General features: G+C 42.0%; 2 protein-coding genes across 4 annotated transcripts; both read left to right on the top strand.

Annotated features, from left to right (window-relative positions):
* The first annotated feature begins 2,791 nt into the window (after positions 1–2,791).
* On the top strand, positions 2,792–30,541 carry LOC140916107 (calcium-activated chloride channel regulator 2). 3 transcript variants are annotated; one of them, XM_073357164.1, is made up of 14 exons: positions 2,792–3,188; positions 4,523–4,660; positions 6,118–6,268; positions 8,738–8,846; positions 9,968–10,136; positions 11,118–11,345; positions 15,179–15,406; positions 16,445–16,622; positions 18,480–18,586; positions 22,729–22,953; positions 24,839–25,109; positions 27,440–27,610; positions 28,543–28,782; positions 29,769–30,541. In XM_073357164.1, the coding sequence occupies exons 1-14, from the start codon at positions 3,018–3,020 to the stop codon at positions 30,179–30,181; spliced, it is 2,799 nt and encodes a 932-aa protein (XP_073213265.1). In that variant the 5' UTR covers positions 2,792–3,017; the 3' UTR covers positions 30,182–30,541. The 3 variants fall into 3 exon arrangements, with proteins under 3 accessions (XP_073213265.1, XP_073213266.1, XP_073213267.1); XM_073357165.1 differs by lacking the exons at positions 6,118–6,268; positions 8,738–8,846 and adding an exon at positions 6,313–6,360 and having other exon boundaries at positions 3,109–3,188; positions 4,570–4,660; XM_073357166.1 differs by lacking the exons at positions 2,792–3,188; positions 6,118–6,268; positions 8,738–8,846 and having other exon boundaries at positions 4,636–4,660.
* A 4,413-nt stretch (positions 30,542–34,954) lies between these two features.
* LOC140916628 (calcium-activated chloride channel regulator 1) lies at positions 34,955–69,962 on the top strand. The gene is made up of 16 exons (XM_073358301.1): positions 34,955–35,093; positions 35,582–35,685; positions 36,894–37,034; positions 37,450–37,600; positions 40,955–41,072; positions 42,957–43,116; positions 44,527–44,754; positions 47,918–48,142; positions 50,674–50,851; positions 54,213–54,319; positions 59,938–60,168; positions 61,672–61,942; positions 63,647–63,811; positions 65,597–65,833; positions 67,940–68,227; positions 69,614–69,962. The coding sequence occupies exons 1-16, from the start codon at positions 34,955–34,957 to the stop codon at positions 69,625–69,627; spliced, it is 2,757 nt and encodes a 918-aa protein (XP_073214402.1). The 3' UTR covers positions 69,628–69,962.
* Positions 69,963–71,707: the final 1,745 nt, after the last annotated feature.

Genomic DNA, 71,707 nt, shown 5'->3' with positions numbered 1-71,707 from the left:
TGGTTCTAGCCCATTCTCTTCATCTCTCTCTCAGCACCTAGCTGCCCCTCCTCCAGTGTAACAAAGTGGGAATGTTCTTAATGTTTTCTCTGAATACTGTGTGGGTGCCTCAGTTTCCCCTATGCATTTCTTAAGTATCTAGGTGGTGGAATAAGGGTGTATGATTCTTGCAGAGCCCTAGGCAGGTGTGATGCTGTCTGCACAGAGAATGGCTGACACCCTGTCTCCTGGCAACTGATGGCCTGGGCCCCTCCCCTGCAAGGTGCCAACTGAAGGTGTTGGAGGACAAAGAGATCAGGTGGCCTCGCCCGGGAAAGAGAGAAAGGACAGAGGAGGAGCTGGAGGGGGTTGCAGTTTGGAGCTGGCTGGGGAAACAGAGGGAGGTCCAGCACTGGGGGTGTGTGAGGGGGTGCATGGGTCAGGGCAGGGGGCTGGGGGTGCGTGAGGGGGGTGCAGGGGTCAGGGTGGGCAGAGAGCCGGCGGGTGTGGGCTGGGGTCATGGGGGTGCTCACGTCAGGGAGCTGGAGGGGGTAGCCCCGATTCCAGCCCCTTCCCCAAGACCCCGCCCCCGCTTCTTCTCCTCCCCCTTCCCGGAGCGGCAAGCATGCTGAGGATCCGCTCTTCCCCCTCCTTCCTGCCAGCAAACAGCTGACTGGTGGCAGGGAGAGGGGGAGGGGTGGGAATGCAACATGCTGGGGAAAGAGGTGGTGGGAGGAGCTTTGCTGCCAGTGGAGCCTGCCCCGCTGCAGGAGGAGCCCCAGCACCCACAGCATCAAGCTTCTGCCCGCACCGGAGGGGGGGGGCAGTGGCAGAGAAGAGCGGGCCGGGCCAGGGCCCCTTTGGACTGTGGGCCTGGCGCCATGGCAAATCCGGTATAGCGGTCAGTAGGTTTCCGGTATAGGGTGGTGTTTATGTGACCATCGCTTATTAGCACTGTAGCATCTAGGAAGTGGACCTCTTGTGTGGACTGGTCAACGCTGAGGTTGATAGTGGGGTGGAAATTGTTGAAATCATGGTGGAATTCCTCAAGGGCGTCCTTCCCATGGGTCCAGATGATGAAGATGTCATCAATGTAGCGCAAGTAGAGTAGGGGCGTTAGGGGACGAGAGCTGAGGAAGCGTTGTGCTCAGTCAGCCATAAAAATTTTGGCATACTGTGGGGCCATGCGGGTACCCATAGCAGTGCTGCTGACTTGAAGGTATACATTGTCTCCAAATCTGAAATAGTTATGGGTGAGGACAAAGTCACAAAGTTCAGCCACCAGGTTTGCCGTGATGGTATCGGGGATGCTATTACTGATGGCTTGTAGTCCATCTTTGTGTGGAATGTTCATATAGAGAGCTTCTACAACCATAGTGGCTAGGATGGTGTTTTTTGGAAGATCACCAAAGGATTGTAGTTTCCTCAGGAAGTCAGTGGTGTCTCGAAGATAGCTGGGAGTGAAAGGCCTAAGGAGAGAGTCTACATAGCCAGACAATCCTGCTCTCAGGGTGCCAATGCCTGAGATGATGGGGCATCCAGGATTCCCAGGTTTATGGATTTTGGGTAGCAGATAGAATACCCCTGGTCGGGGCTCCAGGGGTGTGTCAGTATAGATTTGTTCCTGTCCTTCTTTAGGGAGTTTCTTGAGCAGATAGTGTAGTTTCTTTTGGTAATCCTCAGTGCAGTCAGAGGGTAATGGCCTATAGAATGTGGTGTCAGAGAGTTGTCTAGCAGTGTCTTGTTCATTTTCCAACCTATTCATGATGACTACAGCACCTCCTTTGTCATTATGAATAGGTCGGAATATGAACAAGAGGAATCATAACATTCAAAAACCAGTAGGAGAACACTTCAATCTCCCTGGTCACTCAATAACAGACCTAAAAGTGGCAATTCTTCAACAAAAAACTTCAAAACCAGACTCCAACATGAAACTGCAGAACTGGAATTAATTTGCAAACTAGACACCATCAGATTAGGCATGAATAAACACTGGGAGTGGTTAGATCATTATAAAACCTAAACTTAATTTCCCCAATACTAATTTCCCCCTACTGTTACTCACACCTTGTCAACTGTCTGAAATGGACCACTCTCATAATCACTTCAAAAGTTGTTTTTCCTCCCTTGGTATCCTGCTGTCAATTGAATTGTCTCATTAGACTACCCTCACACTTGGTAAGGCAATTCACATCTTTTCATGGATTTATACCTGCTCGTGTATTTTCCACTCCATGCATCTGATGAAGTGGGTTCTAGCCCAGGAAAGCTTATGCCCAAATAAATTTGTTAATATCTAAGGTGCCACAAGGACTCCTCGTTGTAGTTGTTGTTTTAAAATATGAAGTTGCCAGAAGAAAGTGTCTCATGTAGATCTAAAGTCCCTCACCCCACTTTCTCACTCAGCCACATCCTGAACTCTTTAATCAGCGTTTATATCATCCTACATGGAGTAAGGACCTCAGATTTTCCCCTGTAGGTAATGATTTTGGAAGTAGACAGCTGCTGCGTTCTACTGGCTATCTGGATCATCCTCCAGGCTTTAGCCCACTTCCAAACAGATACAAACACGCCCCACGCCTTTAATCGTGTTCCCCACTCCTTCCTGTTTCAGCTGATTCTGCAGGATGCACTTACGGGTCATGACAGCTCTGCCATCCTCGACTTTCACGCTGCCGCTTTCTCCCCTAGGTGATTGGCTTCAGGGCAGTTGTAAAGCTGGCGCTGCAGGGATCGGGCTGTTACGATCCCCAGACCAGAAAGATTGGGGATTTCTCTCGCGCGCACTAATCTCTGCTCCGCCTGCCAGGGCGGGGGTGGTTAGCAAGATGCTCTCTTGCTGCTCCCACTGCGGGAGGGAGTGGAGAAAAACGGGCGAGCAGGTTAGGAGCCCAGCCTAGGGTGAGGTGAGCCGGGCCAGTTCCTAAACCGTCCTGCCCCGCTCCACAGAGGGGCCGCGCTCCTCCCCAGTCCTCGCTAATGAGCTCGGCATCTTGCAGGCAGGAGGCCCAGTGTGCGGGGTGTGAGCCTGCGGGATGAGCTGCGGAGAGGGGGCTGCTGCGGCAGGCTGGCTGCTGACGCTGCTGCTCACTCTGGCGGCGGGCCGGGGCGCTGCGGCGCTGCTGCGGGGCAATGGCTACGATGGGCTGCTTGTTGCGATTAACCCGCAGGTGCCAGAAGACCAGAAGCTCCTCGCAAGCATCAAGGTAAGAGGCCCCGCGTGAGGCCTCAGTTCTGCTCGAGCGCCTCCCGCAATACAAACCGGCTTCCCTGCAGCTTGAACAGTCCTATAGCTCACCCCCCAGAGTAGCACCAGTTCGGTAAGGCAGCAGCAGCAAGCCAGTGCAATGCTGGGTTGGACTAGTCCGTTTGTTGGCACACAGGCTCACTTCGCTTACACCCCCTTTGGCCTTCACCTCCCCTTGTGGGCTGCAGAAATGTCAGAGCTGAGCGGTTTTGTTTTTGAAAAGTCTGACCCTCCCCTAGGTTTTCACAAAGTATTTTTCACTGAAAGCTGCAAGGAATTCCTTGTCGCAAGCTCACAGGAATGAAGCAAACTCCTGACATTAATGGTGATGGGTATTTTAAAAAAAAGCCATGTGCAGTAATACACCAGTAACTGTGTTTCTGTTGATGAAGTTATTGCCTAGGTATAGATTCAAATAAAATGCACGTGGGGTGGCCCTGCGGAAGCCCAGGACATAGGGTATCACAATTTTTTTAGATAAAGACATCTGCTCTCGGAATCATAGTGAAGAAGTTCTATGGCCTGTGTTATAGTGGAGGTCAGACTAGATAATCACAACAGTCCCTTCTTGCCTTAGACTCTGTGAGTCTATGATGCGTTTAGTATTTTGCCAGCGCGTTGCTGCTATATTAATATCCTGGTGTTCATCTGAGAAGGTGGGGCCTTCAACAGGTCCAGAGTTTCAACATGAAAGGGAATCTGCAGTAACAGCTCCAAAGCCAGTTGTTCTCCTCGTTCCACTCCTGACTGATATTGTGAAAGTTAAGGCAATTATAATTGTCCAGACAAGTCCAGTGCAGTATGTGTGTATAACCTGTCTCAATAAAACTGACTTTAAGTGAGACTGTTCAAGCTTAATTTATACCGGCAAGTTGCACAAATGTTACGCTTTATTGTTTGCAGTTGTACTTATCACCATAAGGTGGTGTGACTAGTGGGTGAAGCCGAGGAGCAGGAGTCAGGTCTCAGTTTCTGGCTCTGACACTGATTCCCTCTGTAGCCTTGTTACGATCCTTAGGTGGCTCAGCTTATCAGTCTGTAAAGTGACAAGAACAACATTTAGTTTAACCTCACAAAGGTGCTGTGGGATTTCATTCACGTTTGGAAAGCACATGGCAATCCTTGGATGAAAACGCTATAAAAATGTGAAGTAGCCTCATTATATTTTCTTCTTCTGATTGTCCAGTAACTTTTCTACAGCTCTTGCTGTGCATAGTAACATACACCACTGACCTAATGCCCTAGTGACTCCAGTAAGTTTACTGTTTTTTTTTTATTTCATTTTATTACTAGGAAATGATAACTGAAGCTTCTTTTTATTTGTTCAATGCTACACAAAGAAGAGTCTATTTCCAGAATATAAAGATTTTAATACCTGCTACATGGAAAGCAAACAATTATGGGAAACCAAAACATGAATCATATGAAAAGGTAATATTTAAAGCCTGTCTTAGAAACTGAAGTACCGTCATGAGCATGTTTTAAACGTGAATGTTCCTTTTACCCCAAGGACTCTAAACATCCATTTCCACCATTGAGTCTGTCCCCTCCCCATGCCAGATACACACCCTCCGCCCGCAGTGTGCAAAAGCTATGTCACAGCACCAAGGACCTGCTGTTTGCTCCTCTTCTTGACCCCTTCTTTCACTCTTGACTATTTGGATGGCAAGAATGAAGGCTCATTAAGGCATTTCTGCATTTGACTTCCCCTTGACTGTCCTGTCTCCAGCTGAGGATGCTGCTCACCTGCAAAACCTCTGGACTATATCAGTATTCACAAGTAAAAAGTCACCCAGTGGGCAGGCTTGCTGTTCTGTAAATCCCACTTAAGTTTGTAGTTTGTGCACATTCCTTCATGCCCCTTGATAGCATTAAACCCAGAGATTCTCTGGATGTTTTTGTTTGCCTGTACCTACAGTTGGGGCAACTTCAATCTTCCCTACCAGTGTTATACAGCAGTGGTTCTCAGCCATGGGTCCAAGGCCCCCTGGGGGTCTGCGAGCAGGTTTCAGGGAGGACTGTCAAGCAGGGCCAACATTAGACTTGCTGTGACCCAGGGCAGAAAGCCGGAGCTGAAGCTGAAGCCTGAGCAACTCTAGCTTCACAGGGCCACCTGTGGCATGGGGCCCCGGGCAGTTGCCTTGCTTGCCTAATGCTGGCCCTGGCTTTTATATGCAGAAAACCAGTTATTGTGGCACGGGTGGTCCATGGAGTTTTAATAGCAGGTTGGCGGCGGTGAGTGGGGGGCTCACAAAGAGAAAGGTTTGCTTATTACTCTTGGCATATGTTTTCTGACTGGGGGGGAGGGAATATTAGAGAAAAATAAAGAAAAACTTGTTTGGCTAATTATTTGAATGAATGTTATCAATACTAGGCAAAAATAATATTAAAATGATTTCCAAAATAAGTTAATGTGTTTCTACTGTCACAGAGAGATAGAAAGTGTAAAATAGCACTTTTGAAAGGAAGAAACTGGCTACATACTAGAAAGGAAACAAGTATGAAAAGAGTATTATCAAGAAAATTGCACGTGTTATAGAAGTATTTGCTGGACTGTGGTGTCTCTGGTTATTGCTATATGTACAGTGACTGATTCCTATTTGCCTTAAGTCCATTTTACACACGGTAGTCATGTAAGGAGGCCTGAGTATGAGTATAAATGTAATTTTCTCCCACTTTAAGGCCCCTCTATTCTCCCAGAAAGGTGTAACGTGGCCTTAGTGTAAATGAAAGTAAGACTCCGAATGTTTTTGTTTATGATTTGTATTGTAATAGCACTTAAGGGTCCCAGTCACGGACCAGGACCCCTTTGTGCTAGACGCTGTACTTACACAGAACAAAATATTATTACACTTAATTCATTAAATATGACGTTTTTGTAATTTTAGGCAGAGGTCATAGTTGCTGCTCCTTATTGGAAACATGGAGATGAGCCATATACCCTACAATATGGAGAATGTGGAAGCATGGGAAAATATATACATTTCACCCCTAACTTCCTAGTAAATGATTATTTGATTGATGTCTATGGATCACGGGGTAAATTAACTAAATCATTCTTAATTTTCTGTTTTTATTCTCAGTTGTGTTCAGCAAAAGAGGTGTATCTGTGAGGATTCTCTATACAATAGGTGCTGTCACTTTCACGCATGTTGAAGTGCAATTACTAAGTATGCCAAGAGTCGTAATAATACTCGGTACTTGTATTGCTCCTTCCATTTGAAGATCTCAAATTGCTTTGCAAACATTAATAATGCCTCACACCACTGTGAAGTAGGTTATTAGGATCTCAGCACTTTGCAGGACTGAAATAATATTTCTCCCTCTCCCCCCGCCCAAAAATACACTTTATGTAGAGTAGCTAAACAATAGTCCAGGTTTGCCTCTCCTCAAACGTGTGGCCAAAAAATCATAGAAATGTACGTGAGGTCATATATCTAGTTGATTCTCTATGCGCCAGGGCATGCTTAAATATACCTATATCATCCCTATTAAAAATCATATGACATGATGAAATCCAGAGATGAGGTGGGTGAGGAAATTTCTTTTACTGGACCAACTTCTGTTGATAAAAGAGACAAGCTTTTAAGCTCAGGTCTGAAGAAGAGTTCTGAGAAGCTTATCTCTTTCACCAACAGAAGTTAGTCCAGTAAAAGTTACCTTACTCACTTTGTCTTTCTCATATCCTGGGACCAACATGACTACAATAACACAGCAACCACTTGTGACGTCCAACCAATTATAAATATGGAAAACTGATAGTATTCCAAAAATTATCTTTATCAAGATTATCCACTCATTACATGGGACATTGAAGTTAATTTTGTTAAATGCAAAAGCACACATTGAATGCAATGGTATCAATGACATAGGTAAGTATTCATCAGACTAAAAATGCTGAGTAGTCCCACTGACTTCATTGGGTCTACTTATGTGATTAATGCAAGTAGGATTTGGAGAAGTACTTACTGAGCTGGCTATGACAATGTTACCTCTTTCTCCTCCTAATAATTGACTTTCATGATTCATGGTTGTGCCACTTGTGAGTTTCCAGGTGATCATCTTTGCAATCACTTATGTGAGTGCCTGAGTAAGGGTTTGCAAGACTGAGTCCATGAACGTTAAGAAGTCAAGGAATGCTGAAGTTAAGGTTGTCATAGTAATATTAATTCATTTGCATCACATTATATATTTAAGCATACATGAAAAAGCTTAACTAGTAATCTAAAATATCATATATGTGTAACTGAAGACAAGTTAATTTTATCATGAGCACAAGGTAGGGTGTGAAACTGTCTGCCTTTGACTCACAGGAGGCAACTAACTTGGGGTCACTTCAATGGGAGTTGGATCTGGCCATTAACCTCTCTGTTTCTTTCAAGCATGGAAAATTAGAGCCCAAGCTGAACTTGGATTGTTTTGGTTGGTTGGGGTTTTTTTGAGCAATTCTCTTCTGAAGAAAGTCTGTCAGTCGAATAATGGTGTGTGAAAACTGTGGAAATTATTGAAAACTTTTTTCCGTTTCACTTTGGGTAAGACTGCTCCCCAAACACAGAACTCACATGATGAGCGTGGGGATGAGTGAGTGCCCATTGCAGAGAGATTGACTGAGAGATTTAACTTTTCTGTGAGTTTCAGTTCAGTGACTTTTTTCCATCAAATAGATGGGAAAATTCAAAGCCAAATTAGCTCTGCAATGGGCCCATTTTCAGAAGAAAATGTGTGCAAATTTTACACATAAGTACCATGTCTGAATTCGTAATAAAATGAAAAAAATGGAAAATTGCACAGTTGAACCCTTTGCTGCAAATGTTTCACAGATGTCTCTCTAGGAAGAACTACTTGCAAACCCTGTTAAAATTGTATAGGGATTTGCTTTTGTCCCATTCCCTCGGCACCTAGAGAACTCAGTTCACCTAACAGAAAATCAAGTACTGGTGCTTGGATGCATCAGGAACCTTAAGTCTTTAATTACTGTTTATTGTGCACCTTCTTACAATTTTTCAATGCATATTTAAAAAAAACCCTCTCATTGCACATCTGTGTCACTATAGGTTTAGTGCAAGCCCAGATATATAGTAAACTTAGAAGGTGATTTTCAAAGAAATAAAAGCCAAGATTTTCAAATGAGAGTGTCTAAAGTGAGCCATATTTAAGCACCAATATAAGTGTCTTGATTTTTTTAAAAAAATATTGAGCACCCACTCTCTCACTGTTCTACAGTGGGATTTGCTGGGTACTCAACACTTCTGAGCGTTACTATACATCCTTCCTTAGAAGTTTTTAAGGTCAGGCTTGACAAAGCCCTGGCTGGGATGATTTAGTTGGGGATTGGTTCTGCTTTGAGCAGGGGGTTGGACTAGATGACCTCCAGAGGTCCCTTCCAACCCTGATATTCTATGATTCTCTGATCTTTGCTGGTTGGTTTTATGTACAGTGATCTGCAATGACAAACAACTAGAATACATCTTACAGTACCCCTTCATTTTCCGTGTACTATTCCCACAGGTAGAGTTTTTGTCCATGAATGGGCCCACCTTCGATGGGGGGTATTTGATGAGTATAATAATGAAAAGCCTTTCTATATAACTGGACAAAATCAAGTTAAAGTTACAAGGTAATCGATCATTTTACTCTTTTAAATTCCAGTTCTGATGGCTTTAGAAATATGGGTTTCAGTAGGGTACCAATCTGGTTTGTTTCTGTAAACTTCTCAAGTGTCTCTTTTTCTCTTTGTGCCCATTTCACCCCACATAAAGATATCCTACCTACACTAATTAGTGCATATGAATTGTGTTAATTATTCTCCTTTCCTTGCTCCACGTTGCATTTTCCTCTCTTAACACTGTTGTGATTCGTGGTTTGTCAAGGACACAGAGCCTGATTTTCTACTGCATTGTTCCTGTAAGACTCAGAATTACTCTCAGTCTGGAGAAGCAGAGATTTAGCAATTCCCTTTCCTGTCACACCCCCCGCACCCAGCTATTTGACTGTCTGTCCGCTGCCTGTTCCTTTTCTCTGCTGCCTCCTTTTCTCTCTTCCCACTTTTTCTCTTTCCATTTTCCTAGTTGTCTTCTCTCTAATCCCTCCCAATATTCTGCAGGCTTTCTTTCCATTCTTTCTTCCAGAGCTTCTTGTGCTGGGCTAGTTTTTCCTCACCTTTTCTTTCATTACTGCCTCAGAACTGGTACCATCACTGCTACGTGACCTGCTCTTACCCAGTGGGATTGTCTCTGTTTCATCTTTTTTCTCCATGCTGCCTCTCTTCCCGTATGCCAGGACTGGATTAGAAAAAACAGCAACATGTTTTTACTTGTTAAAACTAGCACATTTTATCTGGAAGTCATTGAGAGACTATAACCATAAATCCACATGAAGCCATTTTAAGACAGTCACTTTTCAGAATGAAGTATTCACCATGAAATGCGTGAAAAGCAAGAATAAATTCTGCAAGATTAATATTTTTGATTCACTCAATGGATTAGAGTGACTGAGGAATCAAAAATAGTAGAACTGGTTCTTCCTTGTGTATTCCATGCTATGCTATGGAATACATTTCTACAAAAAACACCTCTTCAAACACATTCATTGTGTGTAACTCATTAAGGCCATGATCCTGCAATTAGGCTCTGCCCAGTGGACAACTGTATCATTAAAGTCAGGGTTCCCCTCATACCCATAATTGGGGCCTAACTCCAGTCAGGAAGTTCTAAATTATAAATATTCTTTCATTTCCAGGTGTGCAGCTGACCTTACAGGGATCTATGTCTGTGAAAAAAAATCCTGCACCGAAGGAAATTGTGTCATTAATGAGCTGACGGGCCTTTTTAAGGAAGGATGTGCATTTATTCCTGAGAGAACTCAAACTGCAAAGTCATCAATAATGTACATGCAAAGCTTATCATCTGTAAGTAGGTTTCAGAGTAACAGCCGTGTTAGTCTGTATTCGCAAAAAGAAAAGGAGTACCCCTTCTAATAACACCCTTCTAATAAATTGGTTAGTCTCTAAGGTGCCACAAGTACTCCTTTTCTTCATCTGTAAGTATAATCACATAAAAACAGATTTTTCTACAATCCACTCTACAGTTGCAAACATTAGACTTTATCCTTCTTTTAGAAATGCTAAGTTTGTTTAAACCTTTATCTCAGTAAACAAACTATTAAAAACATTGCTACCAATGAATCCTGAACTGTTTTCTATCTACTGATGTCTCAATTATATATGATATTCTACATTTTTATTATGGACTATCTTTTGGATCCCTGGTATATTTCACAAATCAGACTCTACTTTTCAAACTGTTATAGAAATGTACGTTGTATGCATTTGTGGATGTCACTAAACTAGGATTATATAAGTAAAGTTAAAAGAAAAGGAGTACCTTAGAGACTAACCAATTTATTTGAGGATAAGCTTTCGTGAGCTAAGCTCTGTAATCCTTACTCAGGCAAAAGCTCCAGTGATTTTCATTGGAGTTTTGCATAAATAAGGACTGGGCTCAGATTTTCTGTTTACTCATGATGTCTTAAATAATGCTTCTTACCTGGCACTGGCATGCTGGACATGAGAGGGAAACACACTGCCTAAGCAGTAATATTAGGTCAGAGGCCTTTCTGTGGGGCTGCAATAGTCTAGTGGATTGGGCACGTGACTGCACAAGAGAATTTCTAGGTTCTGTGCCACACTCTGCTGCTAATTTGGGTAGCTCGTTTAACCCGTGTCAGTGCCTCAGTTATTGCGTTGGTAAAACAGATATAATAAAGTTAACTGAAAGTGCTCCTGGCTCCTGTAGTAAAAGGCACTATGTAAGTCCAAATTATTATTTTTCTTACATCAGTATTTGTATTCTTGTGTTGCTGGCTTTATTTATTTGTTTCCCACTTTTAGGTGGTTGAATTTTGTAATGAAAGTAACCATAATAGAGAAGCTCCCAATCTGCAAAACAGAATGTGCAACTATCGAAGCACATGGGATGTAATAATAAGCTCTATGGACTTTAATAACACCCTTCTAAGGACCAACATCAGCCTACCACCTCCTCCTACCTTCTCATTGCTACAGAAGAGAGACCGAGTGATCTGTTTAGTTCTTGATGTTTCCCACAGCATGAATGGGGTAAATTGTCCCTCAGAAATATTTCTATCTGTTTATTGTAAACACATTTGACTTGTTTACATTGTGCATTGAAACACTTTAATCTATACTAATCTGGGACTATTTTTGCTGAAGAAATTTTCAATCCTGTTGCGCGTGCCCACGCGTATTTAAAAAACAACAAAAAAACGTGTATGGTAGTGATTATTATGGCTAAGATTTAGTCACGGTTATTTTTAGTAAAAGTGAGGGACAGGCAATAAACAAAAATTCATGGAGCCCCTGACCTGTCTGTGACTTTACTAAAAATAACCGGGATCAGGGCTAAGTTGGGGGGAGGAATAGAGTCTGGGGGGGACCCACAGGCCGAGCCCCCCCTCCCTGCCATGGCGGGGGGCACAGCTCCAGTTCCAGTGGCTGCAGCGGGAGGTGCAGCCATGGGGAGCACACAGCCCCCACTCTGGAGCTGGCTGCAGTTGTCAGCTGGGGGTGCGCGGCTGCCAAGACCCAACTGCGGTGGGGTGGGGTGGGGGAGGGCGCATGGCCCTGGGACTCAGCAAGGGGGGTGCACGGTCCCGCTGCAGCCCCTGATGGAAGCCGCGGAGCTGGAACACAGTGGGGGGCGCAGCCATGGGGAGTACACAGCTCCTGCTCTCGAGCTGGTCGCAGCTCCTGGACAGGGGCTCACAGCCCAGCTGCAGCGTTCCCCGCCCCAAGCCGCAGGGTGGGGGCTGCTTCCAGCCCCAGTTACAGGGCAGGGGTGCACAGTCCTAGATGGGAGAATGAAATTCAAAGACTGAAAACTGTGATAAAAATGTAAAATTAGCCTCTGATTAGCCTCAGTGTTTGGGTGTCCAACTTTAGGCAAGATATTGTTAGTCGTGGTGAGAAGTCACAAGTTCTCTTGGATTTTAATGGGTGCTTACCATCTACGAAAACCAGGCCCAAGGTGTCACAACCAGGCACTCAAGAGACACCTAAGATCTAAGGTCACTTTTAAAAATGTTTCCTTTTCTCTTTACTCCCCCAAATAAACAGGAACCCGAACCAGTACTCTCATGTATAACCTCCCTGACACCAACCCGTTCAAATGTTGGCTATGTTTGGATTTAGAATGCGTGACCCGTTGCCCCATTTTCCAGGTTATGGATGTAATTGGATCCAAAAGGTGGAAAAATATTCTGCTTCAAAAGATTTCTGAAGCAGAAATTAAGTCCCACTTCTAGCCCTGAGGTGGCTCCCCCTGTTAAGAGCTCAGCTAGGAAGCCCTTTATATATAAGCTATCTGCATATAGCAGTGGTTCTCAACCTATTTACCCCTGTGGGTGGCCCTCAATGTATTATGTGGGCCACAAGTGATACTCCCTGTATAGCCCTGGGGATGTCACATGGGGTGCAGCTGTGTGCTCATTGGGCTGCAGGTTGAGAACCACTGACATATAGACAGATATACATGGCTTTTATGCAGAACTCTTATAATACTTGCTATTCTTTCAGGCTCCCACTTATGGTTGCTGCCATTCTCTTGGGCTCTCTCCTGCCAGTGGGGGGTTGCTGGAACAGGCTACCATTTCTTCCAAGAGTACGTCTACACTGGAAGTGTGCTTCCCATCTTAGGCAGAGAGACACGTGCAAGCTCTGCTCCAAATAGCATAATAAACAGAGCAGTGTAGCTGGAAGTAGCACATGTGACCTCTCAGGCTAGTGACTTGAGTACAAACCTGCCCAGACTCTCTGGGTACCTACTTGGGTGGTTAGCCTGATATGTGCTACCCCTAGGGTTGCCAACTTTCTGATCACACAAAACCAAACACCACTGCTGTGCTCCTTCTCCGAGGCCCTGCCCCTGCTCACTCCATCCCCACTCCCTCCATCACTCACTCTCCCCCACCCTCACCCCCAGCCCAATGAAAGTGACACGGGACTGGGGTCTGGGAGTGGGTGAAAACCCTGGTTGGGGGTGAGGGCTCCTTGATGGGGCCAGAAATGAGGGGTTCAGAGTGCAGTGGGGATCCCTGGGCTGGGACAGGGTGTTGGGGTGTGGGAGGAGATGAGGGCTCTGGCTGGGGGTGTGGGCTCAGGGTTGGGGCCAGAGATGAAGGGTTTGGAGTACGAGGGGGGGGGGCTCCAGGCTGGGCAGGGGTGCAGGCTCCAGGAGGGAGTTTGGGTGTAGGAGGTGATTCCGACCTGGGGCAGGAGATTAGGGAGTGTGGGGTCCAGGAAAGAGTTTGGGTGTGGGAGGGGGTTAGGGTTGCAGGCTCCAGCCAGGCAGCACTTACCAGAGGCAGCTCCCGGAAGTGGCCGGCATGTCCGGCTTCTAGGTGCAGGGGTGGCCAGATGGCTGTGTGTGCTGCCTGTCCTTGCAGGAGCCACCCCCGCAACTCCCATTGGCCATGGTTCCCGGCCAATGGGAGCTGCAGGGGTGGCGCTCGGGGCAGGGTTTGCATGCAGAGCCTCCCTGGCCACTCCCTGCACCAAGGAACCGGACATGCCGGCCACTTCCGGGAGCCGCTTGGAGCCAGGACCAGCAGGGAGTCTGCCTTAGCCCTGCTGTCCCACTGACCGGACTTTTAGCAGCCCAGTCAGCTATGATGACCAGAGCCACCAGGCTCCCTTTTCAACAGGGTGTTCCGGTCAAAAAACGGACACCTGGCAACCCTAGCTACCCCTGGCTACACTGCTATTTTTAGTGTGCTATCTCAGCCAGTCTGTCTACTGGAGCTGGGAAACATGATGCCAGCTGCACTGTAAATATACCCTGAGAACTGTAGCAGCCTGGCACTCCTGACTGCTAGCACTACCCACACTCATCTCACCATTACCTTGAGTCCCCACTGTCTGTCTGTTCTATACATCTCTTGTTTCTCATAATATGCTTAGATTGTAAATTCTGTTGGGGGCAGGAACTGTATTTTTGTTATGCATATAGGGTGCCTACTAGCACAGGGCCCTGCTTTCTGACTGGGGCCTATAGGCACTGCCACAATACTCCTACCACTGCTAATTTTAATAAAGTAGAACTACAAATCCCAGAAAACCTTGCCCTGGAATCTGTTCCCCCTGGTGTTTTGTGTGTGAGGGAGAAGGGTCAGCTGCCATGTTGATAGAAGATATGCCCATTGGAGTACGAGGAAGTATGGGGGTACTTTTAATCCCTTAGGGTCCCATTTTTTTGCTTCCAATCAAGAAAGGAATTCCTTCCCATCTCAACTGATTCCCTCTCACTGTTTAACTGGACTACTACAGGCAGGAATCCTGAGTAATAGAGCTGCTTTCCTGCAATCAGCCCACCAGCCAGCCTCTCACGACTCTACCATGGCTGCCCTTCTACTCATTGAATAAGAAACCTGCTAAGGCAATATCTAATCTAACTCCCTTTTCTTCACTGAACATGACAGCAGGCAGCTGGGACCATCTGTAAATACCTAGGACTGTTCCAGCCGAACCACGGCTGTTACAGCTCTGTGATTTCCATTGACTCCGTTAACGTAAGCGGAACAGGGATTGCCTGTGTAGCTGATCCTGTACCAGACTTCGTACTGCAGGGCTCATTTGTTTCATCCTGCCTTTGGGGTATAGGCTGACATAGGGGGTTTTAGCATTTGACTATCCTGCTGCTAGGTAAAGCTGATGGATCTGCAAATTTGGTTTTGTAATTTTAAATAATTGGTATGGCATGCAGAGCCTGTCCCAGCGCACCTTTTATTCTAAATTGAAACTAGTTTTTGAATATGCAGTATTTTATGCTGTTTTTCTCTAAGATGCTGTCCTTTTCAGCAGATAATTTAGAAGTGCCCGGTTTCATTATTGTGAATTATTAATAGCACTGTTTGCTTTGAACGTTTTATATGTAGGATGATCGGATCAATCGACTGCGTCAGGCAGCAGAATTGTATCTACTGCAAGTTGTTGAAGACAATTCCTATGTTGGTATTGTCACCTTCAATAACGAAGGAGAAATCAGAAGTCAGTTGCGTCAAATAGTCAACAAAGACATACGGAAAGAACTTGCTTCTTACCTACCTACTGCTGCACCTACTGGAGGAACAAACGTGTGTGTGGGTCTGCAGCTGGGATTTGAGGTGAAGTAGTGCAAGCACTGTTTCTGTTTGCATCACTTGTGAAGTCACTAATTATGAACATTTCTGGGTTTTTGCTGCAATATCAAATGGAGTCTGTTGATTTATAATGTTTATAAATAACTTTTATTGGTTTTCCACTATACATACCATACATTTACAGCCTACTATCATAATTAATAAAAATTGGAGATTTCAAGTCAGGGTATTAGGTTTTTTTTTAAATAACTTTTCCCTTTAATTAGTTTACATTTGCACAGTCATTCAGAGGCTTAATGATCTGTATTTTAACATGCAATTTTAAAACTAGAAATCACCCAAATGAAAAGTTTCTGAACTCTCCAAAACTCTTTCATCTACTATTGAAAGTGCAGTTCTGCTTTGACAAGTGATTAAACAGCAATGGTACTACTTGCTCAGCAGACCTGCTCCCTGTATGTACTCAGAGTCATATCTGCCAACACTAATGACTAAAATACATGTAATTCCATTATTTCTTGTGCATCAACAGCTCCAATCAGTTGCACCTATGCAAACACACGGAAGATTGCATGGGTTTAGCCAAGGTCATAATTTGGCCAGCAAAATCTTTATTACTGGTGGAGGTGAATTAAAAGGAAAGAATTCAGCTTGACATTCAGAGTCAGCAGTGTTGATGGATAAAAATAAATACAATAAAAAACAGCTGAGCACATTTGATATGGAAATCCTTTGAGAGAAAACAAGCCTAGAACCCCTGGATGCTATTTAATGGTATTTGTGTCCTGCACAAGTACACTGGGAAGGGGGTAAAGTTGAAGGGGTTCCCTGTGCTCATTCCTTCTGAAGTTTACCTATACAGGACATTCTTAATTTAGCCCATATTATTTCTTCACTTCATAACATAATGGATACCAAATGCAGATAAATTGATGAATATAAGGGCACTTGCATTATGTTTGCTTTGATATACTTTCTCTTACAATGCCATTTTCCTGTACCTGAATGTGCAGAGCATATAATGTACATTTTTCATATTAATACTTAGTGCTCTATTATCAGGTGATTAAAAACCAAGAAGGAAATATATATGGTTCTGAAATTATATTACTGACAGCTGGAGAAGACAGTGGGATAATTGAATGCTTTTCTAACGTAATTAACAGTGGATCTATCATTCACACCATTGCTTTTGGCCCATCTGCTGCTAAAGAAGTTGAACAATTAGCCCATGAGACAGGTAAAAAAAAAATTTTTTTTTAAACAAACCATGTCCCCAGTCCTCTAAACACTTAGCTCAAGTAGTAAAGTAAACAGAGTAAAGTTAAGTAAATATATAGATGTTTGCTTGACTGTGGTGCTGTCCCTCTTGTGTTTGTTTAAAACAATCTATGGTTGTTTGCAGTGTTGTTGTAGCTGTCTCTCTTAAACAATCTGGGCAACTATGTAGGTAGTCTCGCCATACTCCAAAGGAACTACTACTAAAGAATACTGCTTTTGCAGAGCTGAGCTGATAATTCATAATGAGTAGTTTGTCAATTTTTCCCTTTTTATTTTCTGTTTGAAACGTCCATGAGCAGACTTCAAGACTCTCACATTTAAACATTATTCAAAATTATTTGCAATTTTCTTATTCCTATACAATTGCTCACTAACAGTTCGTTCCAAATATTTAACATACTGATTTTTGTGTTGCATTGGTAAGATAGATAAGTCATGTGGTAATGTTTCTTTTCCTTGATTGGATGGCTTATTTAACTAACTTATATGGCTAGACTCTGAGTATTTTAGCAGAATATAAAAATGAAAATTGGATTTCAGTGAATAGAGAAGCCTCAAGCTTAAAATTCCATTTTCCATCTCAACCACTTAGATGCCTGAGATCAGTGAGACAAACTGTATGAGTAAGGTCCATTTGTCTTAGGTGAAATTAACCCTTGTGTGGAGGGCCACCCCAATGATTGAAGTGGGATTTAATGTAGACCTTGTGTTGGGCCTCTTTACAAAGGTGAATTTTATTCCATGTGAATGTATGTTACAGGGTCAGATCCAGGGCCTAAGTTCTAAGTTTCCAAAAGTGAACATTAATTTTTGGTGCCTCAGTTTTTGCGTAGCCATCATTACATGGTTAGGGTTGCATAGTCTAATCCCTACTCACACAAATAGCCTTATTAAAGACAAAGGGTCTAATTATGTAAGAACTCACCAGCATGAGTGAGGGCACCAGCATCTGGCCCTTTGTTTTAAACTGGGCACTCACAAATGGAGGCATGCAAAATCATTAGTCACTTTTGAAAGTGCTGATCACCCATACCTCTGTTTTAAATCAGTAGGACCGTTGGGGGCTGAACACCTTTGACAATTAGGCCAAATATGTCTAAAGCTACTGGGCACTAAAAAAATTGTGACGTCCATAAAAATGAGGCCACTTTTGGAAACCTGGCCCTAAATGTCTAAGCAGGGTCCAATCCTGTAATCCTTATTCATGCAAAAAGCCTTCGTCACAAGTTGTCTCATTTAGTAAGGCTAAGAGGATTGGGTCTGTAATGCAGTTGGAATGCATCCTGTAAATAATGTAAAATGACTGCTACGATTTTTAAAATAAACAGAGTCATTAAGAGATGGTACGTTCAGATTGTCACTCTGATTAGATCTATTTTGAAAGCCATGGGAGAGCTTTTAGTCACAAGATTGTTAAAGTCCCTGTTTATGTTGTGTAGCAATTCTCATGTTTCTTTGAAAATGTTGGGCTAAGATTCTTGTGGCGAGTTCATTGTATATCAGTTAAATCTGGGATCATATATCAAGTATGTCAAAAGACTCTACAATAGCTAAAATTGAGTTTCTATTACAAAATAAAAACCGGTTTCAGAGTAACAGCCGTGTTAGTCTGTATTCGCAAAAAGAAAAGGAGTACTTGTGGCACCTTAGAGACTAACCAATTTATTTGAGCATGAGCTTTCGTGAGCTACAGCTCTCTTCATCGGATGCATACCGTTTTCATGGTATGCATCCGATGAAGTGAGCTGTAGCTCACGAAAGCTCATGCTCAAATAAATTGGTTAGTCTCAAAAATAAAAACCATATTCTATTTCAGGGGGCTTAACGTTTTTTGCCTCAGATAGACTGGACTCCAATGACCTAATTGATGGTTTCAGCGCAATTTCATCAGGGAGTGGAGATACTTCCAGTCATTCCATTCAGGTCTGTCTTGTAACCAGTTTTAATGCTTTGGTTTCCCAGTTTATTGACTAGCACTGCAGCATTAGTAAAACTTTTGTATGATACTGTATACATTTATTTTGAAAGAGGCACAGAAGTAGTAATTAAGAGAAACCAGTTCAGGCTAAATAAGAATTGAACCTCCTGTAAGGTTTTGATCAATTCACAAACCCTTCTTTTTCCCCTTTGCATCTTTCCTACATGTCAGTCCACAGCAAACTTCTCTAACCCTCCCTTTGCTGTGACCACCACTCTCACCTTTACAGGACAGCAGATGGGCCTAGCTGGGTTTGTGCTAGGCACCGTTCTGTCCACTTTGAGTTCTTGTACAATGTGCTGTGCTTTAGCATTTTACCACAAGCTCTGCACCATGCTAGAGCACATGCACTTCTTCATATGGAGGTGTGCAACGGTTTGCAGCAGGTTCAGCGAGGCACCATGCATCACCTAGTGGTACAAACAGAGGCTCAAGAGGAGAGAGGAGTGTCTCCACCATGAGCTTCTTTTGTCGGTGTGCAGAGAAGGGTGTGGAAATAGATTGCCAAGAGTTCCATCTGAATCAAACTTTTTAATCATATCCAGTGTCGTCCTTACTACTAACAACATGGCTGTAGAACAACGTGACTATGCCCGCATCTGGAATATTGAATACAACTTTGGTACTCTGCAGTATAAAGTAGATATTGTAGGGAAGAGTGAACAAAGTGTAACTAGAAAGCTCTGAACACTGAAGGATTTGTCATACAAATAGATATGAAGGAATCTGAACTTGTAATACAGAAAAACAAAGAAGCTTTTTTAAAGGTAATGTGCTAATGATTTAAAGGAGGAAATATGCAGATACTGTCAGAAGAGTGGCATGTATTAGAACATTGACTCTCAATAAGAGGGCAGGGATAGGATACAGAGGGACCTAGCCAAATTGGAGGATTGGGCCAAAAGAAATCTGATGAGGTTCAATAAGGATAAGTGCAGGGTCCTGCACTTAGGACGGAAGAACCCAATGCACAGCTACAGACTAGGGACCGAATGGCTAGGCAGCAGTTCTGCGGAAAAGGACCTAGGGGTGACAGTGGACGAGAAGCTGGATATGAGTCAGCAGTGTGCCCTTGTTGCCAAGAAGGCCAATGGCATTTTGGGATTATAAGTAGGGGCATAGCGAGCAGATCGAGGGACGTGATTGTCCCCCTCTATTCGACATTGGTGAGGCCTCATCTGGAGTACTGTGTCCAGTTTTGGGTCCCACACTACAAGAAGGATGTGGATAAATTGGAAAGAGTCCAGCGAAGAGCAACAAAAATGATTAGGGGTCTGGAACACATGACTTATGAGGAGAGGCTGAGGGAACTGGGATTGTTTAGTCTGCAGAAGAGAAGAATGAGGGGGGATTTGATAGCTGCTTTCAACTACCTGAGAGGTGGTTCCAGAGAGGATGGTTCTAGACTATTCTCAGTGGTAGAAGAGGACAGGACAAGGAGTAATGGTCTCAAGTTGCAGTGAGGGAGGTTTAGGTTGGATATTAGGAAAAACTTTTTCACTAGGAGGGTGGTGAAACACTGGAATGCGTTGCCTAGGGAGGTGGTGGAATCTCCTTTCTTAGAAGTTTTTAAGGTCAGGCTTGACAAAGCCCTGGATGGGATGATTTAATTGGGGATTGGTCCTGCTTTTGAGCAGGGGGTTGGACTAGATGACCTCCTAAGGTCCATTCCAACCCTGATATTCTATGATTCTAAGAAAAGGAGGATATTCTGAACACACAATTATGTCCAATCCTCAGCCGGTGTAAATAAGTTTAGCTTCATTGAATATGGGCATCTGGACAGATAAAACATGTGCTGCTCTAACTACCCTCCCAGTGTGGATGAAGATACACCAGTATAAAAGTGTTTACACTGATACAGCTATTCCCACACTGGAAAAGGAATAAGCTATCCTAGTATAAGACACCTTTATACCAGCTTAACTGAGTCCACACTACAATTGTACTGGTATAACTATTTTGGTAAAATATCCCATCCCCTGACTTTCAAGTGTAGACCAGGCCTTAAATGGAGCGATAGTGATTTACACCAACCAAGGATCAGTTCCATAGTAATTTATAATTAATAAGGCTAATAAACAGCTACAGCAGCAGAGACAAAATGGAAAAAAATGCCCCGTTCCTTGATCACTTTCCAATTATCACCAGATTAGGCTAATGAGAACTAAACAATGACATCACAGTAAACAGAAAGGAAAAAGACCATCCAGGAACCATGGCACACCCGAAGAATGGGCACCTATCTCCTCCCTGCTGTCTTTATTTTTATGCCTTACTCCACACTGAGCTCTCTGTCAGCACTCAACAAATAATTAATAACAGAAGAGGCCTTTTCCAGCCCTAGTACTTGCCTTATGTGAAAGATCACACGAGTACACCAACTCCTCCATATTTAGACAGCCAAAGAAAGTTTTTTGCAATTGACTGAGCAACAGTATTCTTAAGTCCTATTACAAATAACACTGCACAAAGGAGTGCTACATTTTAGCAGCTCTGTCTTTTAAGAACATAAGAATGGCCCTGCTGGGTCAGACCCATGGTCCATCTACCCCAGTATCCTGTCTTCTGACAATGGCCAGTGCCAGATGCTTCAGAAAGAATGAACAGAACAGGGCAATGTATTGAGTGATCCATCCCCTGTCATCCAATCCCAGCTTCTGACAGTCAGAGTCTTAGGGATTGCATGCATGACCACCTTGGTTAATAGCCATTGATGAACCTATCCTCTATGAATTTACTGAATTCTTTTTTGAACACAGTTCTGCTTTTTGCCTTCACAACATCACCTGGCAACAAGTTCCACAGGTTGACTCTGTGTTGTGCAAAGAAGAAGTACTTCCTTATGTTTGTTTTAAACCCATTGATTATTAATTTAACTGGGTGACCCCTCTTCTTGTGTTATGAGAAGGAGTAAATAACACTTCCTTATTCGCTTTTTCCACACCATTCAGGATTTTATAAACCTCTCTCATATCCTCACTTTTCTAAGCTGAACACTCCCGGTCCTTTTAATCTCTCCTCATATGGAAGCTGTTCTGTATCTGTAATCATTTGTGTTGCCCTTCTCCGTACTTTTTCCAATTCTAATATATCTATTTTGAGATGGGGCAACCAGAACTGCATGAAGTGTTCACAGTGTGGGCGTAGCATGGATTTATGTAGCGGCATTGTGATGTTTTCTGTCATCTTATCAATCCCTTTCCTAAAAGTACCTAACATTCTCGTAGCTTTTTTGACTGCTGCTGCAAATTGAGCAGATGGTTTTTGGAGAGCTAAACAGTGGCGCCAAGATCTTTCTTGAGGGTAACAGCTAATTTAGACCCCATCCTTTAATGTGTTTTGTTGGGATTGTTTTCCAATATGCATTAATTTGCATTTATCAACACTTAATTTCATCTGTCATTTTGTTGCCTAGTCATCCAGTTTTGTGAGATCCTTTTGTAATTTTTTGCAGTCAGCTTTGTAACTTTTGCATTCCCCTATCTTGAGTAATTTTGAATCATCTGCAAACTTTGCCACCTCACTGTTTTACTAATTTTTCTAGATCATTTATGAATATGTTGAGGTGCACGGTCCAGTACAGATAGATAGGGGACCTCACTATTTACCTCACTTCACTTTAAAAACTGACCATTATTTCCTATGCATTGGTTCCTATCTTTTAACCAATTACTAATCCATGAGAGGACCTTCCCTCTTATCCCATGGTTACCTACTTTGCTTAAGAGCCTTTAGTGAGGGACCTTTTCCAAAGGCTTTCTGAAAGTCTAAGTACACTATGTCCACTGGATCATCCCAACATATATTTGAGCTTGTCAGAAATTCCATCTAGCAGAGGGAATTGTGTGCACCATTTTGGGAAGAAAGCCATTGGGCCTGAATATCCTTTCATTTATACCAGTGTAACTTCTCAGATTTCAGTGGAATTACTGCTAAAATATGCTCAGAGCAAGAGGGAAAATTATGAAGACAAATGTCTTACGACGTATTTTGTCCTATTTAAGCATCAGATTTTATTTTTAAGGGTAAAATGGAAGGGTTTTTTTATTCTAGTTATTCTGGTTTTATTTTTTTTCTCTGGTAGATTGAAAGTGCTGGTGAAAGGACTGAGAGCTGTAAGCTGTTTAGTAGGACAGTGACGATTGATAGCACAGTCGGAAAGGATACCTTCTTTGTAGTAACGTGGCAGACCGCTGAACCACCAAAGATCACTCTCCTTGATCCCAATGGAAAAAACTACACCAATAAGGACTTTGAGGTTAATACAGTGTTGCAGGTAGCTCGTCTCCAGATTCCAGGAATTGCAGAGGTAGAAATTAACTTCTCTCTTTTGTCATTTGATCAAAACCAAATAATTTGTGTGAAACATGAATTATTTAAATTGCATTCACATATGGAATAATTGAGCAGAATGTGATATGATGACTCTGCCACATTGCAATTTCATGACCTTTTATTTTACCCACTGAGCTGAAAAATAGGTCTCTTTAGATTTAAAAGAGACTTTAAAGCTTATACTCATTTTATTTTCACTTCCTTTACAGTAGAATTCACCTCCACATCCCCAGCCCCTCACTGCTATGCAGGGGATCCATTTTCTTCCTTTTTATTTCTCTGTCTGATATGTAGCACCAAAAGGATTGAAATGATTTGTTAAAATTTACAAAGCCATAATTGAAAAGAACCTGCACTTCAAAAACATCAAGTTAAAAGGCTTAAGAACAAAGGAGAAGGAGAGATGAAAAGGAGCATGTGAAGACTGAACTAATCCAGCATGTGTAATTCCTTTTGAAACACTCACAAAATTAATGCATGTTAAAGTTACTAACAAGATTTGTTAAAACAATGACATCCAGTGCATCAGATTTTTGTTAAAATTTTATATATTTCCTAATTATTCTTCTGAGCACTCAGACTCCATGAGACTAGAGGTGCTGAATTTTATAACAATGAAGGGCATGAATCTGTAAACCCTTCTTCACGGGAGTAGCCCTTACTCATACGAGTAATCCATTGAGGTCAAAGGAGACTACTTCAATGAGTAAAAACTACTCATGTGAAAGGCTTTTTAAAATCACATTCTGTGACAAATTCTGTCACTCTTAGTCATGTAGAGTAATATTTACTCAATTATTTAAACAAGGCAATTGGAAGGGTAAGGTACTCAGCACGAGTAAGGATGTCAGAATCAGGCCCAAAATTAAAATTTTGATCACCGGGGGGTGTTGGATCATATTAAAGAAGTTCTGTATTAAAATCACAAATGAGTTTGATTCCCCATAGTTTAAATTCCAGGGTATTACTAATTAAGAGGTCTCTTGGTTTTTTGTTTTGTTTTTTGTTTCTCTCCCTCTATGTGTGAAACCTGCAAGCTGCTAATTGCGTTAGTACATTCTAAGACAGAGTCTGTTCTCAAAGCAATTCACACAGAGAGAGACTCAAAGCAATACTCTGTAACAACAGAAACAGCACCCAGAGATCCCCGCCCTTTTGTTGTATTAACAATTGTGATTAAAATAGAGATAGAGGATGTATGTGGATGGATGCTTGGTGTGGATAATAACTGAATGATCAGGGAGGTGCCAGCCTAAGAATCCAGTGTCCATCGGCTGAAGAAGGCGTCAAGTGGAAATAACCAGAGGACCCCCTGGAGGGCAGACTGGAATCCACCCAACAGCCTCAAGAATGGGAGAACCAAAGAACAAGATAACATCAAGCAGCACGGAGCTGTCAGGAATGTGCCATCTGCTGATTGATTCAGCAACAGCATGATGAAGCAATTCCCATAGACTGGCATAGGAAGAAATTCCTATAAAAATGGACTCTAGAAAGTGAGAACTTTGGGGTCTGATTCTGCAAACCAACTTCCAGGAGCATCAGATGAGCATCTGAAAAGGCCCTGCTCCCTCCTCATGTCCAGGCCACCTGGCCAGTGGCTTGGCATGAGCAACTCTAAGGCTGGTAACTATGATAACAACTTTGCAGAACTTGTGTGTGTGTGTTTGTATGAATGAATGTGTGAATAAATATGAGATTGAATGGAATGTTATAGCTATAACTAACTGCTTACTATGATTCTTTCTGTATCCACAATAAATGTGGTATTTTGCCTTTTCCCCTTTAATAAGATCCTGCTGGTTTTTATTTTGTTGGTATAACAGGGGGTTCTTTAATTTTAAAATATTGTTTTTCAGGTTGGGGAGTGGACCTACGCTCTCATGAATACTCACCTGTCCCCTCAAGCTCTAACTATGACAGTGACTTCCCGAGCAGCAAACTCTACTATACCTGCAATAACTGTGAAAGCCCACATGAGTAGTGATAGAAACGAATACCCTAGATCGATGGTTGTTTATGCACGAGTCAGTCAAGGACTTTCACCTATTCTTGGAGCAAATGTAACTGCCATTATCAAACCGGGGACTGGAGATCCAGTTGTCTTGGGACTTTTAGACAATGGTGCAGGTAACAAGGCTGTTGTGACACGTGTTGCAATTTTACAAAATAAAATCAAAGGGCTATCATAATTGCTAATGCATTGTATGATTTTTAAACAATATGCTGAGAGATATTGGCCCTGATTTCAATCTCACTTACATGAGTGCAACTGACATTAGTGAAATTACTCCTAGTTTAGGTTCCTATTCTGCAAAGCACTTCAGCATGCGCTTAATTAAAAGCATGTGAATAGTCCCATTGAAGTCTTAACGGAGTTCTGGTGTATATTGTATTTGACTGAGGGCCCAGTCCTCTACTCCCCTTCAAATGGAGGGACATGGATGTTGATCTGTACTTGTAGTATCAAGCCTTTAAGAGCCAATAACGCCAAACACACATTACTTCTCAGTAATAAGTATTTGCAGGATCAGGCCCTTAAACTGTTAGCTCCTCAGGGCAAGAAACTTGAGCCTGATTCTCCCGTGCCTTGCACCTGGTGCAATCGTTTGCATCCATGTGAAGTGGATGTAAAACATCACCATTCTGATTTAGTAGCATTCACACCCATTATACATTTGCTTTGCACCACTTTAAATGACTATGTGAGGTGCAAGGCACTGATAAATCAGTCTTTGTCTATGTATTTTGTGAAGTGATATGTATCTCTGTGCTGCACCATACTTATTATAAAGGCCTTCTATAGACAGTTGGTAATTATCACTTCATAATTTTATTGACTGACATTTCTATAAATTGGAAGGTGATTTATACATTGTTTTCTTTTGTGTAATTATCTAGCATTTACTGCTATGATGAATCTAATCCCAGTTACATCACCACTTATTTAATTTACTCGTTGCTGTCATCCTTCGAGCTAAGGCCCCAGTCAAAATCCAGTTGATGTCACTGGGACTCTATGTGGAAATAAGAGCCCATGCCTGAAAATCCCTTTGTAGGACTGAGACCTAAGTGTTTGTTTGCAGCTTCTCCTCTGGACCTTTATTTATTTATTTATTTATTTATTTCCCTGTCCCCAACCTCCTCAAATATCCCTCAGTGTGGCTAGCTGTTGCTTCAGAAATGACACTTAGCTTCTTGCTTCTGCAGTGTGTGGCAACTGAATCTGCTGTAACAATTTCTGAAAGCACAGATTATATGTGAGAGGCACCCAGGAAAAGTAAAGATTTTAATGTGAATGGTGCTCTTGACTTGTCCTCTGTTATATGCAATTTGTGTGACTACACTTGCTACTGAATCATACACACATTTGGCTTTTTGGCATCTTCAGCAATTTTAATGTTGTATAGCCAAGGAAACAAATGTGCTCTGGGATGTCTTTTGCTGGTATAGAAGGCCTTCCAGAACAGGCTGTAACTAGTGTTTTATATTTATCAAGTCATCACCTGCCAACAGTGATGTGCTACCAACAATAAACAAGGGTTCCCATAAAAATTTTACACTGCGAGCAATGTGCTTACAGGAAGGAAGTGTGAGGGAATTAGGAACCAATTCTTTCTCATAACAGTGAGAAAGAAGGCACTACCAATTGGCTCACAAACTTTAGTTACCTGTGCTTTAATGGAAATGGGTATACTTACTTAATGAAAAATGTGTTACATATAACTGATAGTGTAGCACAGGAGTTTTTTGAAGTGTTGGTTGTGGATGAAGATTTAAATGGGGGTAATCTGGGAAATTTCTTGCAAATATCTATTGTGTGGTGCATTCCAAGGCAAAATGTATGTTCTTTGTGCAGCCCAGGGATCTGTTCTCTCCGAAAGCGATGGGTTAGCCATATACAAAAAGGGAATAAACTCCATCATAAACAGAAAAATCATCCCAACCTCCCTTCAATCTTTGGCAGAATTTTAATAAAGACCTCCCTGGAGCTCCCTCCAGTTGCATAACCGTGCCTGTTGAAAGCACAATACCTGCATAGTTGTCTTTTAACTGAGCAGTGTGGCTTGATCGTGTGGCCTTTTTCTGACAGTGGTCTGACTTTGGCTCACTTAGCTTTAATGATATAGTTGTATGATCATCCATGCTGGGAAGCAATAGGCCCAGGAGATGAAAATACCTTAACTCTTCCATGCTGAGAAATCAGTTGTTCCCTCAGTCAACATCCCTCAGGGTGATAAGCAAGCATTCTAGCTTCCGACTGCATTCTTTTGGTCACTTTATAAACAGCCTGTGTAAAATTATTCTCTGATTTTGTACAGCACCAAAGTTAATGGAGTTGCATGGGTTATAAGTCAGAACAGAATTTCTCTCCATCCCTGCCTTTTAGTTTCCTTCTAACAATGAAGAACGAACTAATGCAGTAATTTCTTTGTGCTCATTCTGTTTTTTCTGTCTAGGGTCAGACATTGTCAAGAATGATGGTGTCTATTCCAGGTACATCTATTCTTTTTCTGAAAATGGCAGATACAACTTGAAAGTATGTGTTCAACGAGCTAGCAAGACTGTCAGACCACACCCCATAGTGCCATGGAGTCATTCTATGTATATACCCGGTTACATAGAAAATGGTAAGATGGAGTAATGCGGGGTGAGGCATGTAAAACAAGCTCCATTGTGAATACACTGGAATAAATAACTGCATCACATTCTCTCAAACACTGTTAAAGGGCATTACAGCATTGGCATCCTTGCTAAGAGATCTTCATAAGTATAAGGATCGGCCCGGCTGGATGATATTAGTTTTGGATGCTTTTCAGAAATTGTTTTAACTGAATTCTGCCCTTTCTACACAGGAGCAAAAAAGGGGTAGTTAAATCAGTGTTTAAAGTAAGTTTAAAACCATTATTTCCTAGAACACTACTTTCGTAATGTAGATGGCACCTTAGAAGGAATAAATCCACACGGATTTATGTTTTTGCCTGTGAAAAAAGCAGATGTTGGAAGTTCTCCTGCCTCTACATCTGTAAAGTGCCATGTACCCCAATGGCACTGGAAAATCATAATCAATCATCTTACATGCAGAATTGTTATAAAGGTTTAGCAAATGTCAAACACTTATCATTTTATGCTGAGTCCCAACAACTTCACTTAGGTATTATTTTCATTCTCATTAATTCAGTATTCTTGAAGATACAGAGCACATACTATGGAGTGATTCCGGTCTCTCAGCTCCACTGAGTTCAATGGAAACAACAAGGAGTCCGGTGGCACCTTAAAGACTAGTTTGGGGGGGGGGGGTTACCCACGAAAGCTTATGCCCAAATAAATCTATTAGTCTTTAAGGTGCCACCGGACTCCTCGTTGTTTTTCTGGACACAGACTAACATGGCTACCCCTCTGATACTTGAGTTCAATGGAGTTACTCCTGATTTACAGCAGTATAAGTGAGATCAGAATGGGGTCATTATATCTTCAGACCTCAATAATGTGAAAATATTGAGACAAGTCCAGTTGTGGGTGAGGTTTTATGTTAGTGTTTTTTTTGTGTATGTGGCTGTAGGTAAGATCCAGATGAACCCACCAAGACCCTCCGTTATCAGTAATGAAGATATTCAAACCAGAGCCGGTGGCTTCAGCAGAACAGCCTCAGGAGGCTCCTTCATAATGTCTGCAGTTCCGACTAGACCCCATAATGATGTGTTTCCACCATGTAAAATTATTGATCTTCATGCCAGAACAGCCAACGATATGATTATTTTATCATGGACAGCATCAGGGGATGATCTTGACCAGGGGCAAGGTATGTTCGATGGTTTCTCGCTTGTCATCTGATTGCAATGAAATTGCAGTGATGGAAACAAATTTTCGCTGGTTCTGCTTAACTCTGCTCACAAAAACTTGCAAGCACAACCAGAGAAAACACACCTTATTTTCAAGTGTCCATACAGGTTTTGCCTGTGCAAACCAATATACTTCTGAAGCATGAGAGCAAGTGAAGAAACTTTCTGAAATTTTTACCCAATATTTCTATGGTGTTGATATGAAAAAAAAATAAAAAAGGTCATTATGAACCAGTATGCTATCTATAAATGACCTATATGTGCCATTCCTGTCACTCAGCATGAAACACAGCACACAAAAGATTTTTGGGAATTTGATTCTATTGAAATCAATAGGAGTTTTGCCATTAACTTCAATGGGGCCAGGATTTCACTACAGGTTTTGGGGTGATTTTGGACTAATTAGGCCAGTGCATTTTAAAAGAATTGCAAAAGTGGTGCTTGCAATTGTGATGGAAGGCTTTACCTTCACAATATTGTTGTATTGCTTTCTGAGCAGCCACAGAAGGGAGCCATGTGTCTCCAAATGTGAAGGGAGAGAGTGAAGTGAAGAGCGAAAGCCTTTGACTCAATAATTTTACTGTAATTTTACTTCTTTATTCTAGGCTGAATTGAGTGAAATTGGTAGGGCTGCGAGGCTTTGGGTGAGGACAGAATTAGTCCATTCTGGCTATTAATTCCAATGTTGTGAATCTTTGTCTTCAGTGAGATTTCAAGTTCACAAATGTTTCCACAAGTCTCCCTCAAGTTAGCAGAGCAAGTGTTCTGTTATGGGATCTGTCCAGCATGCAACCTTCACTATTCAGATGGTTGAATAGGGTAACTGGAATAGGTGCTCACTTGTGCTGCTAACAATTTGACTGCTTCTAAAGGAACAGATCAACAGTTTTAATTACAGGGTTAAATACATGCTGTATAATTTCTATTGACATATTTCCATTTTCAGCTGCAAGTTACGAAATAAGAACAAGTGAAAGTCCTCTGGAACTAAGAGATAACTTTGATAAAGCTATTCTGGTGAATACTTCTGATCTGACACCTCAGCATGCTGGGTACAAGGAAATATTTGTATTTAAACCAGAAGCTTTTGCAACAGAAAATATCACCATCATCTATGTGGCTGTACGTGCCATTGATAAAGCTTCCCTGCACTCTGATGTATCCAATATAGCACAAGCAGTGAAATTTGTTCTCCCAATGGATTATCTCACTGGTAATATTGAGTACAGTGTTTCAAGGATAGCGTTGCTTGGATTTGGGTTACTAACAGCAGTTTGCCTTATTACAAGTGCAACCATATGTGCTTTAAAGAAAAAGAAGAAAGTGGTTATCACAGAAACGGCAACAACTCTACTGTGACTTAAGGTGAAAGTTTGGATGATGTCTACTTATTTTTCTAGTAGCTGTTTTGATTGTTTTTTCAGAAGCTACATAAAAATAATTGCTCTAGTACAGAAAAGGGTGTATAAAAATAATTGTAAAGCCATAATGCAGAACAGTATGAAATGCTGTGATTTAGTAGTAGTATCATACTGCATGTACACCGCATGCCTGAATGGTCTGGTCCAATTAAAACTACATTATACGTACTGCATATATACACCCTAAACTCATGCCACTAAAAGCTTTATGCCACTTGATTACATATTTTTATGTATATACTATGATGAAAATCTGTAATTAAATTATCTCATTAAATGTCTTAAATCTATATGCAAAGGAAGATGTTCAGTGAGGTTTCCTGCAGCTGCCTATATGGTGAACCTCTTTATAATTCAGCTCTCAAGCATGTCATGGCATCCAGAGGGAACAGTTGTTTAGAAGTGCACCCATTTGGAGGATGTGCTGCGGCAGGAAGGAGCACAATCCCTCACTCTCACACACTCTCACTCTCACACAGATCTTGGAAGACAGGCCAGTCCTCGCTTACAGACAGCTCTCCAACCTGAAGCAAATACTCACCAGTAATAACACACCACACAACAAAAACACTAACCCAGGAACCTATCCTTGCAACAAAGCCCGTTGCAAACTCTGTCCACGTATCTATTCAAGGTGTTGCCGGCACCCAGTGCCGAGAGGCAAAACAACAGCAGGGGTTCGTTACCGGGTGTGTTTCACTCAATAATCACAACCGGGTGGAGAAGCAGAAAAGTTTATTTGCAGCTGCAAACAAGGTACAGGGAGAATAGAATCTCAAATCCTACACACCAGAGCAGGTCATTACACACACTTTTATATTCCTTAATGCTACTGCACTACACATCAGCCAATTAAAATTTTGCACAAATACTCTGCCTTCCTTATATGGGTTACAACAATGTTTATTTCCTGCAACCTCTAACAAGCATTCCTAGCAACTTAAACAACCAGTACATTCTGTTTGGCCTTGTAGTTGTTTCTCTCCTATTATCTTTAACTTGGCGTCAGCAAACCTTACACTGTAAGACATTATCTGTGGCTGCAACATTGTTTTAAGAGCAAAAGAGCTTACTCAAACCAGCCAGGCCTGAATTCTATTAAGGGGGGTTAAGAAGAAGCCCTTAGGCCTTCAGCAGGGAGACCTCCTTGACCCTTATGGCCTTCCATCCCCTCAACTTAACTAGTGGCCATGCCCTGGGGTCTCCAACAAAGGGACACCATCATAGAACCTAATCACATCAGCCACACTATCAGAGGCTCGTTCACCTGCACATCCACCAATGTGATATATGCCATCATGTGCCAGCAATGCCCCTCTGCCATGTACATTGGCCAAACCGGACAGTCTCTAGGCAAAAGAATAAATGGACACAAATCAGATGTCAAGAATTATAACATTGAAAAACCAGTTGGAGAACACTTTAACCTCCCTGGACTCTCAATTACAGACCTAAAAGTCGCAGTTATTCAACAAAAAAACTTCAAAAACAGACTCCAACGAGAAACAGCAGAACTGGAATTAATCTGCAAACTGGACACCATTAAATTAGGCTTGAATAAAGACTGGGAGTGGATGAGTCTTTACACTAACTAAAAACTATTTCCCCATACTAATTTTCCCCCTATTGTTACTCACACCTTCTTGTCAGCTATTTGAAATGGGCCATCCTAATTATCACTACCAAAGTTTTTTTTTTCTCCTGCTGATAGTAGCCCACCTTAATTGATTGGTCTCGTTAGAGCTGGTATGGCAACCCCCATTTTTTCATGTTCTGTGTATGTATGTATGTGTCTGTGTGTGTGTGTGTGTGTCTGTGTGTGTGTGTGTATATATATATATATAAAATCTTCCTACTGTATTTTCCACTACATGCATCTGATGAAGTGGGCTTTAGCCCACGAAAGCTAATTCTCAGATACATTTGTTAGTCTCTAAGGTGCCACAAGTACTCCTCGTTCTTTCTGTGATACAGACTAAGACAGCTACCACTCTGAAATTTCTGTCTGTGTATCTCAGGAGAGCTCCTTCCTGCTTATATAGAAAAGCTTCCTTTGCTTTCTTTCTTTTTCTGAATGCTGCCCCAGAGGGGCATTTTCTTCTTTCACTCATGACTGCTGTTCTGTGCCAGCTATAGTGGCTCTCAACACTCAATTGAAGGGGACAAATAAGCAGGCTGGTAGCAGGGCCTGAATGAGGGAAGATATCAGCGTCTTAAGGGCCTAACTGGCTCCTACTACTTCAGTTGACTGCCTGTTCTCCTCAAGTGGGTTCAGGGAAGCAACAGGAAACAGGAAGCTCCCTGAGAAGCTGGTGTTAATTAGTCCAGGCTCCTCCTCCTCTCTCTCCCTGGAGCTCCTGCTGTTTTCTGTTATTTCCCCCTACCTTTTCTCCTGCCTGCCTGTTATGTCTCTTGTGCCCTCCTTCTTCCAGCACAGCACTCCACCATCTCTGTGCATCTAGAGCAGAGAGAATATATATGCACCAGCAGCAGACACAATTTTCTACACTCTGGGTCCTAGTGGCGCCCCCACCACAGTGTGGTACCTGAGGCGGCCGCCTCAGTTTGCCTCATGGTAAGGCAATGGTCTCTTCTGGCTTTGCACTCTATGAGTCTAAAAGAGGGAGTTTCATTTGGTGCTTTGAACACTTTTGGGCTAGTGAAGATGGGAAGAGGGGCAGAGGAGCAGCAGGGGTGGAAAAGGGACCTGAAAGGAGGTGATGGGAAGGAAAGAAAACGAGTGGAGAAATGAGTGGAAAAAAATTAAATGGACAAGGGCAGAGGAGGAGTCTGGAATAAAAGAGTTCAGCTGTAATGGGGAGAAAGAAACTCAGGAGCATGAAGGACATGGGGCAGCCAGAGATGGGGCTGGTGCCCCTGAAGATCTGTTCTCCATAGAATTGTAGGTCAAGAGAAGGCTGACACTTTGAACAATTGGGAATCCAAGCCTAGCTCAGGATGGCTTTAAGAATTGCCCAACTTGTACTGTGCCTGCAGGTAGGATGAGTGGGGAAGAAGAGAAAAAAATGAGATTCTGGGTAACTCTGAAGGAGTAGCGGGAAATAGGTAGGAGGGAAAAGAGAAAGCAGTTAAGAAAAGAAATGGGGAGGGGTCAAAATGAGGGGAGACTCGGAAGAGAGAGAAATGCAAAGGCCTGAGGGAGCTATTTTCATCCTTGCACCTACCCTTCAACATCCCCCTACAACACGCACCACGCCACAGAGACTGGGTACTTTCCCCCAGTCATCATGCTCCCCAGCTTTGGGGTGGCACACCCAGGAAAACTTCCCTTTCACTCCATGGCTTGGTTAAGCAATGCTTCCATACAGCTTTTCCTTCCTACTCCTAAGTCAACCTGCCTCCACCACACTGGGGTGGAGGTGGGACTAGTTGTGGAAAGCTTCCTTCTTTTCTTGGTGCAAACACCATCATGGAGACAGTAGCTGCTGGTTTCCAGACAGAAAGGCATCTCCAATGAACACCTGAGAGGGCTGAAGCTTTTGTGTGCATGATTTAAAGAGACAAGCCCCGTTAAACACAATAAGGAGAATTATTTTAATAGCTTTGCCAGGTTGGGGTCAAGTGCCTCCCATATGATTTCATACTATTGCTGTGAGCCAGTCTGATTCTGTTGGGTAGGGGAGAGATGGGGGGAATACTAGAGACACCAGAAGATGGATTCCAGAGGAAAGAAGGGAAAGATACAAAAACACAGAATTGATTATAAGGGAGGAGGTGAGGTGAAAGAATGGAACAATTAAGGGGGAGGTGGGGTGAAAGAATGGAAGATGAAAAGTGGGGAATGGAAAAGAAAGCCACACCATTTTAAGCTTAGAAATCTTTTATTTTTTACCATATTTGCTAAAGTCACATGCATGCTTATGATTGGCCCTGTTTATTTCAGTTTGTCTCTAAAATGGCTTTGTAAAAGCATTTACGTTCTTTCTAAAGTGCAGTTACATTACTGATAAGATGTAGCTAAATCTGTTTTTATAAGAGCAATATAAGCCTTTTTGCGTGCAGGCATTCACAACTGAAATCTGTGCAGAGCCATATTTCCTTCTTCCACTGTAATGGAAAATAGAATTGTATTATAAAATTGTACAGTTGGCTTTATGTGCTATGCTGCAATAAAATTACTTTCTACCTAGGGCTGGATGATGTTCTTAAGTTTAGGGTAGAGCTTTAATCTATTTGTAGGTGGGGGCATGCCCATGGTTGGAATGCTACTTGGTGAACTGTATAAAGGGCGGAAGTAAAACTGTGGAACATAGGTGTAGGCTGTGCATGGATGCTACTTGGGGAATCAATGGAGTCTCAGAGGCATGCAAACCTCTGCTCAGAAGGAAATCCAGGAGGGCTAGAAGTAAACTAGTATGAGAGTACATGGTAAAGTTCAAAAGGTCATTTAAGCCAAACAGAATGGAGCTCACCTTGGAGCTGCAGCAACCAACCAAGAATTCCCCTCAGCCTGCAGAAGCATATGTACATCGTTATCTGACAGCTCACCCCCCTGGATTGCTCTCTGTCACTAGATAACCAGTTTGGTGTTTATAGGTCAACTGTCAAGGCTGTTGTCATGGAAGTGTGAGCAGCTATTAACAGGATGCTGCTGCCACGGGTCATAAAGGCTAGGGCACTGCACAGAAGATTATCAATGGTTTTGCATGGCTGGGGTTCCCAGACTGTATTGGGGCCACTGATGGGACCAATGTATGCTTTGCCCACCACACCAGGCCTCAGAGTTCATCATCAGAAGTCCTCCAAAGATTTGTTGATCACTGCAGCAGAAGCATCAATATTGATGAAGGGTGGTCTGGAAAGGTACATGATGCCAGACTCTTTGGAAAGTAAGGCCTCTTTTCTACAATGAAAAAGGGAAATTTTGCTCCGGGACCACTATGGATACGCTGAGTAGCTACAGAACGCCAGTGCAATATGTATGTGAAGGCTGAAAGGGAGATGGGGATGGCCAGTGATGAAGTTGGAGGCTGCTGAGCAATATCTGCCTCATGTGATAACTGTTCACTGTATTTTGCACTGAATATGTGCACGGATAAGGAAATACAGCTCAGACTTAGCTTATTACAGTCTTTAGGAATTTCCTCAGTGTATTAATATGTAACCTACATCATCACATTGAGTACAGTTATGCAAACTTAATTTACACAGCAGATCCATATATACTTGCCATAAAATATACAAAATGTACAAACAAACTGCTCATATACAACTGTATAAATAGCACTGTTGTGCCTCCATATTTATAACAAAAGTTGTGGAGAAAGGACAATGAGGGTGTTCAAGAGCTTGGTTCTTTTATTTCTGCTACCTGTAGTGAGAGGTTCTATGGTACAGCTGAAAAATGGTGGCTATGAGGATATTGTTATTGCAATTAACCCTGGATTACCAGAAAATGACAATATCATTAGAAACATAAAGGTAAGAACTTTGGTATATGTAATGTCCTTCTGTGACATTCAGACGTCTTGGTTAGTTCTACCTCTAAATTAGCCGTAATCTTAAAAAGACCAGTTCCAGCTCCCATTAATGTCAATGTGAGGTTTTCTCTTTTGATTTTCATGGGAGCTAGATCAATTCTATGATTACTAAATTTGTTCTTAGCTTGAATTTTTATTTAAGTGTTGCTGTTAATGAAATGAATGTACTCATCTCTTGAAGTTTAACAGGAATATCATGGCTCAGGGTCAAGCTGATTCTATGTATCACCTTTTTATTTCTTCTTTCCAAAATATGTGTACCTTAGACTAGAAAATCTCTAGAACATGGATATTTAATTACCATTTACTGTACCTCCATTACAATGTTTTCCATTTGCTTTTATCCCTCCTTTCTCCCTGGCCTTGCAGATATTCACTGTGTTCTTAAAAACCCTTAGTATATATGTAGTGATTTCTGTTTTTATTCTTTCGTTTCTCAGTGTCACCATGTAGATCTTTTCTCCATGTTCATAATGATTTGGTCATTGCAGCATTCAGTTGCTGTAAAGAGAACAATAAACAGAGGAGGGCATAGCCATTAACTAGTGACCTCCAAACTACTGAGGAGAGGTGGGGAAGGAGCAAGGAGGAGGGAAAAAGAAAAATAATGACAAAGTAGTGCCCACTGTAGAGTCAGGAAAAAAAGTACAACTCTATAGAAGTGCAGCAGAGAAATGAGGAATCCCAGAGACAAGAAAAAGGTTATTACTTACTGACTATTTATCATTTTATTTTATTCATCAAAGTACTGTACATTTTACAGATCAGTGAAAAAGACCAGGACCGAACCACGCCTATCCTTCACCTCAGGCCCATGTAACTTTTTTGAGGAAATTTCATGTTTGGAAGGACCTCTGTCAGGTTTTATTTCATGGGCTAGATTGTGTTTTTTATCATAATCCCTGAGTAAGGGGCAGTATATAGTTGTACTGCCCTAGGAGCAATCCAGAGTCTTTCAGAGTTACAATTTGATCTCTCCTTGCTCCATGAGGGAAATAATCTGTCCCAGCCCTTCTCTTGGCCAAGGTTGGTTTCTTTCTATGCCTTCAGACATTTAGTGTTACTTTATGTACTCTTCTTTCCTGGCAAGTCTAAATTGCTCCTGTTCAATTTTTAATTCATAAATCTTTTATTTTCTTTCCCTACCAGGACATGGTCAAAGAGGCTTCTTCTTATTTGTTCAATGCTACAAAACAGAGATTTTTTTTCAAAACTGTAAAAATTATAATTCCTCTGCATTGGCTGCCAAAACCGGAGTATTTAAGCATAAAGACAGAGTCATATGATAAGGTAAGACTTAGAGCGCTTTTCACAAATGAAAAGTATTTGTTCTGTTCATAAGCATAAGACATAGGGTCTTGTATATTAGGTGGAATAATTCACACTATGGGGGTGTTATTTCTAAAACACACTAACGTATTGCTCATTAATTGATCCTTGTGTATTAAATGTTCCCTGATGCACTTTAACGTAGTCCTGCACTTTTGAAATCACCCCCCTGTAGTGCATGTTACCCCACTGTGTAGACAAGCCCTAAGTTTTTCAATAATGTGGAAACATAAATTGCTCTTTTTAGAATTTGTATTGCCCTCTAGTGCCCAGTCCTGCAGTCATTACCCAAGGGAACAATCAACGGGTGTGAGTAAAATCATTCGTCACCGTCCATTTCCTGCTGCCCTTTAAACAAGGACCATTTTATTTTTAGGCAGATGTTATCGTGGCTAATCCTTTCTTGAAGTACGGAGACGATCCTTACACTCTGCAATATGGAAGATGTGGGGAAAAGGGACGATACATTCATTTCACTCCCGACTTCCTATTAAATGACAATTTGTATAACATCTATGGACCACGAGGTAGCATCATCTATTGGACCTTAATTTTCTGCTTTTGTTCTTATAAATATGCAATGGCCAAGATTTTCCAAAGTGACTCATGATTTGGGGTGCCTCAGTTTTTGGTTGCCCAACCTGCGACACGTTAAAAGAACCTGGTTTTCACAAAGTGTTGAACATTAGGCTCTGTTAGGATATAGATATTCAAGCCTGTCTGGAAAGGCCTATACTCTAAGAATTTAGGTGTATTCTTATCACTTAGCTAGTGATAGAGGTATAAAAGAAAGAATCAAAATCACTGTCTGCCGGTGTAAGGTCCTTCTCTTACTGTGACAGTCTGAGGCCCTGTGCTTAGGCGAAGATCTTTGGCTAAGCAACAGAGGCAGCCTGTCAAGGTTCCTTCCCCACTCTGAACTCTAGGGTACAGATGTGGGGACCTGCATGAATACCTCCTAAGCTTACTTTTACCAGCTGAAGTTAAAACTTCCCCAAGGTACAAACTATTTTACCCTTTGCCCTTCGACTTCCACTGCCATCACCAAACATCTGACCAGATTTATTTTATTAGGAAAGAGCCCATTTGGAAATGTCTTTCCCCCCAAAAGCCTCCCAACCCTTACACCCCACCTCCTGGGGAAGGTTTGATAAAAATCCTCACCAATTTGCATAGGTGACCACAGACCCAAACTCTTGGATCTTAAGAACAATGGAAAAAAAGCATTCAGTTCTTGAAAAGAGGAATTTTAATAGAAGTAACAATAAAAAGAATCACCTCTGTAAAATCAGGATGGTAAATACCTTACAGGGTAATTAGATTCAAAACATAGAGAATCCCTCTAGGCAAAACCTTAAGTTACAAAAAGACACACAGACAGGAATATCCATTCTATTCAGCACAGCTTATTTTCTCAGCCATTTAAAGAAATCATAATCTAACACATATCTAGCTAGATTACTTATTAAATTCTAAGACTCCATTCCTGTTCTGTCCCCGGCAAAAGCATCACACAGACAGACAGAGAGAGAGCTTTGTTTTCTCCCTCTCCCCAGCTTTTGAAAGTATCTTGTCTCCTCATTGGTCGTTTTGGTCAGGTGCCAGCGAGGTTATCCTAGCTTCTCAACCCTTTACAGGTGAAAGGGTTTTTCCTCTGGCCAGGAGGAATTTTAAAGGTGTTTACCCTTTCCTTTATATTTATGACACAGCCATAAGCTGGGAAGCGAATGGTCACATCCTCACATTCCAAACTAGTCACATTGAAATAAGGTGCTATTGGGCTGTTAGGAATACAATCCTGTCCTGATAATGCGTATCGCCTCCAGAGAAAGGGAAGTGCCTAGAAGATGTAAAAGGAAACTTAGTTTGATAGCATCCTGTCTGGCAAGAACTCACTTATCAATAGCTGGGATGTGAAATCCTCATTTCTGTGTTTGTTCTATCACTGTAGTCCCCATTTCCCCATTGTTTATCTGTATAATCTCTGTCTGGTTCTGTGATTGTTCCTGTCTGCTGTATAATTAATTTTGCTGGGTGTAAACTAATCAAGGTGGTGGGATATAATTGGTTACATAATCATGTTACAATATGTTAGGATTGGTTAGTTAAATTTCAGTAAAATGATTGGTTAAGGTATAGCTAAGCAGAAGTCTGCAGTCAGTCAGGAAGTGCATGGGTGGGGAAATTGGAATCATGTTTTGCTAAAGGGGGAAATGGGAACAGGGAATGGGGGTGGGGAAATTGGAATCATGTTTGGCTAAGGGCAGGAATGGGAACAGGGATACGGGTGTAAGGCTCTGTGGTGTCAGAGCTGGGAAGGGGGACACTAAGGAAGGAAACTAGAATCATACTTCCTGGAAGTTCACCCCAATAAACATCGAATTGTTTGCACCTTTGGACTTCGGGTATTGTTGCTCTCTGTTCATGTGAGAAGGACCAGGGAAGTAAGTGGTCTTAAGGAGGCCTTAAGGAGTCTTAAATTGGACACTCAGAAAAGGGGGAACCTAAAATGACCAATCTCTTTAGAAAATTCTGGCTAATATTTTTACAGTAAATGTGGGTTGTTTTTCCTCTTAAATCATTGCTTTGACTTGGAAATAATCTATATCCTAACGTTACAGTGCAGTAAGCTAGTCTGAGAGTTGCAGTGGGTGTAACCTGGTGAACATGCAAGTAAAACCAGTCCCAGTGGATCCTAGAATAGAACAAACCCTCCTGAGCAGATCCTGATCTGGGGACTTGAGGGTTTTTATTGGAACTTCTGAAAGTCACATTTGCCCAACTACCCTTCTTGTAAGTGTACATTCACAAGGAATGAACAATATTCCCATTTCACATTGCCCATGTGAGGCCATTAATAAGCAAATAAATAAGCCCCAATAGAAACCCCTCAGTTTTGTGCAGTGTAATCTGCTGTCCATTAAAATGACTTTCTCCTATGCCCATTTAACCAATATAGTGTCCAATTTATTAATCTGTTTCCATACACAAATTAGAATTAATAATTGATGTGTTTCTTTTCAAATAGAAGTAGGTCAAAAGCAGTCCCTTGAGTCTGAACCCTGGTAAATGTGCAAGGTTATTTGGATTCAAATCCAAGACAAACCTGCATTCGATTAGATAAAAATGTATAGGTTTGTGGTCTCATCAGATTTCTGGCATTTTGGGACAAAAATCTCCTTAAAACAATTCATTGGAATCCAGTAAAGTCAAATACTAGCCTGGGTGAAGAATTGAACTCAAACCTTGAATTCTGACTTAAATTTAACCAGATCTGAGCTCTGCTTCCTTGGCCCATCTCTAGTTAAAAGCTTTAGTTAGACAACATTATATACATTCTCCATGTCAATGGCTTTACCAACACCTGCAAGAAAGGGGTTAGTTTGTCTTGATGTGATATTATGGTTTTCTGGGAAAGTATTCTGGTTGTCTAACCTTTTACACTTTATCTGCCTTCAACTATTTAAGTAATCCTTAGTTTTACCTTAAACTGAAATTAAACTAACTTCTCTATGGTTTTCTAATGTACAGTACACCTTTTCCTTTGTGTTATATAAGAGCCAAGAATTATTTTAGAAGACATGGGTAACATGAAACACCTTGCTTGATGCCAGGAATAGACAGAAGCTACTGTCTGCAAACAGAGGTGTCAGATCTTTACCCAGGTCTGTTAATACTCTGGAAGGGTTAATCTGAACACAGTGATCTGTTTGGGTTTAAGGCCTGGATCCCGCAATGAGTCCTGTGTGAGTACAGGGGTCCGTCCAAGCAGAGCTCATTGCAGGATTGGACCCTAAATTTGTTTAAATGACATACTGAAATATAAAATCAACTTTAAAGTGTTGCATTTAGAATTCACACATGCTCCTGCTCTTCCGTAGCCAAAGTTTTTGTCCATGAATGGGCCCATCTTCGTTGGGGGGTGTTTGATGAATACAATAATGATGCACCTTTCTATGTGTCCATAAACTCCGGAAAAGCAAGTGTTGAAGCAACAAGGTACCAGTGTTTTTATATTTTGAATTCAGCTGATGACATTTTAAATAGTTGAATGACATTTGGCACATACTTGTCTGTTTTCAGTCTGTACTTTGAGCCCCATGCAAAAAGTCTTGGCGAGTTGTTGTTCATAGTATTAAAAAAGAAGCGATAGGACAATGTGTAACAATATTGCTGCCCACAAAGCAGTCTCATTGAATTGCAGTCACTATAATTTTATAATCCAACACATTTTTTATAATAAATGAGCTTTTAATTTGGGTGCAATTGCAGATTTGAGTTACTGTTTTCTACTTTTTGATTTACCATGGCTTTATCAAATAGCGGTTAGCATGTATTAAATAAGAATGTTTTCTTAAGTTCCTCTGGGGCATGATCCTTAAAGTTCCAAACCATTCTTACTAGTTCATGTTTAGGGTATTTTTTAATATTAAAAAGGGACATGGTCAAGGTACACACCCCATTATTGACCTGCTTTAAAGCAGTTACTATCTTATGATAATGTTCTCTAGAGTCTTCATATCTAAGGGTTTTTTTAAAAGCATAGAACTCTGTCAATGAAAAACAAAAAACAGAGTGAGACTGGATATCTCAGAGGGTTGGAATGGCCCTGGTCTGAACTTGAACCAGTTTGGTAGGGCCTAAAACTCATTACCGTTTGCTAGTCACTTGTTGGCCATTGTGAAATGAATTAGTGTTTTCTGTCCAATTCCTAATGGACAAGTATCAACATCACAAAACTCCTCTGCTGCAATTAGCACTCTAATTGGCAGGTACCACTGAAGGAGACTGCGACAGGGCTCCCTTCTCCGACCTTTGGACCACCACAAACTGGCTGGACACTTTCCAGGTTTATAAGCATGAGAGTGTTATTTATTAGGTCCCTCCACCAGTTCATCAGTACAGCCTTGGGCAGTAACATACCAGTGTACGTAAACTTCCCCACAGCCCACTCTCTGGGGTGGCAGAGGGAAAGATCTCCTCATCACAGTGCCCCTGTATCTCCTGGCATCTTACCTCTTGCACTTCCTTCCTGCCTCTTAACTGCTCCCAGCTGATGGGTTGATTGCTCTCATTAGCACATCAGCCCCATGCCTAATTAGAACATTAAGCACCCATCTCTCAGGACAGGTCTACACTACAGCCTAAGTCAAGAAAGCCCCCCTCCCAACAAGCGATGTAAGCCTCGTGCTCTCCTCACCGGTGCTATGTTGACGGGAGATGCTCTCCTGCTTACATACCTTCCACTTCTCACCGAGGTGAGAGTAATTATACTGATGGGAGAGTGCTCTCCCTTAGCATAGCCCATCTTCACCAGACATGCCACAGCGGTGCAGCTGCTCCAGTATAGTGCTGTAGTGTAGACTTGCCCTCAGTTAAGTCCACTCCAGGCGGGGAATAGCTAGTAACTTAGTGACCAGTGTTGGGTCAGCTCTAGGCTCCTAGATCTCTGTCCCAGAGGCAGTGATTGAATGGGCATGGAGAATGTAGTACCAGTTCACCTCTGGAGCACGTTCTTCAAGTCTGGATTGAGGTATATTGATGGAATAGTGGAGGCACTCATCACTCCTATTGTTTCTCCTCACCTAGATGGTGTTTGATTCACAACCTATACATAGTTACTTGAGGATACCGCTGGAAAAAAAGTCTACCAGTATTTTATTATTCTGACCATTTCTAAATTAGATTGTAAACTCTTTGGGGGCAGAGATAGTGTCTAAATTTGTGTTTGAGCAATGGCTAGTACAATATAATCCCAATGATGACTGGAGGCTTTGGGCCTTACATGATTCAAATAATAAATAACAGATTACTATTTAGATTATTATTTTGATTATATGTGGCTTGTTAGCGAAGTCTCTTACTATCTTACCTCCTCTTTAGGTGTTCAGCTAGTGTCACAGGTAAATACATAGTCCAAAGCACGACAAAAGAATGCAAATATGATGAGCAGACAAAGCTGTATGAAGCTGGATGTAAATTTGTGCCAAATAAAATACAAAATGCCCCAGCATCTATAATGTACATGCAAAGCCTCCCTTCTGTAAGTATTGTTACTGCTTTTTTGACCCAGTTGGGTAGCCAATATTTGGGGTCTTGTACGTTGTTTCCAATAGGAGAAGCTGATATGTAATAAAGTATTTCTTTGATGTTTCCTGTTTATTTACAAACAGTATACACAATTCCTGTTACTCTGAAGATAGCAGGAATCAAATAAGGGGTATTTTCTTTACTCACAGATCCAAGCCTCTTTCCACGTATCACTCTGTCCAAAAAACTTCCCCTCTGCTTTCCTTCCCGGGGAGCCCTGAGTTTACCTAAGTTTATTTTTAGCTTCCCTCTCCTTGCCTGATATTTGCTGTTGGTGTAGTGGGGTGGGGCCAACTGGGTCCACAGGCTCTCATTAGCCCTTTCATTGCCAGTGTGGGGCTTATCTGTCCCATCACAGGTATATGGAAATACCCAGAGATTGTGGCTAATTTTGCTCCTTTTTGGATCAGGTAAAAATAAAAAGTTACCCAGACAGGAGGCATTTTCTGTTATAACATTGTGACAAGCCTCCTGTGAAGTGCTAAGCATTTTCAACGCCACTAAAATAAATGGAAACTGAGTGTGCTCAGCAACTTGCTAGAGGCACTCAGCACCTTACTTCTGGAGCTTTGAAAATATTATGTGACATAAATTTTGCTCTGCTAAGACTAGTAAGGGGGCAGTGAGCTGTTCATCCTCTTTAAAAGTACTCCTGACCATCAAGAAGATCAGAGAGATTTGTTTTGAAAAAACTTTTCCATTCCTGCATGATTTTCCACTGGCAGAGTGTGTTGTGTCCCAGGTGAGTTGAGATCCTTATGTATCAAAGCACTGGGACGCCATAGTAACTACATATCTGTGAACTTTATTGATGAGGTCTGCACTACCTGGGCATCCTCACAACACTGGGTAAGTAGACACACCGTGTGTCTACACCGCAATCGGAAGTATGACTGAAGCTCAGGTAGGCATCTCTGTGCTAACTTTAATATAGCTTGTGTGGCTAAAAATAGCAGCGAAGACATAATGGCATGGACACCGTGCAGGCTAGCAATCTGAGTATATATCCAGGGTTCTGGGTGAGCTTGTACAGACATGCTGAAGCCCATGCAGCCAAATCTTCCCTGCTATCTGTAGCCGCACTAGCTGGACTAAAGCTAATGTGGGTATGTCAACTTGAGCTGCAGTGCTATGCACAGTGTAAACCCTGAGACAGGTTCTTTGGGAACATGCTTCTTTGACTTCGTCCAGGGTACAGGACATAGAAAGATTATATTCTCTGTAGCCTTCAGAGTGGGCAGAGAATTTCTGTATTTGTGGTTGTCATGAGCAATGGAACAATAGTATACTGGGATTTGCTACTATATGTGTATACTTGCTTTTTTCAATAATTTTTTTCTCTTCCAATTGGCTTTATTTTAAGGTGGTTGAGTTCTGTGATCAAAGTACTCATAATGAAAAGGCTACAAATATGCAGAACAAAATGTGTAACTACCACAGCACCTGGGAAATAATTATGAACTCTCCTGACTTCAGTAACACCTCTCCAATAAATAGCACAAGCCCTCCATATGAGACCTCCTTCTCATTGCTGCAGACCAAAGACAGAGTAGTCTGTCTTGTACTGGATGTTTCTGGGAGTATGGCTCAAGTAAGAACAAACATATATAAGTTTCTTTCTTTTTTAGCAGAACTGCTTAGAAACAGTTAGGCAGTTATAAAACAATGTGGTGTGTGTATGTATGTGTCTATCTAGATATATATATATATATATATACACCCACACAAATGTTTTCTTTAGTCAATATTTCAGAAAGTATGTTTATTATTTTAGAAAATTTGATGCCATTATTTTTCCATTATACATATTTAGGGATTGCTAAAAGGAAACTCAAATTGCTAAAAATGATATGCCAGACTTAGTCTCTCTTTCCTTACAAAATATAACTACTGCTCTTTTTTTAACTTCAGCTCCAGAATGTCAGAACTACTGTAGTTCCCCAAATCAGAAAATATATCATACATGCAAGTTTTGTGCTCTGTGACTCACAAATTATTTTCAAAATAAATATGAAAGTCACTGTGTATAGCAAAATAAAAATGAAATACTTTCTCTCAATCATTCATCCTAATGAGTCAAGAATTTGGGTTGTCATAAGGTGATGCTGGATTAACCAGAGTGAGACTTTTTTTTTTAATTAAAATTTGTGCTATTTAGCCTAATTATCATCTTGGAGAGGTCCCTGTAGGTGACATGAGCCCTTAAAGAGACTCTTAATCTGTTTCGGGCCTCAAATTTATCATTCTTACAGTAAATCCAATATAACCTCCCTGAATAAGCTATGTGTTCATATGTATAAATATCATATAACAGTAGAAATGAGAGTCATGTGATAAGTTTGTCACATTTTTGCAGTTTATTTATCCTGTACCTTTACAAGCTTCAGCTGTCTTCTGCCCATAAATCCATCTCCCCAGGTTTTATTCTTACATTCCAAACCATTCCCCAGCTTCCAAGAGCTATTTTTATATCAACCTATGTTGTATTCTTTCCCCAATATACAGAATTTCTTCATCCCTAATTTGTTAGTTTCAAACATTGAATCCTGAGCCAGTGACAACGTCTATTCTCAAAAACGTTACAACTTTGAAGTGTGTTATCTCACAGACTTTCAGGGCTGGAAATAGGATCTTCCCACCAGTATATCTCTGGGAAGAGAAGGTCCTCAGCATCCCTGTGGGGAGCACAACACCCTTTTATGCCCTAGGGAGGCCCGAGACATCTTGCTTTAAAATTGTAGTATATTTATATCTGGAAAAAATGTAATTTTTAGACGTCTTTATGAGCCCTGTATGGATTGAATAATGATAACAAAGGCACCTGGCTTTACAGGTGCAGGGGTAAAAAATAATCTCAATATAAAAAAAATGAAACCTCTCTAAAACATTCAAGAATACTTTTTCCTGTTATACTGAATATATTTTCGTGTGGTAGAAAGGTTTTATCAACGCTTCTTTGGAATGACCTGCCTAGTCACTCAAAATTTCACCAAAAAGGAATAACATTAGTACTCCCAACTCATGCAGGTTAAAACTGTACTATACTGACATGAATTCCACATATATTATTATAAAGTATAAGTGTATTAATATAGCTTTATTTAAAAAAATATTTTGGGTCTTCAGTTCAACAATCAACACAACTCCACTGAGGAGTCAAATGATGATGTTTTGATAAAGTCTATTAGAAAAATCTTTGGCATATGGTATGGAATTTGCCAAGGACGGTGCATGGGATTTATATTCTCTCTCAGAAAGATAATTTATGAAGCTAACGCAGATTGAAAAGGTCTCTTAATATATTTGATGAAGATTTATAATAATGAATTCAACCAAAATGTACAGAAGGGTGATTAAAATAGCATCTGGCTACTTCTTTGGCCTACAGGGTACTATATAATGTTTTATATGATTTAAGTTTTGTGGTTCAGTATTTGTCAATATCAGATAAGGACTTCATTTAATTTATGACAAAGAAAGATATGGATAGCAAGTAAGTGGTGCATCTTGTGATGAACTACAGTTGAGCAGCATGGAATTCAGTGCTTTTGAAAGTAAAGCACTAAACACTGGCTGAAAACATGTACAGTGCAGATATACCCTGTGTAAGCTTCCCCTATATTGCTCTTCCTAATATGCCATACCAGTACAATTCTATTTCTGGGACTGATCTTTAGCAAAGATTGACAGTTTCCACAAATTATCTAGTGATGTTATGATGTGATAAATGTCTGTCATGCATGACACATTCTATGAAATCACCCAACTGGGGACTGAGAGGCCCAGGATGTAAATGTACCAACCTAGAGATAATACTGCAAAATCTGGATCACAAGTGAAATGAGTGTGGCGTTCTCTAATGATTATCTGTCCTCATCACACAATCAATATTTTTGACACAGCTGGCATTCCTTCCTCTGGAGAGATTTCAGATTGGAAGAGCAGCTGTGGAGGTACAGTAAACGAGCAGTCTGGAAAAGCTTTTGTAAACTAGTGCTATGAGTATTTTACTCTCATTAGCATCAAATTCACCCCAAAGCTATTAAGAGGCAAACTCGTTAACTAAGATGTGCACCTAGATTTCCAGAGATAAAAATACAGCAATTGTCCATCTCCTAACCTTAATATAGGAAAGGATGAGAATCCTTAAAAAGATCAAGAATAATGACAGCTAGTTTTAATAGAGAAAGAAAATCTTCCAAGGGTAAACTTTCTCAGCTGGTTTTCAGCAATCTGTTCAAATATTTACATTTAAAATAAATTCTTTCACTAAAATTAACAAATTTTCCAAGTGCCAGGTGCCTGTGAAATAGAGGGGCTATCCTAATGCATCGGTAGGTTGAGTGCTGTTCTCTGAGCCTGCAGCCATTTTACCTAAACAAATTATGTGACACAATCTGATTTGTGACCATGCGATCACATTATTAGAAAGCTGTTTGGCTCACACTGTTATATATCTCCTGGAGGTTTCAGTATGCAGATACTCTTTCATGATAGCCAGACATGGCACACATCTCCAGTGGTTTGGAAAGAATATGCCGGGGTGATATATGGGGTACTTTGGGGTACTCAGATATTGGAAAATTAGAAAACTACCCATATTTTCCATCCAAATCTCTCATCTACTCCATGTCAGGTACATTTCAATTTATTTGTACAAACTGAACAATATTAGTAATTGCTGTATTCTTGCTTTTTGCTGTCTCTTCTGAAAAGCCTTGAGCATTCTAAGAACGTTCTTTCTTCACCTGCAGAATAACCGCATTAATCGTCTCTACCAATCTGCGGAGATATTCCTACTACAGATTGTTGAAATGGGTTCCTGGGTTGGAATGACCACATTCCAGTCCACAGCACAAATTAAAATTAATCTACAACAAATAGTTAGTGAGAATGTACGCCAGAATCTTATCAAACACCTGCCTACATCAGCTGATGGAGGAACTAACATCTGCGAAGGAGTACGCAAAGGATTTGAGGTGAAGGAGAACATTAGGGGGAATGTGTCCTGGAATGCAGTGACACTGAAATGGAATTAGGAATCTTGGTGGATATCCAGCTGAACATAAGCTTTGAGTGCAGTGATATAGCCAAGAGAGCTAATGTGATCCATTCCTAGGATGTATAAGGAGGAGAATAGTGAGTAGAAGTAGGGAGGTGATTTCACCTCTGTGTACAGCAGTACTGAGATCATTACTGGAATACTGGGACTGGTTCTGGTGTCCACATTCAGAAAGGATGTAGGGAAACTGGAAGGGGTTCAGAAGAGAGCCACAAGAACAACTAAAGGTTTAGAAAATGTGCTTTATAGTGAGAAACTTAGGAAGCTCAATCTGTTCAGTTCAACAAAAGCAAGATCAGGGCCTAAGAAATTAACAAGGCCCTGCCATGTTTATACTACAAAAAAAATTAAAACTGCATTGAAACAATCTTACAAGAATGCTTTGCAGGAATCTCAAGGCATTTTGCAGAAGATCAAAATCATATAATGTCTTACAAGAAATTCCACATTTTGTTTATTTTAGCATTGGTTAGTTCACGGATGGCACTAAGCTGGGGGGAAAGAGGTAGATACAGTGGAGGGTAGGGATAGGGTCCAGAGTGACCTAGACAAATTGGAGGATTGGGCCAAAAGAAATCTGATGAGGTTCACCAAGGACAAGTGCAGAATCCTGCACTTAGGAAGGAAGAATCCTTTGAACTGCTACAGGCTGGGGACCGACTGGCTTCGCAGCAGTTCTGCAGAAAAGGACCTGGAGATTATAGTGGACGAGAAGCTGGATATGAGTCAACAGTGTGCCCTTGTTGCCAAGAAGGCCAACAGCATATTGGCCGTGTTAGTAGGAGCATTGCCAGCAGATCGAGGGATGTGATTATTCCCCTCTATTCGGCACTGGTGAGTCCACACCTGGAGTATTGCGTCCAATTTTGGTCCCACCACTACAGAAGGGTTGTGGACAAATTGGAGAGAGTGCAGCGGAGGGCAATGAAAATGATTAGGGGGCTGGGACACATCACTTACGAGGAGTGGCTGAGGGAACTGGGCTTATTTAGTCTGCAGAAGACAAGAGTGAGGGGAGATTTGATCGCAGCCTTCAACTACCTGAAGGGGGGTTCCAATTCTCAGTGGCAGCAGATGACAGAACAAGAAGCAATGGTCTCAAGTTGCAGTGGGGGAATTCTAGGTTGGATATTAGGAAAAACTATTTCACTAGGACAGTGGTGAAACACTGGAATGGGTTACCTAGAGAGGTGATAGAATCTCCATCCTTATAGGTTTTTAAGACCCAGCTTGACAAAGCCCTGACTGGGATGATTTAGTTTGAGTTGGTCCAGCTTTGAGCAGGGGATTGGACTAGATGACTTCATGAGGTCTCTTCCAACCCTAATCTTCTATCATTCTATGGTTTCAGCATGGTTTCATTCTGAAATGTGGTTAAATAAAAATGGAACCATCTAATGCTGTGATTTCTCAAGTCACTAACGAGAACAGAACTGTGTTCAAGGTAGCTTTCCATAGCCTTAAGGGACATGTTCAGGGCTTCTGGAAAATGCACTGTGGATATGCTGTCATTGGCAGCAGGACCTGGAGTGAGGGCACACATTACAACTTCTTGGAAGAGATGTAAGGAATATGCTACCCTTAGACACCTCTCCCCTGAACAAACCATCCTGCTCTGTACAAGCAGGATAATTCAGACACTTTCAATTCAGCCATTGCCACATAACACAATCTCCACTTGCAGCACAATTCACACTTGTAAGGAAAGGATCTTGCCTTACAACTGATAACCATTTCCCTTGACATAGACACTAGATGTGCTAGGGCAGCTAAAATTTACAAAGGGGTGGGCAAACTTTTTGGCCCGAGGGCCACATCGGGGTTGCAAAACTGTATGGAGGGCTGGGTAGGGAAGGCTATGCCCCCCCAAACAGCCTGGCCCCTGCCCCCTATCCGCCCCGTCCCACTTCCTGCCCCCTCAGAGCATCCCACCCATCCAACCCCCCCTGCTCCCTGTCCCCTGACTGCCCCGACCCCTATCCACACCCCTGCCCCGTGACTGGCCCCCCGGGACTCCCACAGCTTTCCAACCGCCCTTGTTCCCCGTCCCCTGACCGCCACCCCCAGAACCACTGCCCCATTCAACTGCCCCCTGATGGGCCCCCCAGGACTCCCACACCTATCCAACCGCCCCCTGTTCCCTGTCCCCTGACTGATCCCTGGAACCTCCCGCCCCGGCCCCCTTACCATGCCCCTCAGAGCAGCATGTCTGGCAGCCGCGTCGCCTGGCCAGAGCCAGACACGTTGCTGTGCTGCCCTGCAACAGCGCACAGCCCCACCACCCAGAGCGCTGCGGGGGAGAGGGAACAGCGAGGGAGGGGCCGGGGCTAGCCTCCCCGGCTGGGAGCTCAGGAGCCAGGCAGGACGGGCCCGCGGGCTGTAGTTTGCCCACCTCTGATTTACAACAAAGTCCTATTGCTAACACCTGATATTCTCTTTTCAATTCAGATGATTAAACAAAAATACACGAATCTCTATGGTTCTGAAATTGTACTGCTGACAGATGGAGAGGATACATGTATGAGCAATTGCCTTACGGAGGTAGAAAAGAGTGGCTCAATCATTCACACCATTGCTTTGGGGCCAAATGCTGCTCCAGAACTAGAACAATTTTCAGATGTGACAGGTGAGTAACTTTCTAAACTAACCCTTTTTTTGGCTTGCATACATGAAGCATGAAATGTAAAAGCAGAGTGAAAAGAAAAGGAGTACTTGTGGCACCTTAGAGACTAACCAATTTATTTGAGCATAAGCTTTTGTGAGCTACAGCTCACTTCATCGGATATGAAGTGAGCTGTAGCTCACGAAAGCTTATGCTCAAATAAATTGGTTAGTCTCTAAGGTGCCACAAGTACTCCTTTTCTTTTTGCGAATACAGACTAACACAGCTGTTACTCTAAAAACAGAGTGGTTTACAACTTGTAATATGAAAAGAAAGTAAACTTAGTAACCTAATTCCAGTCGTATTTACAGAATGCTTATTTTCACCTAAATAAACACAACAATATTGGGAGCAATTGTTTATCTTTACCTGTCCTCGCTTTAAAAAAACTGTAACCTGGTAACACCCTGCTAAATAGTGTTAGCGTGCTTTCCCTTCTCCCTCCCACTTCCCTGGTTCTTGTCACGCAGATACCAAGCAGCAAAAGACCAGAAGTCTGAAGTGCAGACAACATGATGTTTATTGGGGTTAGTTTACAAGCAAGCATATTCTGAAGCCCTTCACACCAGTCAGGCTTATCTCTATATGCCAATAGAGTCTGTTCCCCAGTGTCTCCCTTCCCAGTTCTGATGCCGCAGAGCATTTACCCCGTGTCCCCCTTCCCAGCTCTGACGCCGCAGAGCCTTGCCTGTGTTCCTGTTCCCCATTCCCTGTTCCCATTCCCCTTGCCTTAGCAAGCATGATTCCAATTTCCCTTCCACTTCCTGTTTGACCCCAGTTTATATAGGAATATTCACAGCTATACTTTAACCAATCATTTTACTGAAATTTAACTAACCAATCCTAATATATTGTAATATAATTGTCTCACCAATTATATCCCACTACCCTCTTTAACTTACACCTAGCAAAATTCATTATACAGCAGACAGAAACAATTAGAGAACCAGACAGATTAACAATAAAAAAGTGGGGGCCATCAAGATAAAACAATACAGAAATGAGGGTTTCACAACCACAACCATTAATAAGTGATTTATTGCCAGACAGGATGCTATCAAACTAAGTTTTCTTTAACCATCTTAAGATCTGTTTCTCTATCCGGTGGTGATGGGAACTATCAGCTCAGGATCGTCTTCCTAACAACCCAATACCACCTTATTTCAGTGTGACTGGTTTGGGATGTGAGGATGTGACTGTTCGCGTCCCAGTTTATGGCTACCCCTGCTGCCTAGACAAAGGCCTTAGCTTAAGAACCAGGCCTCAGACTATCCTAGTGAGAGAAGGCCCATACACAGGCGGACTTGTGATTTTGATTCTTTAATTTTATACCTCTATAACTAGCTAAGTGATAAAAATACACCTAAGTTCTTAAAGTATAGGCCTTTGCAGGCAGGCCTGAATATTTATATTCTAACACTCCACCCCTTTCTTTTTCTTTTGGGAATCCTCCTGCCCAGGTATCCCTGGAAAAGCATAGGACATATGGCGACACTTCCTGATAGGGCCAGGCATCAAGGTGGAAGGTGTCGATGATCCATCTGTCCCATTGCCCCTTGTGTGGTACAGTGCCCTGCACCTTCCCTTGTAGGGGCATACCACACCTATTCCAATTAGTGTTCCAGACTTCCCACTATAGTGGGCCCGAGAAGGTTGGGTCCAGGTTGTCTAGTCTACATTACTTATAAGTTATCATTAGTGGCATAGCAAGGTTTGATAATGATATTACTGCAGTGAAGGGTTCATGTAGCGTTCATGCACCTGGAAACAGTCAGGGCACACCCTGACTGTTGTGTAGGAGCAATGCACACATTGCTCTGTTCTATCCAAGGACATGGACCATGAAAACATGGACCATCTGGGAAGTCAAAATAAGGACATCAGCTGTGGGAAGCTTCCTCGGCCGAAGCTCAAGGCCTGAGAATAAAGATTGTAGTAGATAGAGGCTAGTAAATAGGAATATTAATTAAAGTCATATTATTTTCTTTGTTGATGCCTTTTGCGGTCGGTTGGAGTATGTGATGCGCAGGGGGGAGAGAAATAAAAGAGGTGGAAAAGCTGACAGGGGTGATCCCATCAGCAGACCAGCCTGCTTGCTTGCCTAAAGTCGTGTCCTGTCTTGTATTGAACCGCCACACTGCAGGATGTTTTTCTAAACAAAAAGATAAGCTCAGTGTTGAAATGATTAACATTGTATTTCTGTTGTTTACTTGGCAGTGGTGTGTAAACTTAATAGTGAAATAATTACCCCCTCACAAATCATCACAGCTGGAGGGCTCTAGCTGAGGAGTCTGTAACCAATGTCACTACACTAGTGATCAGGAGACTCAGTCAGCTCTGCTTTCAGTGGAAGCTGCACTGTTACTTTTAACTTCAGCCATTTTAAGGAAAGCCAGATGAGTGCTGGGTGATGCTGCAGTACAGGGCACCTACCAATGGGAATTCCATGTGTTAATTTACAGTGTAAGTTTACTCAAAATAGTGACTATGTATAAATTGCATCTTCTTAGTCAGAGATGCTCCTTTTGTGTATTCAGAATCACATCTGCTTGCTTCAGGGACTTAAATAAGATTGTACTGCTTTTTACTCTTGTTAGCACTGTACAGCCAACATGGCTGTGAGAGAACAAGCTTTTCACAGAATCTTCAGTGCTAGTGATTGATGTGTGATCCAGAAAGAACCCAGATGGTCTTTCAGAGCCCAGTCTCAGCGGGCAGGGCTCACCTGTTTGAAACAAATGCCAGATTTCCAAGGACACTGAGCACCAGAAATTCCCATTGGAGTTATGGGTGCTCAGCACATATGAAAGAGGCCCAAATGTTATACTGGTAAACTAACCAGGTTTGATCTGAGTCATTGAGAAGCAATAATCATGGAATGCTACAATGTTATTTTTACAGAGGCGTCTTTCAAAACGGAATTACACTTTACAAGTAGTGCATGGCTCAAAGTCCAGACTTACCAAGAACAGACTTTAAGTGAGTCAGCACAGTGTGCTGGATGAAGTGCTAGATGTGACCAAGCTAGGTGGAGTTAAAATGTGAACAGATGGGATCATTTCCCAGGTCAAACTAGCTTTTTGCAGGAACGGTTTTAGGTGGTATTAATTGTATTAATTGATTGCATTTGTATTAATTGATTCCCCACCACCCAGTGGTTCCTCCCTGCATTGCCCCATGAATAGAGGATAATAAAGGAACAAGATTTAATTTATCAAATGAACACTGTGCTTATAGCAACAGCCAACTACCATAACGCACATAACAAAGACCTACTGTTTTACAGTAAATGACTATTCTGATTATTTTAACCATCATATTTCAGGAGGTTTAAAGTTTTATGCCACAGATACCGTTGATTCCAATGGCCTAATTGATGCATTCAGTGGAATTTCATCAGGAAGTGGAAATATTTCTGAACAGTCTATTCAGGTCTGAGATTCAAACCTTTGTTTTTTTTCACATTATTAATTAATTACTGATCAATTAGAGTAATTTTAGTAGTCAGTAATCTTAACTATTGCACTGCCAGTGACTGACCTTAAAATTGAAGTATAAACTGATATTTGGAAATGGCTGTGGGAATTTCTGTGGTCTGTTATATTAGCAATGAAATGAAACAGCCAGTGAAAGAAAGGAAATTAGAATTTCTCACGATTAGCTAATGCAAAAGGACTTATAGACAGAGGTAGGCAGAAATACCACAGAACATTCAGCCACTCCTGTATGGAATGCTGTAAACAAGTCATTTTTGTCTTCCAGAGCATCTTACTTAATACTATTATCAATAAAGAGGAAAATACCCCAATTACTTCTCTTCTAAACAGTAGATAGCATTTTGATTCCCAGCTTTCCTGGCACTTTTCATGATCTATCTCAACTCAGCAACAATTTCTTCAAAATAATTGCGGCTAGTAGTACTGAGTTTTCTCCTCCTCCTCTTTCTACCAGAGCTCTTGGGTTGTGCTATTTATAACTTAACAACTCAGCCCTCACTTTGTTAATGCTCAGCTATGGACCCAGTTTTGCACTTTATCTGAATCATTCGCAGCAGCTAACATAGAACTGGTCATGGACAACTTAGCTTGTCTGCAACTGTATACTGGTCTTGTTAAGAACATAAGAACGGCCATACTGGGTCAGACCAATGGTCCATCTAGCCCATTATCCTGTCTTCCAACAGCGGCTGGCCCCAGATGCTTCAGAGGGAATGAATAGAACAGGGCAGTTTATGAACTGATCCATCCCCTGTTGTCCAGGCCCAGCTTCTGGCAGTCAGAGGATCAGTGATACCCTCAGCATGGAGTTGCAACCCTACCCATCTTGGCAAGTAGCCATTGATGGACCTACCCTCCATGAATTTATCTAATTCTTTTTGCAAAAAGAAAAGGAGTACTTGTGGCACCTTAGAGCCTAACCAATTTATTCATCTGATGAAGTGAGCTGTAGCTCATGAAAGCTTATGCTCAAATAAATTGGTCAGTCTCTAAGGTGCCACAAGTACTCCTTTTCTTTTTGCGAATACAGACTAACACAGCTTTTACTCTGAACCCTAATTCTTTTTGGCACCTACTTATAATTTTGGCCTTCACCACATTCCCTGGCAACAGGTTTCACAGGCTGACTGTATGTTTTGTGAAGAAGTACTTCCTTAGGTTTGTTTTAAACCTGCTGAATATTAATTTCATTTGGTGGCACCTGGTTCTTGTGTTATCTGAAGGGGTAACTAACACTTCCTTATGCACTTACTACACACTGTGATGGGTCCTCTTACCACAAGGTACACCTCCTCCTGGCCATTCTGGGGATTAGCTCCTTCCAGGTGCTGTGCCCTCCTCTGGCCATCTCTCCACCCATCATCCTCTCTCACCCTGAGGCCCCTCTCGCTCCAGGAGCTGCAGATTCCTCTTTGTGAGTTGGCCCTCCAGCCAGGTCACTATGCTCCTTTTCCAGGGTATCAAAGTCTTTCAGGGCAAACTGTCCCAGGCACTCTGCTATCCACTGCTGGGTCTGTGTCACTTCCCCAGTGGCTGGTAGGGATTCCTCAGTCCCATCCACTACTCCTGGTTCCAACTCAGGGACCCTCTGGTCAGCAGCCGAGGTCTGCTCTATCCTATACCTTGTTGCTTTTCCCCTGAGCCTTTCTTACCTTTCAGGCTCCACCTCCTGTTCTCTGGGTTTGCCAGCTCAAGCTCCCTCCTCCCAGGGAGTAACTGCAGATTACACTCTATAGTCCCAAACACACCTCCCTTCACCCAGGGAGTGACTGCAGACTACTTCTCTGCAGCCCCTTCCCCCCCATTGCTCTCAGCTACTGGGCTTTGTACAGGCCCCTCCTGATCCTGTGCAGCTGAGCTTCCCTCTTATCTCTTGACTGTTTACTTTGCTTAAGAGCCTTTGGTGAGGAACCTTGTCAAACATAGGCACAGGAATTAAGGGTGTGGGGGGTGCTACAGCACCCACATGTTTTACATGGGGCTCAGCTCCCAGACCTGCACCCAGGGTCCCAGCTGCCGGCTCCACACCTGGAGCTCCACACCTGCCCCCAGCTGTGGCCCCATCCTTGGCCCCCTTACCCTGTGCAAGTCCCTCCCTCCCAGAGCCACGGCCCTGCTCCCGGCCCCAGCTCTAGGATTGAGGAGGGCGGGGTGCCAGGTGGGGTAAGGGATGAGGTAAAAAGTTTGAGGGGCACTGCTTTACAGTTTTCTGGCTTTCAGCACCCCTACTATAAAAAGTGTTTCAGAACCATTATTGTCAAAGGCTTTCTAAAAGTCCATGTACACTATTGTAACAGGGGGCTTGGAGGGCCAAGCAGCCTAGTGGTTGAAGTGCTTGACTTCTGGTCCCTGCTTGGTTGAGGTGCCTCAGTCTTTAAAACAGGGAGGGAGGGGTAGGGAGACCCAAGCTCTCCCACTCCATGGGATCCCAGTTCAGGGCCCTGTGTATGTCAACCCCTGAGAAGGGGATTTCCCAGCAAGGAGTCTACATCCACTGCCCTGGGCTACTTCCTACCGCTTCCCCTTCAGTTTGGGATGTGACCCCTATAGTCCAAGTTCCTGTGGTGTCTTGTCTCTGTTAGTGCCCTTTTATGGTCCCTGGGCAGCATCCTGTTGCAGCCCTGGTCCCTCCAGGCAGGGCAACCATAAGTTTGGTGGGATCAGACTCCCACAAGGTACCTGTTATTTTGTAGGCCGGGTGTTCCTAAGCCTCTTCCACAGTCTCCTTTGGCCAGGGAGACCGTGCTTGTTTTGTAGTGGCTGCCCTGGCTTGCAGACTGGTGATCCTTCCCCTCAGGTAGGGAGACAGCTAGATCCTGCCTCTTCACCAGTCAGCCAGAACAGAGCCAGGCTCCCTCCTTTTATCTTTCCTCCAGGCCTGGTAGTGTCTGTCAGTATAATTGGGTGAGGCTAGCTGGGCCCAAAATGATCTCTTTAACCCCTTCCATGATAGCAGGCAGTTTCTCTGCTTCATCACAACTATATCCACTGGATCACTCTTATCCACATGCTTACTGACACCCTCAAAGAATTCTAATAGATGTGTGAGGCATGGATTTCTCTTTCCAAAAACCATTTTGACTCTTCCTCAACATATCATGTTAATCCGTATGTCTGATAATTCTGTTCTTTATTATTGTTTCAATCAGTTTCCCTGGTACTGAAGTTAGGCTTACTGGCCAGGATCACCTCTGGAGCCTTTTTAAAAAGATTGGCTTTACATTAGCCAACCTCCAGTCATCTGATACAGAGACTGATTTAAGCAATAAGTTACATACCACAGTTAGGCCTGGTCTATACTTGGGGTGGGAGTGGGGAGGGATTGAGCTAAGTTACACAACTTCAGCTACGTGCATAACGTAGCTGAAGTCGGCGTACTTAGATCTACTTACCACGGTGTCTTCACTGCGGTAGGTCAACTGCTGATGCTCCCCCGTTGACTCTGCCTACGCTTCTTGCTCCAGTGGAGTACTGGAGTCGACGGGAGAGTGCTCGGCAGTCGATTTATCGCGTCTTCACTAGATGCGATAAATCGACCCCCGCTGGATCGATCTCTCCAGAGGTAAGTGTAGACATGCCCTTAGTAGTCCTGCAATTTTATGTATGAGTTACTTCAGAATTCTTGGGTGAATACCATCTAGTCCTGGTGAGTTATTACTGTTTAATTTATCTATTTGTTCCAAAACCTCCACTGGCATCTCAATATGGGACAGTTCCTCAAATTTGTCACTTAAAAAGCGTTGGTCAGGTGTGGGAATCTCCCTCACATCCACTGCAGTGAGTGAAGACCAATGCTAAGAATTCATTTAGCATCACCACAACAGCCTTGTCATCCTTGAGTGCTCCTTTAGCACCTTGATCATCCAGTGGATCTTTTGTCTCTTTTGCTAGTTGTTCTTTAAATTCTTTTGTGGCCTAATTAAACTTTTATACTTGAGTTGCCAGAGTTTGTTCCTTTCTATTTTCCTTAGTGGGATTTGACTTCCAGTTTTTAAAACTTGTCTTTTTGACTCTAACCACATCTATTTACTCTGCTTTACTGTTTAATGATGGTGGCATTGTTTTGGTCCTCTTCCTGTTTTGTTTTCTTATTGGGGGGTATACAGATAGTTTGAGCCTCTGTTATGTGTTTTTTAAAAGTTTCCATGCGGTTTGAAGGCATTTCACTCTTGTGACTGTTCCTTTTAATTTACGTTTAACTAGCCTCCTCATTTTTTGTAGTTCCCCTTTTTGAAGTTAAATGATGCTGTGATGGATTTCTTTGGTACTTTCCCCCTACTAGGATATTAAATTTAATTACATTATTAGTGCTATTACTATGCGGTTCACCTGTATTCACCTCTTGGACCAGATCCTGTGTGCCAGTTAGGACTAAATTAAGAAATGAATCTCCTTTTCTGGGTTCCTGGACTAGGTGCTCCAAAAATTAGTGTCTAGAAATTATATCTGTATCCCATCCTGAGGTGACATGTTTCCAGTCCATATGGAGATAGTTGAAATCCCCATTATTATTAGATTTTCTGTTTTGTAGCTCCACTATCACATCTATTCAAGAGAAAGAAAGCAAAATGTTTCTTTATTTTCTGGGATTTTACCACACTTCCTAAGCATTTATACAAATCTCATCCCTATAGTATCATCTTAGCACCTGACTCTCAAATGTCTGTCCAAGTGACCTTTGCAATTGCGTTCCAGTATCTAGTTTCCCATTTTTTATCCTAAACAGAAAAATATTTTATTAAAAGGTACTTTTCTAATTGTAGTTTTTGTAATTCATAAAACAGGAGAGAGCAAATCTACTTGCAGCCTGGTACTCCAGGGGGCCACTATAAAACTCCTATTGGTAGCTCATCTGTTAATTCTACTGGCCCACATAATCACTGTGCAACATCAGTGTTGGTAAAGGAAATCTTGTTTCTCTCCTTGCTGTGTTTTATTATTTCTGTCTGTCTCTCTCATTGCTTTTCTGTTGTCTCTACCTGTGGTTGTATCGCTCTTTCATTGTGCGGTCTTTCTGGAAGCAGGCGGACAAGCTGCAGAGGAAATGTAGCACTGATCTCCTGCACAGAAGTGATTTCATAGCGAGGTGGATAGACCACACATAGAAGTGGAAGGAGACGCTTGGTTACTATATTTTCACATTCTTAAGCAATTGTACTCTGCAAATGGGCATTAAAAAAATGTGCTCAGGGCTTCATCATTCCACTCCCTTCAATGGCTAATCCACGTGGCCCTCACTCTCCTGCTAGTTCCCCATGTGTGGAGGCACAGTGGCAGGAGGCTTCTGTCTCCTTTGCACAACCCTCAGCTCTGCACAGAACAGCAGAGACCTGCTCAGGGGGGTGCCAACAGGCCTGTGACAGCATTAATGCTCCTCTGTCCCCTCTTCCAGCAGTGGGTCAGTTGTCCACCAGCCAGTCGAGGTGCCCTCTGAATAGACAAAATATTGATTTGTTCTTCCCTTTAAGAGGAAAATGAATCACTCTGAAATTACTGGTATTTTAAGTGTTTATCTGCTAACTTGCCGTAAAACATATTTTGTTTGTCTAACAGCTTGAAAGTACAGCTCGGAGTGTCGCAGTTAAGCAGTGGATGAATGGTACAGTGACTGTAGATAGCACTGTGGGAAATGACACCTTCTTTGTAGTTACATGGGATGGAATCACATCTCCACTAGACATTTTACTGAGGGATCCAAAAGGAAAAGAATATAGAACGTCAGACTTCACAGTTAGTGTTCTAAACCTCCGAACAGCTCGACTGAATATAGCAGGCACTGCAGAGGTAAAGACTAAACTCTTTTATTATCCAAACATGTTAACATTTTCATAGATTAAAATGCACCTTCTCTTTTTAGAAGTTAAACACAACTCCATAATGGACCCATTATCATTGGGGCAACTTCATTGACTTGCAATGGAAGTTGGGTAACGAAACTGTCATTTGTGCTCCTCCAAATTTATTATTATGCACTATACGCATCCCAAGTATACAAGATTCCCAAACAAAACACTGAATTCAGGTGAAGTTAAGGTTATTCCTGGGGGGATTCTGTGTATCTGCGGATGCACGGAATTCCTCTGTCTTGCATAATTTTGTATTTTCTGAAATTTTCTGAATAAAAAACGTTTTGCCTAAGATGAGCTGCAGTTCTGCCTCTTTCCCACCAGCGGCCTCTGGTGGGCATAAGGAAGAACGGCAGCACTTCTTAGGCAAAATGTATTTTATGTAGGAAAATACAAAATTCTATGCCCAATGCTGCAGAATTCCCGCAGGAGTAGAAGTTCATCCCAGCACCCTGCCCATGGAGCCAGGTTAGGACAGAGTGGGGCATATAGGGCTGCTGGGGGTCACAGACAGGGGATCAGAATGGCTAGTGGGAGAGGGGACAGACTGGGGCATGGGCTCACAAGCTAGTGGGTGACAGCATTGAGCCTGAGGATGGGGGAAGGGGGCTGCAGAGACCCATTGGGTGGGGGGGGTGTGGGAACAGGGGCAGATGAGCCTGACTGAATGGGAAAGGCTTGGGGTCAGCCAGGGTCTGCATGGGGGAGGCTTCCGAATTACCTAGCAATTCCTCCCCCCGCCCCCACCCAGAAAAAACTTCTCCGACCCAACTCCTTCCACGTTCACTCCTAGGCTAGCTCCTCCGTTGCCCCTGCCATAAGCCTTTGCACTGCTTCTGACAGGTGCAGGAAATACAGTTCTGTACTGTAATTTAAATGAATTACACAATGTTCTGTATTAATATGCCTAGTAAGGAATCCATTTGTAAAAAAAAAAAAATTACCAGAATCTTTCTTTTTTGGTCTGTATTGTTACAGGCATACTTGCTGACAGATATTTTAAAATAAATTACCAAAATAATTGAAACTGGCATGATTCTATTGTGTTATTTTGAAAAAATATTCAGAATTTTGCAGAATTTTCAAATATTGGGTGCAGAATTTTTATTTTTTTGGCACAGAATTCCCCCAGGAGTAGAGTGTGCATATCAACAACATAAGGATTCAAATCCTTCCAAGAATGTGATCATTCTCAAACATCCACCGCTAAAACTGAGAAAATTCAGATATAGGTTAAATTTAAAAGAAACCAAACATTTGAGACCACGAAGAATCATGAGTAAGGTACCCAAATCACCTTAAGTGTGGTCCTGTAGTAATACCCTAACTGGCCTTTGTGCCTCTCCCCTGAACTAAGATAATAATTAGCTAAGGGAAACACAAAGCTGCCCTTAGACTAATAAAGTCTTATATTTTTATACTTCATATATTTGATTTGCAGGTGGGAGATTGGTATTACTGGATTCAAAATAACCACACAGATTCTCAAGTCATATCAATGATAGTAACGTCTCGAGCAGCATCTTTGGCTGTGCCTCCAGTGACTGTGAAAGCCCACATGAATAAGGATACAAACAACTTCCCTAATCCAATGGTGATTTATGCAGAAGTTAGTCAAGGATTTTTGCCTGTTCTTGGTGCAACCGTGATGGCCACTGTTGAACCACAGACTGGATCTGCAATGGATCTCAAACTCCTTGATGATGGTTCAGGTAATCTTATTACAGGTTTCTGTTCCAGGGGTTTGGAGGTTGGAGTGCTGGTTGGAATACTTGACTTCCTGCCCCCTGCTTCTGTGGTTGAGGTGCCTCAGTCTTTAAGGCACGGCCCTCTGTAAGTCAATCCCTGAGTAGGGGACATCCCAGCACAAAGTCTATGTCCACAGCCCTGGGCTACTTCCTTCTCCTTCCCCTTCAGTTTGGGGCATGGCCCCTTTAGTCCAAGTTCCTGTGGTGGCTTGTCTCTAGTAGCACCCTCCTGTGGACCTTGGGCAGCATCCTGCTGCAGTCCCTGATCTGCAGTCCCAGATCATTCTAGGCAGGGCAGACATAAGTTTAGTGGGGTCAGGACCCCCACCAGGTGTCTGAGCTTTGTTCCCCTGGGTTCCTCTTAGGCCCCGTGCTCCTAGGCCTCTTTCTCCAGCTCCCTTGGCCAGGAAGACAGTACTTGGCTCCTGGTGGCTGCCTCAGCTGGCAGCCTAGTGACCCTTCCCTCAGGTAAGGAGGCAGCGAGTTCCTGTTTCTTCACTAGTCAGCTCCGAACAGAGCCAGGCTCCCTCCTTTTCTCTCCCTTTCAGACCTGACATTGGCTGCAGGTATAACAGGGCAGGGCGAGCTGGGCCGAAAGGCTCTCTTTAACCCCTTCCATGCTGCTGGGTGGTTTCTCATCTTCACCACAGTTTCTTTACATTTTGTCTAGAAAAATTTCTACAATCCCCATTTTGCGGTATGTGTTTTAGAATCTGCCTCTGGATGCTACTTCCAAGCTTACCATTAAGGGTTCAGACACAGCTATGCCATGAGCACAGACTAAGGGGCAGCAAGTGAGAGGAGACTGTGACTCTGGTCAAGATGGGAGTAAACTGCACTGGGTCTAAAGTGGTGCAGCATGTGTGCCCTGACATGCTGGCACAGCTACACTGTTGGGTGTGTTGGGAAGGAGGAGAGAGAAACTGCGCCAAGAAGGAGGGTGTGTAGTGGCTGTGCAGAGCTTTCTTCCTTTCCTGTGCTGTTACCCCTGATGCAAATAGCCAGCACAGGGACAGAAGGGGGTCTTGTGGGCCTGATTCAGCCATACTCACTGTTTGAACTTAGGTATATTTTACTTACTTGTGTGCCCTCCAGAGGGGATGCAGGAGGCAGAACAGGAGAGTGAGAGTCTGTTTCTATAGCTTGTCACATGCTATATAGGCAGTAGAGCTATGTTAAAAACTTCTCCTTCAAAAGGATGAGTTACATAGATTATTATTCTCCTTTTCAAATGCTACTGTGCCTACAGAGGAGATGTGATCAATCTCCAACTTCTCCATTCTCTGAACCACGTAGTACAGGCTGCAGGCTCTCTCCTCCCCACAACCCTACATTCCACCATTGCTGCAATCTCAAAGAGTTTTAGTCTGCACATCACCACGAAGGGCTCCACAAACCAGAGAACTACAGAGAATTACTAAGTCGTTTAGAACTAGTACACTAGTGGCTATTATTGAAAATAACAGTAAATACACAGCTACATGTTTTAATGCTACATTGTTATCTCCAGTTAAATATTTAATGAGCTTATGTCATCACAATGGGACCGATCCTGTTTTCACCTAGGTCCATATCAAAACTCTTCAATAGAAGCAAGAGTAGGCTCGACAGCAACAAATGTCCTTGCTTAACAAAAGGTACTTTGTTTGGATATATTTGTATGTCAAGGTGCTGATATTACCAAGAATGATGGAATTTATTCAAAGTACTTTACATCTTTCAAGGGAAATGGTAGATACAACTTAAAAGTGCGTGTCCAAGGGAAAGATAAGACTGTCAGACTTGGCCGCAGGCAGAGTCGAGCCTTGTATATACCAGGCTATATAGAAAACGGTAAGGAACATTCATGAAGTAGAAAACACTCTGTGTGTGTGTGTGTGTGTGTGTGTGTGTAAAATAAAGGTGAACGGGAGATAGTGTGTGTGTGTTTGTGTGTGTGTGTGTAAAATAAAGGTGAACGGGAGATAATTTAGCTACACAAAAATGCTTTTTTAACTATAACGTTTATTATATGCATCTTTCAGTTTCAAAGTTATGAAAGTTTAAAGTTATCAGTTTAATGCATCCACATGTTTTCTGTTCTTCTGTTGGGTTTTCTGGACACATTGTTCAGGACTCTTTCCATTAGGCATCTGTGTGCTAAAGTTTCTCAGTTCTAGAAACCAAAGGTATGAATGCTGCTATTAAGATTGTACTGCTTAAGCCTTATCAATCAATGAAGCCTCAGTTAATGATACTTTAACAGTGAGTCTGTTACAAGTGTGGTGTGACTTAGTATATTTTTTCCTCTTTCCCTTATTTTTGCATTTCTGTTTTGACCTAAAATCCCCAGGGAAATTAAGTGAAAAAAATACAATTAATTCATCATTAAATATATAGCTTTATTCTGAAGTGTCTTTGTAAAATTAGTATTGTCGAATTCTACACTTTTGTCTCAATCACTCCAGAACAAATTTGTGCTAGTTAGAGGTTGGCAACACGGCTGTTCTAACTCCCAGCCCTGCAGACTCAGCCTAGTTGTGAGTCTGTCAATATCAAGTTGTGTTCTTTCTGGTTTGTGCATTGTCTCCATAATCTGAAGGCCAAATGCCATGCTCACTTACATCTATACAACACTATGGCCATCAGTGGGATTGTGCAGGTGTAACTGGGGACATAGTTTGAAGAGAATAGTTGAACAGTTGGCCATGCAAATGGAACTTGGTTTGGGGGAAAATAGAAACTGATTTTTTGTCATTTAATCTGATTCTGGGTACACAGAGTGGCAGCTCTACTGTGTAAGGACCACTCTTGAAGGCTGAGCTGTAAGGCACCCAAAAACCTCAGGAAGTTCCAACAGTTAAGATTTGTACCTCAGTGTTCACTTGGCTACCTTGCACAAAGTAGGATTTCCTATTCCAGTTTTCCTTTTTAAATATAAACCTTCATGTTATTTTGCCAGTACCAAAAAGACCCAGACAAATTGTGCAACATGACCGTAAAAAATGTGGTAATAGAAAACTTCGGTTTTGGAATTTCTTGACTTTTGAGTGCCTGACTTCTCAACCTTAATGGTGGATTAATATTAGTTTTTGCATTTCATATCCTCTTTCTCTCTCTCTCTCTCTTTCTTGCATACGCACACACAGACAGAATTTTTTGTATTTCTAGAAACTTAGAATATACAGAATTTAAAAAGTCTGCATAAAAATGTGTCCAACTTAGACCCAGAAAAGTAAGGAAATGCCTACAAGGTTGTAATTCTGCAGCAATGCCTCGGAAGAGATGGGTGGAAGCTACCTTATCACAACCACTTCCCACTGACACCTGCTCAATACCTTAAACACCCTACCTGATAATAGGCACTGTTGCTACTTTCAACTGCCCTTGAAATCTGTTTTGTTTTTGGGGTCTGCCTTAGTTTTGTGCAAGGATGCAGGTTCCTGAAGTTCACTTTGTTTTCTGTCTGAGCTGCACTAATATTTGCACTATGTTTGCATAAGACAAAGAAAAAAGTAGATTAAAAATGAGATTAAGATTAAGAATAAGAGAAGGAATGCTAAATAAAAAGAAAGTGTGTTATGATTTAGAGTTTTGTAATGTTCAAATAACATTAGCAATTTTTTTCTTTTGGGGCAGGTGAAATCAAAATGAATGCCCCGAGGCCTGAAGTTAGTGATGATGAAATTCAAGCGAAGCTAGGAAGTTTCAACAGAGTTGCATCAGGAGGTTCTTTTGTAGTGGAGAAAGTTCCTTCAAGAGGAACTACAGATGTGTTCCCACCCTGTAAAATTATTGACCTGGAGGCTCAGTATGAAGAAAATAAAATTCACTTGTCTTGGACAGCTCCCGGGAATGACTTTGATGTGGGACAAGGTAAATTGGAAGTTTTGTTTTAGTCATCTGGAAGTGATCCATTTTTATCAGTTATCTGAAATTACATACTACGCCAAGCAGAGGACAAAAGTTACGTCTTTGCCATCTGCAAAATTTCACCATCACTATGGCCTGGCCTCCACTAGATTTTCTCTCTAGATTTCCTAGTGTAGATCAGGCCTCAGGGTAACCAATAAATTACCTGATCAATATGCTTTTCATGTTAGTCCCCCTTAATCCTTCAAAAACTATTTGAGAAACATGTAATATTCCCTAACTCTGAGACATTTACAGCAGAAATGCAAAACTTTTATACGAACCAGCCAATGCTAGCTTAAAAAGGCAAACAAATTAAATAAAAAACACGCTCACCAGTGACTCTTCCAAGGCTTCGCCCCTGTCTACACTGCACTATACATAAATCAGGGGACCCAGTTACACCATGGACAGTCCAAGGCTTTAGTCCATTTATGGCACACAGCTAGGTCTCCTCTATAATACACATTTTAAGTATGTTGTAACCAGGTCCCGTGATTCTGTTATGTTACAGTGTGCACATCAGCACAAGCCACAGAGAGGTTAAGATAGACAACCTGCAGTCACACAGAGAGCAGCTTCAGATTAACATTTTTACATATGCCTACAGCTTTTGGCAACCAGCTCATCAGGGAACAAACCAAAAACTCCATTAAACCCCCAAAGCACTGGCCTAGGTTCTGATATGTGGCTACTTTGCACTACTCATCTGGCTCAAAACAGCCTTATAGCTAGAGTAGCCAGCAATGGAAGAATAACCTCAGTTAGAAGGATTACTCCTGGGAGAATTCTGTGCATCTGCGAACGCATGGAATTCCTCTGTCTCACATACTTTTGAATTTTCCCACATAAAAAACATTTTGCCTAAGAAGAACAGGAGTACTTGTGGCACCTTAGAGACTAACAAATTTATTAGAGCATAAGCTTAGTCTCTTAGTCTCTAAGGTGCCACAAGTACTCCTGTTCTTTTTGCGGATACAGACTAACACGGCTGCTACTCTGAAACCTGTCATTTTGCCTAAGAAGTGCTGCAGTTCCATGTCATGCCCACTAGAGGCCACTGTGGCACCAAAACGGCCTGCTGCATTTATGCTGGCTGTTCTGGCACCACAGCAGCCTCTAGTGGACACAAGGAAGAAATGCAGCACTTCTTAGCCAAAATGTATTTTATGCAGGAAAACACAAAATTCTATGCCCAGTGCTGCAGAATTCCCCCAGGTGTAGAAGTTCATCACAGCACCCTGCCCATGGAGCCAGGTTACGACAGAGTGGGGCATACAGGGCTGCTGGGGCGTGGGGGGTCAGAGACGGGTTCAGAATGGCTAGTGGGGGGGACAGAGCTGGGCATGGGCTCAGGAGCTAGTGGGGTGATAGTGTTGGGACTGCAGAGGGGGAAAGGGGGCTGCAGAGACCCATGGGGATGGGGCGAGGGGGTGCGGAAACGGGGTAGATGAGCCTGACTGAATGGGAGAGGCTAGGGTTCAGCCAGGGACTGTATGGAGGAGGCTTTCCAACTTTCTAGCAATCCTACTCCCCCCGACCCCACCCCCCCAAAAAAAACTTCTCCCACTCAACTCCCTCCATGTTCACTCCTAGGCGTCTTCCTTTTCCCTCAGCTCCTCTGGTGCCCCTGACTCCCCCAAGCCTTTACACTGCTTCTGCCAGGTGCAGGAAATACAGTTCTGTATTGTAATTTAAATGAATTACACAAAGTTCTGTATTAATATGTTGAGTAAGGAATCTATTTGTCAAAAAAAAATTACCAGAATCTTTCTTTTTTGGTCTGTATTGTTACAGACATACTTGCTGACAGACATTTTAAAATAAATTACCAAAATAACTGAAACTGGCATGATTATATTGTGTTATTTTGACAAATAAAATATGCAGAATTTTGCAGACTTTTCAAATAGTGAGTGCAGAATTTTTAATTTTTTGGTGCAGAATTCCCCCAAGGAGTAGTTAATAAAAATACAAAATTGTTCTACAAATCCTGTGCTATCCTTGCATTTACAGATAGGGTAATACACATACTAACACATTCTTACCTGAATATGTTTCTTTTTCCAGCTGAAAGATACATAATAAAAATGAGTGAAAGTCTTCTGGACCTAAGAAACATCTTTGAGAATGCTACTTCCGTGAATACCTCTAGTCTGGTACCTAACCCTGCAGGCACCAAAGAATCATTTCAGTTTAAACCAGAAAATTTCACAATAGAAAATGGCACCATAATATATTTTGCAATATGTGCCATTGATAATGCTTCCCTGACCTCAGAGGTGTCTAATATAGCACAAGCAGCTCTGTTTCTTCCTCCAAAGGAATCCTCGTCTTCTAGTGTTCCTGGTGATAAAGGTATTAATGTTTTAACCATAGTGTTAATAGTAGCTGGGTGTGTAGCAGCTGTATTAATAGCTGTAAGTACAGCTGTTTGCATTTTGCACAAGAAAAATAGAAGGTGAGGCCCTGAGAGCAGAATGTAATAGAACTAATTGTAAGATGAAAGCTCAGTAGGAATCTATCCTAATTTGTTCTGTTTGTGATTTTTAAAATACATAAGGGAAGACTTAAATAATTTGTTAATACATTTGAAAATTAAGTGAATTGACTTTAAAATAGATGTGCATTTATGTGTATTTCTCTTCTGCTTTCAATGAGTTTATGCTATGTTACAGTACATGTATATAGACAAAATACTGATTTTAAAAGCATGTACTCAGTAGAGTAAGACACGAGTATAAATGACAATCTAGATTATAATTTAATTCTAATCTTGCAAGATTTTTGCAATTTTAGGTATTCTGTGCTTTATTTTTAAAAAGTAGCAAAAACTGTGTCTTTCTATTTTTTTTTCCAGTTGCTTAGCTATCAGGAACATGAGATTTTATAAAAAATGTGATAGATACATACCTTTCACATCCTTTCAGTTACATACAGTGAGTAGGAAATAAAAATACATACCTCTGTTGGCCCTGAGCCTGCAAATACTTAAGTACATGCACAACTCTACTCATGGGAGGAGAGTTATGCAGGTATTTAAATATTATCAGGATCAGGGCCATACAGTATCCACAAATGAGCATATGGAAAACACTTTCTTCCTGATATAATCACCAATCACACATGCAACCTTCCAACTCTAAACTATTAACGAAAGAACAAAAGCAAAATAGTAGAAGAGAAGACAATACATGCCAAATTAGCAGGAATGCCACCTATCACAGCATATGATAGAAGCAACTGCATGCGGCATCAAGGAGGAAAAGCTATTCAGCAGATGGTTTTTCACTCACCTTTTCCATATCCTGCAAGCCCAACTTGCAACATCATGCTGTGTGATATGACATTCCAGAAATGGGAAAGGATCATCCATTCTATGCATAATGAAAATATCTATAGTTACATTAGATGGGGTGAAATTATTTTATAAGGGACATAAACCCTCATGCTTCAGGTCATCAGCTCATCACTAACAGGGTCTAGGGAGGACCTTTTCCATTTGGTAAATTATTCCATAATTGTCCATGTGACACACCGTGTACCCTTATGTTCACCACTTTTACAAAACTATGATAAATCTTATACAAACTGTGCCTTGTGAGGTATCATTTGAAAACTCATAATTCGCTGATCATTATTGTTCTTGTAAAATATGTGTGGCAAAAGGCAAACTGAAGCCTCAGCAATGTGTCAACACAATCAAATGGACTATCAATGGGGTAAGTGTCCATTCTTTGGCAGGAAGAAGGGTGTGAGTAAGAACTTTACATCTTGGCAATGGCACAGCTGGGGGTTCCCATGTAAACTGACTGGCTTCACCTGAACCCCAGATGAAGATGATTCTTAAAGAGGAGGAAAAGATATAAAAATGAGGAAGAGAGGCCCTAAATCACCTCTCTCCCCTTATGGCATCAACAACAGTTGAAAGACAAAAGAAGCATCATTGAATTGGGGGAGTGGTCCTGGCTGAAGGAATCCAGCCAGAATGCTGTAAGCATATGGTGAGAGAAACCTTTTGTTTTAAATTCATTTAGTTTTACTTAGGTATTAATTTTACCTTTTATTTCTATTTAATCAATTCTGCCTTTTCTGCCTCATTACTTGTAATAACTTAAAATCTATCTTTCTGTAGTTAATAAACTTGTTTTATCCAAACCAGTGTATGTCTGGATTGAAGTGTTTGAGAAACGTAATTTGAGATAGCAAAGTTTGTGCATATCATTTTCTATTTATGAAATGATGGACTTTCTATAAGCTTGTACAGTACAGAAGGAAAGAGCTGGGCAGTACAAGATGTACATTTCTGGGGACAAGTCTTGGACTGGGAATTTACTGGTGTCACTCTGCAATACAATTCAGGAGTGACTGGCTAAATGCACTCATATAATTCAGCTGGGAGTGATTTTGCATGCTGGAGGCTGTGTATAAACAGGCCGGGGTAGTTTTTCACGCAGTGAAAGGCACCCCAATTGGAGAGTTGAGGGGACACAGCTACTCAACCGTCCGGATTCTACCCTAGGGAATGTCACAGTCCATTTTGGGGATTCTTACTGCTTCCACTGAAGTATATTTAGCAATATAGACGTATTGGCTAACAGGGGTATGCTACACTCAGATTTTGTATAAGTTAATTAACTGATAGCTCAAGGTAGTTACCACATTTAGACTATGCCTAGAACAAACATTTGGGGTATGTCCATGTTAGCTTTTACAAACATATTAAATACAAATCACTAGTGAAAACAAACACTGTCTGAGAGAGGTATCTGGGATCAGATGGACCATGGGTCTGATTGGTTAGTGCAATTTCTATGTTTCCTAGATGATTTTTTTTATAACATGAAGTGAAAGTCATAAATTGAATTTAACAGTTGCTCTTCTACATGTAAAGGCAATATAACTTCCCAGTTTTGTTTTCTCTGGTGCATTTTGGGGATATTCTTCACTTTTTGAGGGTGTAGGTGAATAGGACACAAGGAGGTAATTAGTAGAGTATCTGTGTAATAAACAGAAAGCTTGGCGGTGCCATGTGTTATGCATAAAGATCAATAAAACAGAACAGACCATGGGAATTGAGGATTGTATTTTACTTTTTATTTTTCAGTTAACCTCGAGCCCTGGTGAACAGAGGATTTTTCATCTGATGACCTGCCCAATCATATATATCTGAGCTGTTTCCGATAGAAAAATTGGCCTGGGAGCCTAGGAGTGTTTGACCAATCAAACTGTCATCAGTATATGGAGATCTGTGTTTAGGGCTGGTCCTTCATTCCTTGAATTACTTTAAATCAAAGCTGCAGAAGCTATCGGAAGCCTGCATCCGAAGAAAGGGGAAAAAATTCATAGGCAGGAGTTGTAGACCAAGCTGGATGAGCAAGCATCTCAGAGAGGAGATTAAGAAAAAGCAGAAAGCCTACAAGGAGTAGAAGATGGAAGGGATCAGCAAGGAAAGCTACCTTATTGAGGTCAGAACATGTAGGGATAAAGTGAGACAGGCTAAAAGGCAAGTAGCGTTGGACCTTGCAAAGGGAATTAAAACCAATAGTAAAAGATTCTATAGCCATATAAATAAGAAGAAAACAAAGAAAGAAGAAGTGGGACCGCTAAACACTGAGGATGGAGTGGAGGTTAAGGATAATCTAGGCATGGCCCAAAATCTAAACAAATACTTTACCTCAGTCTTTAATAAGGCTAAAGAGGATCTTAGGGATAATGGTGGCATGACATATCTGAGGTAGAAGCAAAACTCAAACAGTTTAACGGGACTAAATCGGGGAGCCCAGATAATCTTCATCCAAGAATATTAAAGGAATTGGCATCTGAAATTGCAAGCCC

This window comes from Lepidochelys kempii, chromosome 8, assembly GCF_965140285.1.
Source record: "Lepidochelys kempii isolate rLepKem1 chromosome 8, rLepKem1.hap1, whole genome shotgun sequence".
Classification (NCBI taxonomy): domain Eukaryota; kingdom Metazoa; phylum Chordata; order Testudines; family Cheloniidae; genus Lepidochelys; species Lepidochelys kempii.
The sequence above is the reverse complement of the archived record's forward strand: the minus strand, read 5'-3'. Positions and strand labels throughout refer to the sequence as shown.

What these genes read in the sequence shown, in the direction of transcription:
- LOC140916107 (XM_073357164.1), top strand. Translation starts at nt 3,018, where the DNA reads ATGAGCTGCGGAGAGGGGGCTGCTGCGGCAGGCTGGCTGCTGACGCTG. An exon ending in AGCTCCTCGCAAGCATCAAG is followed by an intron (nt 3,189 to 4,522) that starts GTAAGAGGCCCC and finishes TTTTATTACTAG; the next exon opens with GAAATGATAACTGAAGCTTC. An exon ending in TGATCTTGACCAGGGGCAAG is followed by an intron (nt 28,783 to 29,768) that starts GTATGTTCGATG and finishes TTCCATTTTCAG; the next exon opens with CTGCAAGTTACGAAATAAGA.
- LOC140916628 (XM_073358301.1), top strand. Translation starts at nt 34,955, where the DNA reads ATGTATGCTTTGCCCACCACACCAGGCCTCAGAGTTCATCATCAGAAG. An exon ending in GCAAGTGTTGAAGCAACAAG is followed by an intron (nt 41,073 to 42,956) that starts GTACCAGTGTTT and finishes CCTCCTCTTTAG; the next exon opens with GTGTTCAGCTAGTGTCACAG. An exon ending in ACATGCAAAGCCTCCCTTCT is followed by an intron (nt 43,117 to 44,526) that starts GTAAGTATTGTT and finishes CTTTATTTTAAG; the next exon opens with GTGGTTGAGTTCTGTGATCA.